The sequence below is a fragment of the Oreochromis niloticus genome, linkage group LG8 (assembly GCF_001858045.2).
Source record: "Oreochromis niloticus isolate F11D_XX linkage group LG8, O_niloticus_UMD_NMBU, whole genome shotgun sequence".
Lineage (NCBI taxonomy): Eukaryota > Metazoa > Chordata > Actinopteri > Cichliformes > Cichlidae > Oreochromis > Oreochromis niloticus.
This window is the reverse complement of record NC_031973.2, coordinates 9477098-9549186: the sequence shown is the minus strand read 5'-3', so window position 1 is coordinate 9549186 and position 72089 is coordinate 9477098. Positions and strand designations below refer to the sequence as shown.

The window sequence follows — 72089 nt, the reverse complement described above, 5'->3', positions numbered from 1 at the left end:
CATTAAAAATGCTTTGCCTTTCAAAGGTATGTTGGCATTAAATATACCTCATAGTTAAAGTTATAAATATGCACTTCTTTTCAGCACTTCTGCAGTCTCTTTGTTGACTTAAAAGTTGATTTTCACATGGTACAGTTCAGCGCATTCATCAGCATGACAAAAAAGTGTGTTTTCATTAAATTTTTTTTTTTCCTGTTCACCACATTTCTTGAAAGCTCTTGTGATCCACACCATTTTGCTTTCATTATTGAGGATGGCTTGGATATTTTTGTTAATATGTACAATCTGATTGTTAGATAAACTGATTGCATTCTATACAGCTACATTTAAATGACATGTTGTTGGTTTTTTGGGTTTTTTTTCTCTCTTACAGACAAAATGATACGCCAGTACACTTTCACTGCCCTGTCTGTAACATGTAGTGAAGGGATTTCCGGCTCTTTTTAGAGAACCGGCTCTTTCGGTTCAGCTCACTGAAAAGAGCCGGCTCTTTCGGCTCCGAACCGGCTCCTCAGGTTTTTTTGTTGCTTTAATTAACTCCAAAAAGGACGTACAAATTCCAAAACACATTTCTAGCATGAACTGAACTTCCAAAACAGAGCTACCTAGATCACTTAAATTACACAATTGAAAGCATATGTGTATTGTTTGTGTATTTATACACAAGCACTCATATATATTCAAATAATTAAAAAAAAAAAAAGTTAATTTACCTGTTATTACCACACACCAAATCCAGTCGTTGGTACTTGCTGGCTTGTGTAGCCACTAGGTATCAAAAGCTCAACACTGCGCCTAGCATTGTGAGCACTTCTGTTGTGTTTTGTACGTGTTTTGGAGTTTTTATGTGCTTCTGAGTTTTTACGTGCTATGGAGTTTTTACGTGCTTTGGAGTTTGTACGTGCTATGGAGTTTTTACGGGCTTTGGAGTTTGTACGTGCTATGGAGTTTTTACGTGCTTTGGAGTTTTTACGTGTTTTGGAGTTTATACGTGCTTCAGGGTTTGTACGTGCTTCAGAGTTCGTACGTGTTTTGAAGTTTGCACGTGCTTTGTCTGTAGGGGCCACCGTAAATATACTTTTATTTATTCACTCCACATAAAATGTAATAAATAAATCATATAATACAAAAACCAACTATTCACATTTCAACTTTTAACTACTTAAATTTTCAGCTTTTTCCTTTTACAAATTTAAAGTGAAACAACACAAAACACTGCAAACCACAACACAATTAAATATAAATTAAAATATGAAAACAAAAAGAACATGCATATTCTCTGTCATATGGATCTGCATGAATAAACTTTCTGAATCCTTTATCATCTGCAACTGAAAATAGTTGTGGATGATCACTATACCTCAGTGTTGCCAACTCCTGAGTAAGGAAAATCGCTATTGGTTGTCCTAAAAGTCGCTAGAAGTCGCTAAATGACGTCATCGCCTAATTTGCATAATTGGTCATTCTAATGTAATTACTTGTTGGAGAGAGAAATAACATTGTGGAAGAGACATAAAGTGAGTAAAACAACGTCCTAAATGCATTTAGAGTTTATTTAGAACTACAAATTAAATTTATTTGAGCAATTATTGTTTTTTAATGTCACAATTCCAATCCTGATCCTTTATCCAGGCTTCGACCGGCAAAAGTGACCCGAAATAGGCACTCTGGTGGAGTTACTTTCTGTGTGTGTGTTTATAAGTAGTTTTAAACCTTGTGATCCACAAAACAACATAACAGTAAAAGAATAACTGACTGCGTTACAGTCAGTGCAGGAGCAGCGGCTTCGCTCATGCGCGGTTCATTTGCAGTTTGGACGCATAGGTGTGAACATCTCCTGCCCTGATAGCAGGTGGGGAGGACTATCCTCCTCCCGCGAGCGCTTTGGAACGGGCGAGGTGCCCGCGGCAGCACCCGCTGCTTGTTGAGAGTAAAAGCGATACGGGCTTTCACGTCAAAAGTCGTCATAAATAAGTCTCCAATAACACCAGAAAAAGTCGCCAGATTTGTCGTTAGTCGCTTTTTAGGAAAAAAGTCGCTAAGGGGGTCTGAAAACTCGCTAAATATAGCGACAAAGTCGCTAAGTTGGCAACACTGCTATACCTTTCTAATGTGACGCTGTTGTCCCTGGCTCTTTCTCTGGCCGTTTATCAATGCCCAAGTACGCGAGTACGTACTCGCGATATGTACAATTGGAACACCTGCGTACGTGATGATGTCACAGGTCCGGAGTTTTTACTGCCGTCCCCTCCTAATTTAACTGAGTAACATGTTATGAAGCTTAACTGTAATCACAGCCAAACCGGTTTACTCAGGAACAAATAAAACACTGAAATAAACCAAACATTAACATTTAGAAGTGATCTAAGTGACTTATATATCATTTTTAACCTCAGTAGTGAAACCTCTATTAATAAAAATAGTGTACATGTACACACGTGTACATACCTTAATAAAAACAAGCAGGTGAGATGTTAGAACGCTTTTATTTCTATTCTAGTGGACACTCAATACTATAGACAGCTGCTGGAGTTTCTTTAACCTGAGTAGTGAGAAGCAGTGTTGCCAACTCCTCAGTAAGGAAAATCGCTATTGGCTGTCCTAAAAGTCGCTAGAAGTCGCTAGATGACGTCATCACCTAATTTGCATAATTGGTCACGCTAATATAATTGTAACCTATGTCGTTGGAGAGAGAAATAACATCGTGGAAGAGACATAAAGTGAGTACAAAACGTCCTAAATGCATTTAGAGTTTATTTAGAACTACAAATTTAATTTCTTTTAGCAATTATTGTTTTGTTTTTTTTTAATGTCCCAATTCCAACCCTGCTCCTTTACCCGGGCTTGGACCGGCAAAAGTGATCCGAAATAGGCACTCTGGTGGAGTTTGTTTGTGTGTGTTTATAAATAGTTTTAAACCTTGTGATCCACAAAACAGCATAAGAGTAAAAGAAGAACTGACTGCGTTACAGCACCCGCTGCTTGTTGAGAGTAAAAGCGATACGCGCTTTCACGTCTTTTTTTAGCGACTTTTTATAGAAAAAAAGTCGCTAGGGGGTCTGAAAACTCGCTAAATATAGCGACAAAGTCGCTAAGTTGGCAACACTGGTGAGAAGTCCGCGAGCGGGGGGGGGTTGAAAACGATGTGCCGGGAGTCCGCTGTTGAGTTTTGGACGAAATGCATTCTGGGATATATAGCTGTCCCAAGTCCACACCGATGCATGCTCGATAAAATGGGCGGATCGAGAACACATCCGGGACTTTTTCGCGTTCTCGGCTTGATGCGTACTTCGAATTGGAACAGTACTTGGTCTCCGACTGATGACGTATCACGAGTACACGAGAACGCAAGTACGCACAAGTACGCATATTGATAAACGCCCTCTGTCTCTCCCTACCGCTCTGTTCCTGTGCTACTGAGTGTAACTACCGCCCCTCCCCCCTCATCCCAGCGTAAAGCACAAGGCTTGCATGCCGAGTGAAGCGGAACAAAAGTGCGAAAGAGAGGGTGAGAGAAAGAAAAAAAAAACACGGCTCGCGTCGTTCACGTCAAAGATCCGGCTCTAAGAGCCATTTCGTTCGCGAACGACACATCACTAGTAACATGACAGTCATACAGCGTGGGGATATGGCAAGGCAATTATTTTCATGTCAGCATTCAGGACTGCTCCCCACTGAACTCTCCGAGGAGCCCCGCCTTTCTCCCGCTGAACTCTCCATGGAGCCCCATCTCGATGTCTTGTCTCCAGGATCTAAACCATTTTCTGAATCTTCAGTAGAACATTAATGTGCTCTACCCTCTGTGCTAAATGAAACTGCAGCTTGTGGAAAGTCCATGAAAATGAAATGCCCTCACTGTGGTCTTAGTCTTAAAAAAACTTAAAGGCTCACATGATGAGGAGGCATTCAAACAGATCAATAGATGTTTGCCTGGCCTGTCATGTGCTGTGTTTTTGCGTAGAGGGACTCCTTCCTCTTTTTTTTCAGTTTGCAGAGGACATGGAGCTCTTTTTAAAAGCATGTGCTGACGAGCAGGGACTATGGGTCAGTGTGATGTTTGACATTTAATGGACAGATGAAGGCCCTGGCTGTTTGTTTGTGTTTTTTATGTGTTGTTGTTTGTTTTTCAGTGTTCAGAATTCCAGTCAAACTTATAAAATGTTCACTTGTTTCCATGTCCATACTTACAGTAAAACATTTAAGTGTAAATGTAACAGCATTGTTTATACTTGTAACTTCACAGTAAAAAGCTTACTGTTGATATTAACATTAATGTATTACCCTGTAATCAATAATATTTTTATACATTTTACACATTAACCCTCTGGGCTCTATCCTGGCCATTTGTGGCCACTTCACTTCTTCTTTTTGACTACTACACTGCAGTCGACCAAAAGAATGACACAGGTTTGATATAATAGTTGTGTGTGTTGTGCATGACATTGCAGCACAAATATGTATTTGCAAGATAGACTGGAATAAATTATGATGCATCAAATATTACACAGGCTGCAGTGAATTTCTGTTGATACAGACTGTTGAGCTATGAGTTTTCCAGTCAAACTTAGCTTTGACACACTAAAAACACCTTTACTCTTGTACATTTCATAACAAGACACCATAGCCAAAATATTAACTCTAAAAAAAAAAATTCAAAGCTGCAGCACATACAGCAACAAACACTGCTAGTAAATGTGTCCTGGAGTTTATGCAGGTGCAGTGCTACTGCTGTAAGTAAGCCTAACAGCTTCCAGATCACTTATTTTTCTGGAAAGATGGTAAGAAGGGCATTACTGCTCATTTCTACAATCTCTCAGAAAACCTACAAAATGAAGAGTGATCCTGGAAGAAATGGGGCGCACACTAGTGACCTCAACAATTGCAAGACAGTCTTGTCTCCGATGCTTATATGAAGAAAATAGGAAGATTTATGAAACCATTAGGACTTTATCACCGTTTTATCTGAAAAGTTACTGGTAATATATAGCCTAACTGGCATTTGAAGTGTAAAAAAAAGAATGTAGATAAAATTTTGGTTTTGATGAAAAGGACTGGTGCTACTTTAAAGTGTCAAGTTGGTAAAAGTAGATAAATGTTTTAATAAATATACATTTTACAGCATTTTGTGAACATACACAAAAGTGGCCATTTTTGGCAACGAGCAAGCTGAGAGAGAGTTTTATATTTTTTGCTCTCCTTGAACAAAAATAATAGTGCATAATAATCAATGTTGATGTTAACCAATTAGATGTCCCAGACCCTACTATTAATAATACAGCAGTCCCTCGTTTATCGCAGGAGTTACGTTCTAAAAATAACCTGCGGTAGGTGAAATCTGCGAAGTAGCCAACTTTATTTTTTACAATTATTGTAGCTGTTTTAAGACTGTAAAACCCCTCACTACATGCTTTATACACTTCCTCAGACAGGCATGAAACCTTCGTAGAAACATAAGTCCATTATAAAATGAAACCTTGCAAAACGTTCTGTGGCATTGTTGTGTTTGTCGGGGAGAAAACTTACAAACATACAGTGCAGCACTTCAGAGTTACACTGCTAGCGATCGAAGAGTTATATAAATTCGACAAGCTAAACGCATTCTGTACTGTACAGCAGCGGTCTCCAACCTTTTTTGCACCACGGACCAGTTCAATGTCAGAAAATATTTTCACGGACCGGCCTTTAAGGTGTAGCGGATAAATACAACAAAATAAAATGATACAGACAAAGACAAAAACTGTGGTATTTTGTAAATATAATAATAAACGTGAATTCAATGTGTAATTGTGTAACTTTATTAGCAGCGTCCTCCTGAAATGCACCAACAACATTGAGAGTAACATCCTCCTCTCTGCTTCTTGACGCTCTCTAGTCGCTTTGGTAACGCGTAAATAATTCTTTCAAAATAAGACACACGATTACAACACGGGAAAAGGCCCAGGGAACCCGACTTAACGATCAAAAACCCTGAAAACCATACACTTCACACCCGAGCCTCAACCGGCCCGGTACCAAACAAGCCCTGGTGTTGGGGACCGCTGCTGTGCAGGAGACACGGCACTAGATTGATTGACAATGTCTACAGCAATCAGAACGCACAACACAATGTGCTGTAAAAAAAAAATCAGAGAAACAGTGAGTCCGCGAAAGGTGAACCGCGTTATAGCGAAGGGACCACTGTACAATAATTTCCAGTAGCACTGCTGATATATGAAATGGTGAGTTTTGAGGTTGTCTTCAAACAAGTGCATTGTACTAGAAAAGGGTGTTTGAAGGATTAAAAATGTAAAAAGTAATGACTATTTTATATTTGTGAAAAAACTTTATGCAGAAAAAGTAGCAAAGAAACAAAAACATAACACATGGACACTTTTGGCCACGAGCAAGCTGAAGGGATGGTGATTTAAAAAAAATAAAATAAACCCAGAGTATTAAAAAACACTTAGAATCAAATTTATTTATCAGCAGCATCAATAGTAACAAAAATACAATTTAGTTTTCACTGTCAAAGTCGATTTAACTGAAGTTACGTGTTTCCGGTTACTGTGGAGGTCACGTGTTTCCGGTTACTGTGGAGGTCGCAATATGGCGCTCCCCACTGGCTGCAGCCAGGTGCTCTTGGAAAACTACGCAAGCACTACAGACCTATGGTCAAGTCGTACAACGGAACCATATATGAGCTTCACAGTGCACTTCCTCACCGAAGACTTTGAACTGAAAACACGGTGTCTAGAGACTGTGTATTTTCCAGACTCTCACACTAGTGAAAATATAGCCCATGTATTACGTGAGGTTCTAGCCAGCTGGGATCTTAAAGAAGACGGACAAGTGTGCATCACCACGGACAACGGTGCCAATGTTGTGAAAGCCATGGAGCTAAACAACTGGGTCAGACTTCAGTGTTTTGGACACAGGCTGCACCTTGCAATCGGTAAGTTTTATTTCAGGACAAATCTTTTTAGCAATGAAATTGTGCTATTATCAAATTGTTTTTAATAGCTCCAACTTATGTAATGACAATATTGATAGGGATAATGTTACTTTTTTAGACAACTTTAGTTATAAATTTCTATTGGTTTTTTTAAAAAAAGGTTTTAAACATGACTGTTTTTTTTGTTTCCTCTTCTTTCTCCAGAATATTCTATCAAGGATGATGCCCGCATTGCCCGAGCCATTGGTCTTTGCAAAAAGTTAGTTGGACATTTTTGCCACAGCTGGAAAGCAAAGATGGCTCTGAAAAAAGCACAGCAGAAGCTCAACCTCCCAGAGCACACACTCATCACAGAATGCCCAACCAGGTGGGGTTCCAGGCAGAAGATGATCGAGAGAGTCCTGGAGCAGCAGTGGGCCATTTCTGATGTCATCTCAGCAGACAAGAAATCAAGACACCTGATTGCTACTTGGCAGGATCTTGAGGTACTGGAGTCTGTCAACCAGGCATTACACCCCCTGCAAGACTTTACAGATGCCCTGTCTGGTGAGAGTTACATTAGTGTTTCATATGTAAAACCAGTCCTTCATCTGATGAAGACGTCGGTGCTTGCAGAGAAGGAAGAAGACAGTGATTTGACAAAATCAATTAAGAAGAAAATCCTTGACTACCTGATTACTAAATATGAAAATCCAGCTACCCAGGAACTTCTGGACATGGCGTGCTTCATGGATCCCAGATTTAAAGTCAGCTACATCAGCACTGATCGAGTCTCAGACATCAAGACCAGAGTGATGTCAGAAACCTTTCAATTCATATTTAGTCCAAAATGTTTTCTTTTCCTATATTCTGCTCTCTGTTCCAGGAGAGAAGCTCCGCTGAACCACAGGCCCAGACAAATGATCCACCCAATCCTCCCCTGAAGATGGCAAAAAAGTCACTGGGCAGTTCAAGGCAGCTCCAATCCCTACCTCCTCTTTTATGCATCTCTCACAAGCTGTTGAAGCTGAGCTTAACAGCTACTTGCTATCCACGGCCATAGACAGTGAGGAAGACCCCTTGGCATGGTGGAAACTCACAAAATTGCATTCCCACAGCTAAGCAAGCTTGCAAGGAAGTATCTCTGCATACCTGCAAGTAGCTCACCTTCAGAGAGACTTTTTAGTACATCAGGAAACATAGTAACATGTCAGCGCACATGTTTAAAATCTTGGAAAGTAAATATGTTGGTTTTCCTTACCAAGAACTTGCCATAAAAAACATTCACTCAGGAAGGATGAATGCAAGATACAGAAACCATTTTGTTTTTCAAAAAAGTACAAACATACACTACCTACATTGTTCTTAATTGTTGATAATATTAGTCTTGGCCAGTACTACCACAAAGGTAGACAATTGTTCTTTGGTGTGTTTCCACAGCAAACAAGTTCTTACCTATAGTTTAATCTAGTAAAGTTTCCTCTCCAGTTTTGACTTACATCAAAACTACTTGGTGAGTGGTAAAATGATGAACAACTGCATTGAGATAATTTGCAGTATAATTAAAGTTATGTTTATTTAAAACTAATTATAGAGACCGGGAAGGATGTCTTTCAGAATTCAAGCCTCAGAAAATTTTTTATGGGGCAAGTGATCCCTCCCTGGGGCCAGCTGCCCCGCTGACCCCAGTAGGCACCCCCATACTATGCAACCCGCCAGGGAAAGGGGGCCCAGGCCCATCCGGACCGGGGCCTAGTGCAGCAGCGCCGCCTGGCCCCACAGGGCCCGGGACAGCCCACCCGACCCCACCACAGAGAAAACTGCACCCACCCAGTCATCCACTCATCTTCCAGACTACACAGGACAATAGACGCCCAGGCTGAGATTTTCCTCCACCTCTCCTATATCTCCCCCTCCTGCAGAGTGAGTTCCTGAAGAGAGGAGACCTCCTGCAAACAGCCTCCCCCACCAGTTGAAGAGCCCCCCAGGTGGCTCAATGAGCTGGCGGAACACTGCGCCAAGCCTGTCCCTACCCCCACACCAATCACAACAGCTAAAGGTGGGACTAAACTATGACCCCCCACCCCCACCAAATGATGGAGCTGATCAACGGAGCCCAGAGCAATTGATCTGATGTGGTGGCAGAGGCTGTATCAAGACTAATGTAATCTAATAGATAATTTCTATATTGGTTAGAATTAAGATTATTTTTATTTTTTCAGTTCATGAGGACTGTTTTCTTGGCTATGCATAGGGCAGTGAAAACCATATGGGCTATATTCTTTTCCGTAGTGACATTATCTAAGCTGCCCAACAAACACACTAAAGGGGAAGTTGGAATGTTACAATTCAGACACTTCGATAAGTCTTCACCAGAGGTGGGTCAAGTATCCAAAAATTGTACTCAAGTAAGAGTAGCATTACTTTCAAATATTATTACTCAAGTAAAAGTGAAAAGTAGTCGTCAAAAAAGTTTGCAAAGAAAAGCGTCTGGACTTCATTAGGTTGCTTGAAGACGTTTCACCTCTCATCCGAGAAGCTTCTTCAGTTCTAAGGTCAAATGGCCGAGAGTCCCAGATTTAAACCCAGTGGGAGTATCCCCCCAAGGAGGGACAAAGGACCCCCTGGTGATCCTCTAATCACATGCGCAAAGGTGTGGAAGTGGGTGTGGGACCTAATCAGCCAGGGTTTCGGGTGAGCTCATTGTGAAACCTGGCCCCACCTTGTCATGTGAATTCCTGAGGTCAGATGGCCCAGGATGTGAGTGGGCGTTAAGGCGTCTGGGGAGGGAACTCAAAACTGGATTATAGATGGCAGACAGTTGGTGTCGTAAACCACCGCCTCTGTTCAAAGATGGTCGCTCACAGTGGACATAGATGGCCTCTTTCACTCCTCTTCCAAACCATCTGTCCTCTCTGTCCAATATGTGAACATTGGCATCCTCGAAAGAGTGAAGAACTCAAGTAAGAGTAAAAGAGTACTTGGCGAAAAGACTACTCAAGTAGCGAGTAACTGTTTGAAATGTCCAATTTATTTTTTAAATAAATGCTATCAGACAAACAAAAATAAATAAATATACAAATTTTAGTATTTTCAAATAGAATATTTGTAAAAACATCAACAAAATAAGGCACAACAATTCTAATTTCCAGATTTCAGTTTTTCACAACATAAAGCTTTTTTCACCAATACCTACGGTAAATAATATAAATATATAAACAGTGCAAACAATTTCCAGTGACAAGATATGCTGTAAACTTTATATTCATTTTTGCTCCAAATGGCACAACAGCCTCAGAGAAAACATTAGAGTGAGGCATCTTCAACATATGTACATACAAGGCAGCTCACTTTACCATAAATTGTATGGGTGTGCATCTATTTCTGTATATTTAGCAAAAATGTGCCATTTCTTCACTCAGTGAAGTGATGGTTAAGCTTCAGTAGCAGTTTGCTCTCAAGGTTCTTGCTGTGAAGCTGTAACTGTTTAGCAGTGAACAGGAGTCCTGCATGACTAAGAAGTCCTTAACAGGCTTCAGATGCAGGAAGAGCTGTATTGATTTTGATCAACAGCTTCTTGATGTGAGGAACGCCATGAAATAGATCCACAACTCCAGTGAATGGACATGAAAGGTACCTCTCCAGCTCCCCTGCTTCTGGCTTTCCTGACCCCATGGATCCATCATCTTAGTCGAATAGGCCGCTGTTTGTGCTGGCCTCATCCAGCTCTGAGTCTAGGTGATGTCTGATGAAGTTGAGACCTGTGGAAAGATGTATGGGTTTTGAAAGAATTAGGTCTGGTCATTATAGTGTTGTATACACTGCCAAGCTGCGGATGTTTGGCAAGAAGATTAGATCGCACTGGAGATGTTTTTACTAACTCCTGTTGAAAAACAAAATCTTGTCATTCATATCCCACACAAACAGTTTGCAATGAATTCCAGATGAAGTTTAAAATAAGAACGCGTGCAAGGCTAAGCAGTGCTAGCCAATAGATCCTCTATGCACCGTTTGGCTGTTACTCTAGGGAAAGACGAGAAAGACAGTGATGAAAGTCGTGACTGGAGCTGCAATGTAGCCTCTAATTTCAGTTGTACGTTTGTGCAATATAATTATCACGTTCGTACAATATAATATTTATATTGTACGAACATGATAATTATGTATATTGCAATAACATGATATTATATATTTCAAAGGTGAGAGGTATATTGTACCCTACATGATAGTATATTGTACAAACATAAAAAGTATATTATTAGAACAATATACTTTTCACGTTATAACGTGATATAGCTCTATTTTTCTTTTGCCTGGGTGGCAGCTCTACGTTTCCGTACTACGCTTCCGTATCCAAGGCTTTTCAGTGTGGCCTCACAAAATTATTACGACTACAACAACCATGAAAAGAGTTGGATGGACATTGCTGTTCAATCACAGCTGCCTGGTCAATGTTTTTCATTAGTAATTTAGCAAAGTTGATGGTGGTGGTGTGTGTCTGTGTGAGTGAGTGAAAGACAGAGAGGGAGAGCAAGAGACAGATTTTGTATGATAAGTTCCATGTTATAAACGCACAGTTTGAGCACTCAGGTCGCATCAGAGCATCAGGCCTTATAGTGTGAGACCCTGTATCGTGACCTGAGCTTCTAACTCCTGAAATTCAATTGTACAGTTTGAGCAGGAGCTGAATAACGCAACTGAAAAAAATCGCAGTTTGCCCAGCTTAATGCAGACTGTTTAAACTAAACAAGCTGCTGTTTCACATAATAAACCCTCTCACCGCAGTATTGCCTTCTGTTTTAACAGTTAAAGCAGTAGAGACAAGCTGTTTGCATGTGCGTGGAACTCTAGCTTTTTAACCAGGCTAGCTGTTAGCTTATAGCTCACGCTAGCTAACCAGCGAGCAGTTAAAAGGACAGCCGAAGCTGTACAAAACACCCACAAACTTATCTCACTACAACGTAGCGCCGAAAATATGACTCGCAGCTTGAGCTCGACACAGCTACTGTAACATAAGACTGACATCCAGCTAACCACAGCTAAAAAGATATTTAGAGAAAACTTACCGTTTCCTCAGGTTACACGAGTTGAGTTTTTTCACGCTGAAAATTTGTTTTGTTTTGGCTCTCACTGAAGACACCGACACTGCAGACATAGCTGTTCTTTTGTACTGCTTTGAAACGAGACATTCTTTGTATGTGAGGCCAAGGGTGTTCATCCTCTTCAGCTGTAGCGTAGACAATTGGCTCTGCCATGTTTTCATGTGTTTCTTCTTTCCGTGTGTCTCTACCAGCTCCTGGGATTGTCCCATGGATAACAGCAGGGTCCTTATGTGGATCAAGGATTTGAAATGTTTGGGCTTGGGCCCGCTACACTGTAGTGGCCACAGTTTCAAACTGGTCATGTGATTGCATGGCCATATCTGATTGGTAAAAAAAAAAGTCACCGGAAACTCCACTGGCGGCATATTATCTAATGTGTTAAACTAATTATTTTTTTAAAAGTAACGAGTCTAATTTTGCAAATGTAGCGGAGTAAAAGTACGGTTTCTTCTTCACAAATATACTCAAGTAAAAGTAAAAAGTATGCCCCCGATGCCCTAAGCCTGTCCCTACCCCCACACCAATCTCAACAGTGAAGGTGGGACCAAACTAAGACCCCCACCCCCACTAGGTGATGGAGCTGATCAAAGGAGCCCAGAGCAATTGATCTGATGTGGTGGCAGAGGCTGTATCAAGACTAATGTGATCTAATAGATAATTTCTATATTGGTTAGAATTAAGATTATTTTCATTTTTCCAGTTCATGAGGACTGTTTTCTTGGCTATGCTTAGGGCAGTGAAAACCATATGGGCTATATTCTTTTCCGGAGTGACATTATCTAAGCTGCCCAACAAACATACTAAAGGGGAAGTTGGAATGTTACATTTCAGACACTTTGACAAGTCTTCACATATCTCGCGCCAAAACTTCTGAACTGGTGGACAGAACCAAAGAGCGTGGATATAATTGTCCGGTGAATTGGTTTGGCAGTGTGAGCAGTTGTTGGTAGACGTAAAGCCCATCTTGAACATGCGATGACCTGTATAGTGCACTCTATGTAGTATTTTGTATTGAATTAATTGAAGACTGGGATTTCTAATTAAATGAAAGGTTTTTAAGCATATCTGAGACCAGAAGTTTTGGTCTAAGTTAACTGATAAATCCGCTTCCCATTTTGCAATAGGAAGTGATATTGATTCATCTGTTTTAGAAAGCATTCTGTATATTTTGGCAAGTAATTTGGGGGATTTAAGAGTAAGAAATTGTACCACACTTGGTGGTGTTTGTAATTCAACTTGACCCGGTTTAAATCTCTTTTTTACTATGGATTTAATTTGTTGATATTTTAAAAATCTTTTCTTGTTGATCCCATATTGTGTAACTAGTCTGTCAAATGGAATACATTCTGTTCCTTCTAATATATGTTCTAAATATTTGATTCCTTTACCACTCCAATCTGGAAAGTTTATCATATTATTGTTTTGTAATATGTCAGGGTTGTTCCAGATAGGTGTACGTTTGCATGGGATTAATGAAGACTCCGTCAATTTTAGAAACTCCCACTATGCTGTCAGAGAAGAGCTGATGCTGATGCTTTTGAATCATTCATGTCGTTGGATATTTGAGCTGGTAAATGGTAGGTCTGAAATCTCTAGATTATTGCAAAGTGCTTGTTCTACATCTAGCCAAGGTTCGTCTAAGAGGGTATGTTTTAGCCATCCTGACTGAAGCCTGTTGGCTAAGAAGTAGTGCTGAAAGTTAGGTAGTTCTAATCCTCCTTTATCCTTGGTCTTTTGTAGAGTTTTTAAGCTTATACGTGGGGGTTTATCTTTCCAAAGGAATTTGGACATATATGAATCTAGAACCAATCTTGTGGCGGTTTAGTTGGGATCATTGAGAATAAATAATTTATTTTTGGTAAGACCATCAATTTTATAGTGGCAACCCTTCCCATGAGTGATATGGGTAGACATTTCCATCTAGCCAGATCGCCTTCTACCTTCTTTAAAAGTGGGATATGGTTTAATTTAGTTAGATCTGCAAGCTTGGGAGAAACATTAATACCTAAATATTTTATATTTCCTGATTGCAGTGGTGTAGAAGAAGAATTATAGAAGGAGCAATTAATCGGAAGGACTGTAGATTTTGACCAATTAATTGAGTAATCTGATATTCTTGCAAAAGAGGTTTATCAATTCAATCACCCTAGAGCAGGGGTGTCAAAGTCTATTGCACAGGGGGCCAAAAGTCAAGGCACACTTTAGGTCGCGGGCCAAACAAGATAAACATTTATTGAACACACTACAACAATGTTTTTTAAACATAAATATGAATTAAAACAGACAGGAATATTATTCCAGATTAAATAAACTTAAAAAAAACCTTTAACTTTAAATATTTTGCTCCTCATAAAAATATATCCTGTCAAAATTATGTAAGTTAGAAATATGAACATGCTGCCAAAAACCCCAGAAAAAATAAATGAAAGCATACACAAGGTTGGAGCCGCATGTAGACGGAGCTGGGGCACCCCCCTTTTCCCTGTTCATGCCCTATCGGCCCCCCTGACTACACTTTGCAAGATCCGCCCCTGCACAGTTACCAGCCGTCAGCTACGTAGAAAAGGATCCTGGTCTAGAAAGTAATATTAAATAAATTCTAACAACAGCTTATCAAGGTTAAACGTGCTGCTGTTGTTCAGCTGCTGGTTTCCTCTTTCTGGTGCAAAGTGGGCCAAAAACAAAGAAGAGAGAAGGACTCGCGACAGAAAAGCCGATCAGCTGATCATTAAGCAGTTTCATGACTAAAGTAGCAGCAGGAGACGGAGGGAGAGAGAAGAGGCAGTCGCTCCATACATCAGTTGTTAAGCTTAACGTGTGTATGCTTTACAAACATTCAGAGATGAACTTACACATTTGCCTTACTTCTCTCTGGGATAACTTCCTCGGAGATGAAATGCTGGTTTGCTAGCGAGGCTACAAATACACACAGCCGCTCTATCACGTGATGCGTACTGCTCCAACGTGCTATGGTTATGAGCCGAGTTACGCCGTGTCACAAGTTTTGTGAGGTGTTTTTTTTTTTATATTTAATGGATCAGATTACATTTTTTATTTCTCTCCGGTAATCTACGTCAGTATCGGACCGATACCGATACGTAATATCGGATCAGTCCATCTCTAATAGAAATCTCTGAAAATGTTGTTTATTTGTTTCGGGTCATATACTGTGTTCCCAGATGAATCTTGAACAGCACATATAGTTGTTTTTTATTTATTTATTTTTAGCTGGTTTGCTAGAAATTTACCAGATTTATTACCATGTTCATAATTTTGTAAGCGTAGTCTTTGTACTAAGAATTTTGTTTTTTTTATCAATTATCTCATTTAATTCTTTTTTTTTTTTTTGCGTATTTCGTTCAATGTTTCCTGATCTTGGTGGGACACGTAGGCTTCTTCTAGGGATTTCTAATTCCTGAATATTTTTGTTTTCTTCTTTCTTTTTATGTGATGAAAAAGAGATTATTTTACCTCTCATCACAGCTTTCCCTGCTTCCCATAGAACAGAAGCTAATGTTCCGGGAGTGTCATTATAGTCTAAATATGAAGTCCATTCTTTTTTAAAATATTTAATAAAGTCTTCATCTTTAAGCAGTAATGTATTAAATCTCCAGTTTTTACTTGCCATAGTATTATTCTTGTGCATTAGTGTTAAAGATACAGGAGCATGATCGCTGACAGCTATAGGGTGAAACTTAGCATCTGAAATGTCACTCAGCAGTGAGCTGCTGACCAAAAAATAATCCAGACGAGAGTAGGAGTGATGAACATGTGAGAAAAATGTGTATTCCTTACTGTTGGAGTGAAGGGAGCGCCATGCATCGCAAAGACCAAAGTCGCTCATATACTGTTTGATTATATTTGTGGACTGCCAATTACGCTGAGTTCCTGCTGTATTGAGCCTATCCATTTCTTCATTTAGTCCAAGGTTGAGGTCGCCTCCAAGAACAAGTGTGCCATCTAAGTGTTCAGAGAGTGCACTGAAAAAACTGTGAAAGAATGAGGGATCATCAACATTTGGACCATATACACTTACAATACATAGCTTTTTATCAAGTATAGATAGTTTAATGATTAAGAATCTGCCCTCTGGATCTATAACTGTATTGAGTACTGTGAAATTAATATTTTTATGGATTAAAATTGCTACTCCCCTTTGTCTAGAATTATAACAAGCTGAAAACACATTAGGAAACTCAGGTGTTTTAAGTTCATTCGAACCTCTAAGAGGTCTGTGGGTCTCTTGTAAAAGGACAACATCTGCTTGTAGTTTTTTGAGTTGGTTAAATATTTTTAACGTCTTTTCTCTGGAGCCAGCTCCATTTACATTCCATGTAACAAACCTTAGTGTGCCCATAGATGTCTGTGTATAACTAGGGGTGTACACTGTGTGTGTCGCTTAGACAGGTGGAGAGAATACATCACTTGTTCGTAAATAAAGAGAAGGAGAGAGAGAAAAAAATGTGTGGCGAGATGCTCCCTGAGTCTGACTATGTGTGTGCATATTTACTAATATGAGTACGCTTGGCTTAACCCTTTAAGACCTACCATAGAACCAAGTCCGCCAGAGCTTATATTATATTTTTACATGCTGTAGTGCCAATTTTGGGAGCATTTCAAGTTGCTATACATCAATACAACCATTATAGCCCACATTTTAATAATATGTATGCATTAAGTGCATAGTAATTACATAAATTGCAAAAAAGTTTTTTTGTTTTTTTAACATATATTTCTAGTTAGAGAAATTTAAGAGGCTTATCCCTCAAAACTGTAAATACAAAAAAGTTGCACAAAATAGTTTCCCACCACAGGAAATTTATTTTGAGTGTCTTCATAGTTTTATTTTTGAAATACACCAAGTTTTATATACTGCAGAAAAAACGAAAATAAATATTATAATGCAAATTTGCAAAGAAGCAGCATATGCATCAAAATAAACTATTTCCAGCAGTTCCAGAGTTCTAAGCATCCCAGAAACGACACAGAAAGTCATAAAGTCAAAGATAACTTTTAAAAACACCAGTACAGGCTCATGAGGCCATGATAGTAAAAAAAACTACATTTCCGCGAAAATGACGTCACTTCCGGTTTCTGGCAGGTAATGGCGGACATGCGAAAGTTCGCGCTGACATCTATTCCAATGTAGGAAGTGTTTTGCGAACAGCTGATTGGATCGGCAAAGCGTGTTTCTGGAATATTATGTTTTTGTTGCTGCAAGCGCTTTTTATGCAGTTTTTGCAAAGCTATATGTGGAAGGAAACCGTGACCTAGGACAAGCTGATGGCATAAGATGTAAGTACAACTCCTCCGGTTTCATATGCAAAAAAAATTATTTCTCTAGCTTACGTGGTTGCAGAGCTACCAGGATTTAAAAATAGTTACGCAAAACGGAGCGTGCCCGCTCTGACCGGTTTTAAAGGGTTTAGTGTGTATATCCTGTACGTCTGTGTGTGCTGTCTGACTGACGTAAATGTGCTGCCATTGAGCGCATGATTGTGTGTGATTGTGCTGTGTGTATAATCTCGAAATAAAGGATGTTTGTGAATGAGTGTCCAAACAGGTGATCGAAGCAGTGAAAGAAAATAAAAAAGAAAGAAACAGGACAAGGGTGAGCAGCATAAAAACAAGCGAGGGAAAAAGAGAGAAAAAAAAACGAGAAGGAAAAAAACCCCCGGAAACATTCCAATCAAACCATTGATGGAGAGTGACGGTGTTAATTCTGCTATGATATTACACTTAAGATGCGATTTGATATTGGTAAGTTAAACAGATGTTAATGCAAGTTAGTGTGAGTGGACATGAAAAGGGTGTAGCGGATTCTTATCTGGTGTGAAGTTAATACAGCCATGGAGTGATGTCGGGGGTCGCGGTAAAGCTGTCCATCCACGTACAGCCGGTCCACAGCGATGACAGCGCGAGAGCCCTTCTGGATGAAGCCGCGTCAGATTGGGAAGAGGACCCTGCGTCGTTCCCGGATCTCTTTTCGGAACTGGTCGTTCACGCTGAAGTCTGTTCCTTTTAATTCCCTGCCGCGGCTTTTCACCTGTTCCTTTTCTTTGAAGTGGCCGAATTTGGCCACAATAGGATGTGGTCTCCCGGTCGCAGCCCGCATAGGGCCGATGCGATGTACCCTATCAAAGGCGATGTTCTTCATCGTGTCCTCCGGCAGCTTCAGGTGGGTTTTGATGAAGCTTTTCTGTCTCTTTTATTTTTTTATTTTCTCTATTGAGCTGGGTAACATTTTCTGTGAGACATTTCACCGACTCCCTTACGGTGTGTTCACACCGAACGCGATAGGCGCGAGCGAAAACGCCCCAAACGCCCCTAATTTGACGCGTGCACATTCGCACCTCAACGCGTGTCCAAGAAAAATCCATCGCGCGTCAAAATTGCATATTTTGATGCGCGTGAACCGGAAATGTGGGAGGGATGTGGGAGGAAGTTGTGCCAGACGGTATCTTTGCTAGATGGCAGCTGTCGAGCTAGCGTTTGAAGAGAGAGTCTCCCTCCTCTATTTACTGTGGAGAGCAGAGCAGCGGCGTTAAGGACGTCCTCGCCGTACCTGGGTCCATCAGGTCCTCCAGAGGCGTGAGCAGTTTGGTGAGTTTCACCACTTGCTCGAGGAGCTGCGCCTGGATGACGGCCGATTTCAGCGATATCACCGTCTTTCACTCGCCCAGTTTGAGGACCTGCTGTCCCGCGTCGGTCCCAGAATCGCCCGCCTAGACACCAACTACAGGCGCTCAATCCCACCTGCAGAGCGCCTGTCCATCTGCCTGAGGTTAGTAAAAGTGTTTAATATGGTAGTCCTTTATTGATACCTGTGCTAATATATGCTAAACTATCGTTTATACACTGCTAACATGGCTGTGGTATGCTATCAGTGAATGCCGTCGGTGTTTACTGATAGCAAACTGTGGTATGGAGACGACTGTTTATAATATTTCTAGTGATACTCGACAGTTCTCATCAAGTCCCGATTTAATTAAATTTATGCTGTTATCAGTGTTAGCAACGATAGCATGGCTGTGGTGTCTATCAATGTATGCTCTCGGTGTTTGCTGATATCAAACTGTGGTATGAGGACCACTGTGGGTTAATCTTTGTAGTGATACTCACTCCTTTTTTCTTCTTTATTTAGACCTGGTTTAATTCTGGTATAGTTGAATATTTGTATATAATCCCCGCAGCTGTCAGACTCTATAACAGGGGTCAGCAGCCTTTCTGTAAACTGAGAGCTAGATAAAATTGTGAACAGTTTGGTTCATCTTTAGTTATATGGTTCTATCTAGCATATTCTATCTTGATAAGCTATGTCTTATCACAGGTTAATTTTTCAAAAATATTAACAGTGATTTAAGCAAGGAAAGGGCTACATGTCAACATACAACTCTTTATTTCTATTAATGTCTTACTTCATTCCTACCTGATTGACATGTCTAGGAATTATGAGTGATTGGCACACTGTAGTGGTAAAAGTTGCTACCAATCAAATTATGATATGGTAAAGTTAAAACAAAACACAACTGACTGTTTTATATTATATCTAATATATGTTATGTAATTATCCTTATAATTACAAAATGTTTTATGTAAGATTCATGTTTTGTCATTTAAATCTGACATCACAAAAGTATTTTGGAATTTGAATAATGTATTTTGTAACTGCAGTACACATAATACTAATTTTGAACAATTTTGTCCAGGTTCCTTGCCACCGGGGACTCCTTCAGGACCATCGCGTTCAGTTTCAGAGTCGGTGTGTCCACGGTGTGCCAGATCACCCCCCAGGTAGCGATGGCCATCTGGGACTGTCTAGTGGGTGACTTCATGGCTGTGCCTTCACCTGGAGACTGGCGGTCCATCACAGAGGGATTCCAGGAGGGCTGGAACTTCCCTCTCTGCTGTGGAGCTCTGGATGGGAAGCACGTCCAGACAAAGGCACCCCATATATCACATAGGAGACACACACATTGATATACACTAAATATTTATTCCATTTCTTTTTTTGTGGTGCCCAAATTTATGCACCTGCTTGATTTATCACATTTAACACAAATATCACTGTGTGTGTCTCCTGTATGATATATTTAACTGACATTTTTTATTGTAACAACCAACGATTTATACAGGAACATAATGGCTATTAACAAGGTTGCCCAAACTTTTGCATCCCACTGTATTAGTATATTCTGTCATTAGTATAATAGGAAATAAATTCTACATGTGTCAAGTCGTGTGCCAACATTTGCTGTGTAGTAGAACTGAGACATTAGTCATTATAAAAATTTATTTGAAATAATATTAAAATTCTCAAACAGAAAAACATTAAACATAAATATATAAAATATAAGTATTTACAGAGAGACAGGAATAAAAAGGACCCAGCTGCTCTCCAGAGCAGGAACAAGGCTGAGGAGGAAATGCGCCATTGGAGACTGGCGTGGCCTCTTCAGGGACACCAGGATGGCCAGCTCCACCACCGATGGACCGTCCTGGGACCAGTCCCTCATCTGCCTCGGAGCTGTCCTCCTCTCTGGGCCTGTAAAACAGCACAATACACAAAGAAATGAGAAGGCTGCTACTAGATTTTCATTTCAACATTGAAAAAACAAACAAACAAAAAAAACAGGATATAATCAGATTGGTTGTAGATATTTAGTAAAGGTGATCACAAGGGAATCCCACCGAGTAAAAAGCTATCAGTGCTTGCTGTACATCTGATGCTACAATTGCATACCTGTGGGTGCAGCAGCAGGAGCTCAGGGACTGGGGAGCAAGGAGAAGCAACAGGGGATGCTCTGCTGCAGAATCAGTTGGTTCTATCAAGACAATATTAAATGTTAACAGGTTGAATACAATAATCATAGAGAAAGTATATACAGTGGTCCCTCATTTATTGCAGCAGGGGTTGTCAGAATAACTAGCCCCTCGCCATGCACTTTATACACTTTTTCCCCCCCACACATGAACATTAGTCACAGTTCTCACAAGTTGTTTCTCAAAGTGCAAACCTTTATAGATTGCAAAACGTAAAAGTATTATGCCGTGTTTTGTCTTCATCTGCCTGCCACTTTCGTGCGCCTTTTTCCCTCGCGGTGCAGGTGTCTATTTCCGAATGAGGGTCATAGTTATGGGTGTTTTTGTGCTGTTTTATCTATTGGATGTGATGGTTATCAAAACAAAACATGATAAATTTGACAAGCGCAGGAGACACAGCACGGAGGAGATTTGTCAATCAGGCTGCAGAATGCAATGCTGTACTGTGCAAAAAAAAAAAAAAAAAGAAATCAGCGAAAAAGCGAGGCAGTGATGGATGAGCGGGACCACTGTGTGCTGTTTATTAATAAACAAAATATATTCCTATATGACAACATGCATAAAAGTAGAACGGTATTTGTACATCAGTGGGAAAATAGCGGTGGCTTGCTAGCTTTTGTGCGGCTTCCCCGGGTCAGTGAAAAATGTAAAAAGAGAAATTAATGAACTTACCAGGTTGCCCGATCTCTTCACATTTCTTCCTCCAAGCTCGGTCCTTTATATTCCTGTCTCGGTACACAAAGCAGCTGGTGTCGTACAGCTCCGGGTTGTTTGCTACGGCGTTGATTAGCCTTCCCCCCATTAAAGAATGAAGGGCTTTGGCTGGATCTGCCCCTTTGACCTAGGTCACAGCCACGTCATCAGGCTCCTGATTGGTTGTCGCGGCGCGATTTGACGCTGGAGTTCAGATTTTCCAACTCGAGCGGTAGAGGCGAAACACGCATATGCACAAAATGCAACACAAAAATTCACGCGCGTGGTTTTTTTCGCGAGTCAAACGCGCCCCACGCGCTACACTGACGCGCGTTTCAGGCGTTTTCGCGACGCAAATCTGCCTCCGAATTTTCGCTGGATGCGCAATCGCGTGTCATCGCGCTCTTTCCATTGACTTTACATGTAAACCTGACGCTCTGGCCGCCTCTATCGCGTTCGGTGTGAACACACCGTTAGCGTGGCATTTTTAGCAGCAAGCGTTTCCACCTGCTGCTGGCTGAACTCCAGGGATTCTCGCAAGGATTTAAATTCCCGGTGAAGAATCTCCACCAAGGACAGCCTTGCATCGAAACTGGACAATCACTTGTCGATTGACTCCAGTATGTCGGCAATATCTTTGCCGGCTGGCGATGTGCTGGGGGAATCTGCCGGGCGAAGTCTTTTCGACGAGGGCGTCTCAGATTTGGCCGGGGAAGCTGCACTCTGAGCCTTCTTCATCACGAGATCCTGGAAGCACTGATCGATATAATCTTGGAGAGCCTGTAAACTCTCCCCATTGTTCTCCAGGGTGTTGGAGATGATTTAGACAAATATTGTTAGTTATAAGACAATTGATAAGTGTATTTGGTAATACTGAAGCTTAAAGGAATTTGTTCAATTCTAAACTACCATTCGCTTTAATTTTCCGCCAAAATCTCCGGCGTCTGACGTCAGTTACAACATGAGTCGCTTACCTTGTCCGTCACTTCCGTCACGTCCTCACTTCCCGTCCTGTGTCCCTTCCCTCCCCATCTCTAGCTGCCTCCCTCTTCCCGCTCCACCACAATCACCCACACATGCAGGGCCTTGGGGTAAGGGTGTGTCACCAGGGTGCAGAGGAGGCATCCCCCCCTCTGTCCCCTTTTGGCTGCCTGTGCCTCAATTTTATCCCACAACTTAGACATTCACATTACTCACACTCTCATTACACATACATATAGGATCTTGGGGGTGGGCATGCTACACGGTTTCCAAAAGACCATCAGGGTCTACAACCTCCCCCCTGGCGTCGTTGCCCACCTCTCAATTTTAAATACATGTAGACATTGAGGGCTATCAGGAGGGGCTATGCGCTTACCTGCTGCTCTCTGGCAGGTAGCTCCATGCCCTCCTGGGTTTTCAATGCACCTTAGAACACACATACATCAACACTACATATGAGCGGGCGGAGGGAGGTTTGGAGTCTTCACACACCCCCGTTCTCTGCGGCCCGCTGGAGCAGGGGGGCTGGAAGGAGGAGTTGGCCGTTTGATTGGGGTCTGGAATGTGGGGCCTCCCTGCTGCTGCCGAGCCGGGGCAGTCTCCTTCTCTCCGCCCCAGGGAAAAGGGTAACACTACCTGGGTCTGGGTGCAGTCTCCCCCTCCGGGGGCAAGGGTACCTAGACCTGTGGCTTAGAGTACGCTTGAGGAGTGTGATTGTGTGTACAGTGTCTCTTTATGTCTGTTTCCACGTTGGGTGAGTGTTGAGTAATTGCACATGAGAGCATGAGGGTGGGAATGGATGTTTGTATCTGTGTGTGCCTGTATGTCTGTGTCTATATGTCAGGTCGGGTATCAGACGCCACCTCTCTAGGGACATCTCAGGCCCTCCAAGGTATGGAGGCCTATCTCCCCCCACCACTTCCCCTGCCAGTGGCAGACGCCCTCAGACATCGGTGCATTGGTGGTTCTTTGTGTCTGGGGATGGGCGTCCGGGTACCCACTGGCTCACTCCTTGGTGGCTGCTTGTCAGGGCCTGGAGCCTGGGGCTCGCTCGGGCCACTTCGGGGGTGGGGTGCCCTCGGCCTCGGTCACTCTGGAACAGCTGGCTGCCGGCGGAACTCACAGGCACGTCACTGCAACCCCCCCTGGTTTCTGCTCCGCGGCTACTGAGTGACCCCTCATCTGGGACTCTCCTCAGCTCTTTCTGGGATGGTGGCACGGCTGCCCCTCTGTTGGTCTTCCTTCGTCTCTTGTGTTCCGAGGGCCTCTGGATGTCTGGAGTCTTGATCTCCTCCATACCTGCTTCATGCCCTGGAGGACTGGGCTGTGGCCCCCCACACCCTCTAGCAGATCATCACATGAAGGAACCTTTTAAATACAAGCGCGCTCATGCTCACAGGTGTACACACGGGGACTCACACACACTAACTACACCCTTTTTGGCTCCTACCTCAAAGCACACTGTGCGCTGTCGATCTTACGTGCTGTCCAATAATGTTTAATATTTAGTTTTTACTGTTACATTCCCATAGATCATCGTGATGTTGTTTATTATGTTGCTCTTTTTTTTTCTGCTTGTTTTCTTTTTTCTTTCTCAACAGGTGATCCAGGTGATTGATATATGTATTTTTTGTCTGCTTATTTTGTTGTTTTTTGCCCTTTATTCCCATCCTTCTTCCCTGTTGTTTTTCTTTCCCTTTCTTTCTCCCCTTTCTTTTCCCCAGTCAAGTCTGTCCCGTATTTAACAAGTGAAAATAAAATAAACAATAAAAGGGGAATCAAATAGACCATTACGGCAAGGCTGGGATGGTCCATTTGGTAAAGTAAATCCGTTGGGCATCTTTCTTCGCCTTTAGACAATAATTCTGATGGCAAAAGAGCCAAACGGGACCGGCGCAAAAAAAAAAAAAAAATTATGGGGGCCATGTTTCAATATTCGTGTTTTTTTTTTGTTTTGCTATTTATTTTATCGCAAGTAATATTGTTATCGCAATATTGATGACAGTTATCGCACATCGCAGTTTTTCGTAATATCGTGCAGCCCTAATGTCTAACCTTTAAGGCAAAAGCTCCAACTCAGTAAGCATCAACTGCCTTAGCTTTACATACAGATCCACTGTATGAAACACATCATCTGAGAAGTCCAGGTTATGTTCTGACATGGGTTCTACACAGAGATGAAAGACATGCTCTTCACATGGAAAGTCTTTGAACATGTATTCTTCAAGGCAGGCTTCAACTTTGTCCATATCGACATGTTTGAGACAGTCCCTTGTACCATAAATGTCTGGGAGGATGGTTATAAAAGATGGTTGGCCATGAGGACTTTGGGAGTTGTGGACTGGGCGTATTCTGTGGTCATTCCAGGCCAAAGCAACTTCATTTAATTCTTCCTAGATGAAAAAAAAATGCACAAAAGAAACATTTTCAGGCATACAATATGGAAATGTTAATGTAGAAAAGCACAACTAACTTCTGCATTGATTTTCTTAGCTTACACGCCATTGATGTCATTAATGTAGCTTTGAGCTACATTAATGATATCTATAGACAGATAGATACTTATTTACTTAGTTTTGGCCCACCAAAAATGCTGAGTACAGACACAGGCCTAAGCACATATAAATCATCAATCTGTTATAATGTATAATTGAGTTCCTTGATATATATGTTGAAAAAAATTTTAACAAAAAAAGTTTAAAAAAAAACCCCTCTACTTTTCACGTGTACTTTAATATATCTGATGTTTCTATAATATGCAAAGGCCGTGTGTGTTGTTACAAATTAAACAGTCAGTTACAATACATGTCGTTTACACAATCACCTATGTAAACTCACCTGTATAATGTGAAGAAAACAGAACTGGACCAATGATTTGTCCAAGAAGGAGTCTGAGAAGTGGCCATCCTCTCTTAGTTTGATAAAATAGTTCAATCCAGTACTGGATACACTGGCTTCATAAGATTAGCCGCCATCTTTCAATGTGTTGATTTCCTGTACTTGCTCCAAATATGACGTACTCTCTTTCTGGCTCATTGTCTGTAAAGTGCAAATATCGTTGCATGTGTGCCACATGGACGTTTTCTGTTCCTAGATCTAACCTCACTCGATCAGGGCAACCACCATGTTGAATCATGGCATCCATGAAGTAGCCAGCAATACTCTGGGGTCATTATTTGTCTTATAAGCGTCTAGCCATATAACACAAAATTTCGAGTTGCTAAGTCAAAATTTCGAGTTACTAAGTCAAAATTTCGAGTTACTCAGTCGAAATTTCGAGAAAGATAACTTGAAATTTAGAGTTAAGGATCCTTTTTTTTTCTTCTTAGTGGCGGAGACTGGTTTCCATACAGAGTGATGGTGTCTGAAGTGGACCTATTGGGCCGGCAGTCATACTGCAGGGGATCCAGAGTGTCTCTGATGTTGCTCTGGATGTAGGCCAGCACCACTCTCTCAAAGCACTTTGCAATGATTGGAGTGAGTGCAACTGGTCTATAGTTGTTCAGGCAGGTGGCTGGGCTTTTCTTGGGGAGACTGATAGTTTACCCAGTTTGATCCTTTTTCAAGATTACAGACAATTAAAGTCTGTGGTGAAGTGTATCCTGCAATCATAAGAGCAGGGCATGCAGGAATTTTTTTTCACCCAGCAGTGCCAAAATAGTGTTTTTTTAAGTACATGTCATTCATTCATCAGCTATGAATGAATGAGGGAGTGCTGCATGAAAACAGATGAAAAACACACATTTGGTTAAGAATCTTTTTAGTTACAAAATGTTAAACTAAGGAGTGACAACATCCAGTTCTGAAAAAGTACAGATATTCTTTACTTGGGTTGAAATACAGATAGTAGTGTTAAAAGTTGTCAAAGTAAAACTTGAAATCTTGAATCAACCTTTTTACTCAATTAAAAGAGAAAAAGTAAAGGCTCTGAAATGTACTGAAAATAAAAAATAGCTCCTGAAGGTCAACGACTATCGACTTTTATGCAAAGGTAATGAAACCTTTTGCTAAAAATATAATAATATATAATATTAATTAATTATTAGCAGTACATGAGAATACAAATGTTATTCAAAACTAAATTCTAATTCTAATGAATGTGCTCAGCTTGAATCTGTTAAGTAGGCTCCATAAATAAAAAACAATATATAAAAGAAAGTAGTGCTGACAGCATTGATCTTATTAAAATGACGTCAACGCCATAAGCGCATTAACGTGGCAAATCTCCGTTAGTGAGTTAACGCGGATCAGCACTAAAGAAAAGCAATTTTCTCTTGCATCCACAAAGAGAAAAATGAGTACATTGAATTAGAATCAGAATACTTTATTAATCACTGAGGAAATTATGTAAGAAATGACCGAGTTCCCAGATTGGAACCAGGAATCTTTTGATCTGCAGTCAAATTGCTCTACAAGTGAGCTATATCCCAAGATGAAAGTCAGATGTGACATTTAACATGTGAGGAAACCCTAAGAACAGTTTTAGTAGCTCAGCCTGGGAGAAAGAGTTCCAACTTCCAACAGTTTCTATTGTGAGCTCTGGTAGATTTACAGGCTTTGTGTCCAGAGTTACGTCAGTAGCTGCTTTGTATTAAGAATTTTTATCTAAGGTTTTAAGTAAACAATGATCTGGGTTGAATGTCAGGCAATGTATTGTTGCATCTGTCTTTCCATAATGTGGATGTGTTTTTTCATTAAAGAGGCATATTTAATTAAAAATAAACACATTACACTGAGTTAGTAAAGCTAGAAACAATTGAACAATTTTGTTAGTCATTTAATTTTAAATGCATCTACTAGGTATTGTATTGAAGTCATTTATGTTCTTTATGGGGCTGCAGTTAATATTTCATGTCTTCTTAAACATGTTAAGAAGACATGACTCACAAACCTTGTAGGACTTCTTACTCCCAATACTGTAAAATCCCCTGTATACTTTATAATGACTCTAAATGGAGTAATTTTAGTTCTTTAAGCAGCTTTATATTTCTTCCAGCTAAAAGAAATCAGTTTGTCAAGGTGTGTGTGTGTCAGGCAGAGTAGGGCCCAAAAGCAGGTCTCAGAAAACAGGACTTAAAACTCAAAAACAGCTTTATTGTTGAAAACTCATAAAATAAGAAAATATGAGCCAAGTGCAAATTATCTAAGAAGTATCATACAGCAAACCCACAAGGTGAAACACCCAGGTTAAAGGTAAACACAACATAGAAGAAAGGACAAAGCATACAGACCAGGAAACTAGGGAGATCAGAAACACCAGGGAACACAGCTGAATAGAATTTGAATAACTAGACAAGAAGAAGCAAAACTGAACATAACACACTTCACTAGCTGGGCCCACGTCCTCATTTTAAGTTTGACAGCAAAGGTGAATGACTTGGACATGAATTGAGCTGTGGTTTGGGGAAAGCCTTGAACGGGACTGGAGGCAGCTCCTGGCCCTGCCAGATCCCCATGTACTAAAGAAGTTAAAGAATTGAAAGAGGGAGGGAGGGTGGAGCACATAAATGAGAATGAAGCTTGTAGAACTGGGGGAATCTACATAGATGAGAACTAGAAGGAGCTTGTAAAACTAGAGAATATCAAAACAAAACAGGAGGTGACTAAGACTGAGACCAGGACTAAAAAAGAGTAACTTGACAGAATTGGGACACAGACAAGACAATGAAAGACACGACAGATGTGGGGGAAAAAAATGAAGAGACAGAAAGGTTAAAAAAAACACAGAGACAAGACACACAAGTAAGCAGTCACAGGGCAAGAGGCGTAGCAGACCTTGGATAGCTCACCAGTTTATTGCAGAGAGAGACACGAAACCATTGACACTCACATTCACACCTATGGCCAATATACCATCACCAATTAACCTAACCCCACTAAGTGCATGTCTTAATGGACAATCAATGGAAGCTGAATTACCCGGAGAGAACCCACACAGACACAGAGAGAACAGGCAAACTCCACAAAGAAAGCCTCCAGTTATGTGGTGGATATGAACAAAGGACCTTCTTGCTGTGCTTGCTGACATGGCTCTTGAATATCATCAGTGGTGTAGGTTTTATCCTTACGGGTGGACTCAGTGTTACTTTGGCTTTTCAGTCCCTGATTCTGGCTCCATTCTTTGATACAGCTTTATTATTTTTCTGTTGTGAAGGTCTTTCCATGTATTCTTCTCCAACTTGTAGTCATGGTTGGCATAGAAAATTACTCTAGTTTTAATGTACTTCTGAACATAGTAGTTGGAGTATTTCATGTAGTCATCAGTCATGAATCCATATGCATCCACCTGAGGATACAGAAAGAGAGAAAGAAAAAAATCCTTACTTCCAAGATATAGTTTACAGAATACCTTAATACAGTTCCCATCAAGAAAAACAACAGCAACAATGACAATAATAATGTCATAATATTAATTATTAAAATAATAATTAATAAAAGTGCTTAACAGCACAATTCCAGAAGACCGATGGTTGCTTCTTACACATTATTTTTCATATTATAAACGCCTCATACCAACAAGCAGGACATCGGCTTGGAGCATTGATGACTTAAGCTTGATTTTTTTAGTCACAGTGCCTGGGCACAATCATTTAGTTGAGCACATAAAAAAAATGTTAAAAAAACCCCTCCTGCACCAGCATTCTCTGTGCAACAAATGTACAAGAGAATGGCTGAAAAATCAAGGTGTTGCAATGGCCCATCAGGGCTCTAGAGTGCGACCAATTTGGTCGCAAATGTGACCAAATTTTTCAGTGGTGCGACTAAAAAAAAAATATTTGGTTGCACCGGTGCGACCAAATATTTTCGGGTAACAAAAAAAAAAAAATCTCTGCAACTGTCTGTGTGGTCAACAACAGACACACATTATACCCCTACCGTGGACTAAACCAATCAGAGATAGTCAGGGGCGGGACCTCTCTGATTGGCCGTGGTCCAGCTGAAAGTGCAGGTGGAAGAGAGAGGTGAGTAGCTTGAATAAAGCGATATCAATTCATTAACGGATTCCACACAAAGACGTAAACACAGAGCGGACCCGACGCATCAGAATCAGCTTTGTCTTTCTCGGCTTTCTCACCCCACGGCCCGAACACGGACACGCTGTCGGAGCATAGCGATTCTGATGCGTCGGGTCCGCGCTGTGTTTCCGTCTTTTTTGCGCTGATTCTGAGCTGCAGGCTTTGTCTCTCCAACCAAAATTCGCCGAGCCAGCAGCAAAAGAAGCAGCAAACTACGCTTCACATTTGATCAATGTCGTCATGAATTCCCTCTTACTTTTGCTGTTTTGCTTCCACCACGATAAAAAAAAAAAAAAAAAAATCACACTTCATGCACAGCTCTCCCTCTCTCTCTCCCTCTGTACTTCAAGAACAGTTTCCCGTCTCAAATCTCTGTTTTCTGCATTATTTATTCGTTTATTACCCACCAGTCTACCGTTGTTTACAGCGCTGTCGGCCGCTGTCTTTTTCTTTTCTTTTTTTCACTTAAATGACCTCGGACAAGAAAGCCTAATTTCTGCTGTTCAATACTGAAGAAATTTAAACTTCTTAAAATTATGCAAAATTGCAGAATATTTTTAAGGTTATCTGCTATAAAACGCCAGACCAGGAAAATCTCCTTCATGTTTTTCTGTGTTTTATTCTCAGTTACTTTGACACAAAGGAATCTGCTGTGATGTTCACAATTCTGATGAAGTCTCATGTGTATCAGTACTGATAAATGATCAGAATTATAATATTTCTGACTGTCTGAGGATAAATTGAATCGAATCAGGACTTTGAGAACCGGAATCGAATGGATTATAGAAATCAGTGATGATACCCAACCCTAGTGAGCAGCCTAGGCCTGACAGAAGTGGATGTAGCTGTGGGTAATAAGAAAAGATGAAAAGAACTATTGATAACTTTTGTGTTAAGTTAAGGACTGATCCGTCTGAAATTCATAGCCAGCTCTGACACGGTGCCATCAATCTTTGAATGCTGAAAAAACAGCAAAGTATCCAGAAAACACATTATATGCTGCAATAAATGCGCTGCCCAAGTGTCCCCTCTCCCCACTGCCTTTCAGCAGCAGGCAGCAGCAAACAGGTCATCAGAGGAGCCAAGATGATGATTAAGTTTAACATTTTCTACAATATTGACAAAGCAATTTAAGCACAAGTTTGTTAGTTAATAATTTAGAAATGAATATTGTCTGTATGGACTTCCCCCCCCAAAGAAAGTGCACATGTAAAACTGCGGTGTTAAGCGATGCGGTTGAAAAATTTGAGTGCGCCTAACTTTTGTGCCAGTACCGGTGCGCCGATGTCAAAAAGTTAGTCTAGAGCCCTGCCCATTCAACATAAAGAAATGCTTGCAACATTGCAAAGATGAGTGGGACAAAATTCCTGAACAACAATGTGAGAAACTTTGGTTATTGCTGCTAAAGACGATTCTACAAGGTCCCGAATCATGTTGAATAAATGATTACTTGGTCTAATATGTCATGTGATGTTGTTGTTCATCTGGGTTTATATTTACGTAATTTCAAGATTGCTTTTTTTCCCCCAAGATTCACTTGTTTTGTGGTTTGACTCTGTGTTAAATAGCTTCTTTTCATGAAAGAGCTTTCATCAGGCTTTCAGTCTGTGTATTGTGTATATAGGTGTGGAAACCAATACCTCTCGCACTGAAATGTAAAGGTAATATTAACTCACTGTGTCACAAGTATGCAAAGCCAGGAAGAGAGCGAATGCTCCATTGGTTGGTCTGACTATTGCCCAGAATCTTTTATTCAGATTAGGTGACTTTAGGAACCTGTGGATGAAAAAACAAACAAACAAACAAAAAAAAAACGCTTCAATGGAACATTAAAAGAAAAACAAAACAAAAACAGATTAAAAGAATATATATAAAACCTGAACATTGACTATTTAGCTACAACAGCTTCATAAAAGGCTGTAAATTATCCAAATATCTAGGGAGCCACTAAAAATATTGGGGTTGCACCAAAAACAGAATTTCCAGTTTTAGTATGTGGCCGTTAAATGTAGGCAAAAATGAGAGCGATGTGTCACAGTCTGGGTTGGCAGACTGTGTGGATTTTGATTTGTGGGGACCCAAATGCAGACAAACGAGAAGCGAGACTGAACTTAACAGAAAGCGTGCCTCTATTGCGGCTCGTGACAAACCAATCAAATAAGGAAAGCAAGAAGACGAAAGCTAACATGAAACCTAAACTGGGCAGAACTGAATACATGAGACCTGGAAAAGTACTATAAAAATACTGGAAGGGTTAAGAGCCGATCTGAAAATGAAAGAAGGAAAACTTTCACAATAAATACACATGATGGTGACGAGGGAAGTGGAAACACACGGGGAACACAGTTGGGAGGAGTTAATCGAGACAGGAGGAAGCAAAACAGAACACACTAAACACAGGACGCAACACTGTCAAAGTAAAACACTAAGATGCAGACAAGAACACACGGCCTGAGGCCGGGAGGAAGGAACCCAAAGGGGAACAAGAAAGACTGGGGAGACAAACGGAGAAGACACAAAGAGGGAAATACAGAACAATTAAGAAAGACGAGACATGGAGGGGGAGAGAGAGAGAGAGACAAGATGGGCTGGGGAAAACGTATACGAAAGCACATGACAGAGAGAGAAGAGATGGAATAAAACACAAGGAGGGAAACGTAAACAGAGAAAGGAGACGAGGCACATCGACAAGAAAACATGGAAACAGAAATAAAACTAAACATGGAAGCAAAACCAGGACTAAACTCAATACTAAATAATAGAAACCTAAAACATTACAGCACAAAGAACAACCATAAACTCAAAATGCTGGGTCAAAAGACCCAGAACCATAAAAAAAACATAAAAAAAGAGTTATGCCTAGCTAATTTCCTGCTATTAAAGTTGATATCAGTGAAAATAGGTACATATGAAAACCAAACAAGATTTTAAAATCCATAATGTATTTCAATTGAATGACTGGAAGTCCCAACCATCACTTTAATGATTCTCAACAGAGCCGAGCAGAAGCTCAGAAGATTCACTCTCCCAGAATGGAGTTAATTTTAAGAGCAAACTTGTTCAGGAAAGACAAACAATTATTAGATGATGGAAGAGTGTGAACTGTTGCCTGTTTCTATGTTGGCCCTGGGATGCACCAGTAACCTGTCCAGGTATGGAACCAGCTTTTCTGCAACCTTATTACATTATTACCAACATAGGTACATTTTAAACCACAAATAGTCGGTATAGTATGCTCATAGGAGTCTGACCTGTTCCTCACGTATCGGAGGAAGTCCTGGTGGAGAACGTAGAATCGGCTCTCATTGTACTGCCCTGAATAGTAGGTCCCTGGCCTGGTGAGGTGAAAACAAAAGAGAGAGGAGGGATAATTGATATTATTAATTTTTGTTTTTTTTTAAATAAAAGGCAATACAATTGTCCATTAAAGCCTAGAAGAAAAAGTAGATAGCAACTCAAGTTGTTTTAGCTGTTCCCAGAGTGCATTTGTAGAGTACTAACAACGAGGCACCCGTGAACACCTCACTTGTGGGTGCACTCAGCAGTGACATGGAAGAGCCACGAGGAAGGCCCTGGATTTTTACCGGTTAGACAAAACACAGCTGGTAAATTGTCTCTAGTTCTCCACTCACACGTCTTAGCTGAGAAGGCTGCTCTTAAAAGATAGTTTATAGTGTCATAAGACAAATTATAAAAACTGAGATTTTTCAGAGCAGGAGAAAAAATAACTATTACATAATTACTTATTGATAATCACCATTTCTTGTGGTGTGGGCCACTAAAGCTCTCGTTTCCTTTGAAAAGACCCTCGAGCCATCGGAAATCTCTCATGCCCTCAGGAATCAGCACATATTTTATTCCCTGCCAAGAGAAAAATTATGGAGAGAAATAATCTTTAGTTTGTGGACAGCATAAAAAATATCACAGTGTTGTCTTCTAAGTTTTACTACCTCATCATGAGGTGCAGATTTGTATCCATACTTCCCAAAAATATAACGTGATGCGGTGATGGAGTGCTGTGTATGAACGTACACTGATGTTCTATTTCCTACATCTTCCTCATAACCTTTGGTAACGGCACCGTTCATCCTGCCAAACAGACAAAATACAGAAAGTTGATCTTTGCTTCAGTTTACATGGATTTAATTGTAATGTTCAAAATCAGTCTCTAGTTAAAGCAACAGCATTCAAATTGAAGGCAGTGTGATATACCTTTCATCTTATTATGCTTTTCCTTAGTGTCTGTCATATAGCAGCCTTTGTGCAAGGATTTCCTTTATTGTGCAATAAAAAAACCTACATTGCACCACTATTTTGCTGTTCTGACACACACAACTAAAATGACCTGATTTTAGTTCCTAACAATTCCAAGGAATTGGGCTACTGGAAACTGGTTCCCAACACAAACCAGTTCTTGATCCCCAACAGTAACTTTGAGTTTGTCAGCATTTCAAATTAGTAAATCTCAGACCAACACTAACATTAACACTAACCCCCAAATCTAACCTTAATTTTATGTTAGTAAATCATAATCTAAATTACCTACTTAACTGAAATCTTTAAGTTGGTAATATATTTGGCATAGATGGCACTTTTTTCCCTTTTCTCAGTGGCTAAAACAAACTTCCATCATTATTAAACTTTTGAGTTGTGGTTCTAAACTTGTACATATATATATATGTGTGTGTGTGTGTGTGTGTGTGTGTGTGTGTGTGTGTAATTGTTTGATTGAGTCATTACTGATTGCGCAGATTGGATATTGCAAAAGTTACTGCATAGGGGACATACAAGTGTTCATTTATTATTCCAACAGCCCTGGGGTATACATTGTTTTTCAGAGCGGAAAACTCAAACAGATTTATTTTTTGTTATATATTATATATTATCCACTTGGCCCTTACTCAGAGTTTCTGATTTTCTCAGACTTTTTATATGCTTTAGTGCTCAGCTCAGATAAAATATAAAAGACCCACCCACGACTTTAATCACACTCTAGATCGTGTTCTGACATGTGGCATAAAAACTGAGCATCCCTTATTGCTAGGTTTCAAAAATGGCGGTTTTAATTTTTATGAACGAGACCTTCTTATGACTCATCAAGGGATGCTACTGACCAGCCAATCAATGACATGCAGTCTGACGACATCATATTTTGGTACCTGCTTGGATCTCTTGGAACCCCAGGCGAGCAGGTACTAAAAAAGTACCTGGTACCAGGAACTATGCACTAATGGAAAACCTTGAAAACCGTGACGAATTGATTCGAGTAGGTACTAATGGAAAAGAGAGTAAAAATTCTTTTTTTTTTTTTCCCATTCCTACAAGTCTGCTCAAAGAAGCCCTACCATTAATAATGGTTCAATCTTAAATATGATCAACCTATATCTATTAATGGACTATGACTCATATGCCTTCAAGCTGGTGATAATTAATAATTAAACCACTACTTAAAAAGTCACTTCACCTAGCTGTCTTAGCTAATTATTGGCCAATCCCCAATATCCCTTTTATCTAAAACATTCTTGAAAGAGTTATTGTCAAACAGCTAAGAGATCATCTGCAGAGGAATGATTAATTTGAAGAGTTTCAGTCGGGTTTCAGAGCTCAGCACAGAAACAGCTTTAGTGAAGGTTACTAATGTTACCTTTATGGCTTCTGACGGTTTGCTTGTCCTGCTCGACCTCAGTGCAGCGTTCGACACTGTATTTTATTACGGAGATTAGAGCATGCTGTAGATATTAAAGGTACTGTGCTGCAGCAGTTTGAATCATATCTACATAATAGTTCCACAGCATTCTGTGCTATAACAAGGAGATTAGAATTGGTCTTACATTATACAGGGATATTATGAGAATACATAGTCTGTATTTTCACTGCTATGTAGATGATACCAAACTTTATCTATCCATGAAGCCAGATAACACACACCAATTAGTTAAACTGCAGGAATGTCTTAAACATATAAAGATCTGGATGACCTCTAATTTTCTGCTTCTAAATTCAGATCAAACTGAGGTTATTGTACTCGGCCATAAAAATCTTAGAAATATGGTATCTAACCAGATGCTTACTCTGGATGGGATTACCTTGGCTTCCAGTATAGGGGTGGGTTTTAATAATCGATTCATCGATTAAAATCGATTCTGGCTTGGATAACGTGAAATCGATTCATTAAAATCCTGAATCGATTTTTAATATAAATTTATTTTGCCCGAAACGCCAGAATCTCAGGTGAAACCTCACAAAATTTCAACAACCACCAAACAGCTAAGACAGTAAATGAGAGCAGGTACACGGACTCTGCACAAAGACGTAAACACACAGCGCGGACCCGCGGATCAGAATCACTGAGATGTTGCCTTTCTCACCTAGCTTTAAGCGGCTGCGCGCGCTCCCGCGGACGGCAATCACTTTCTGGCAGACAATCGCTTTTTGGCACAACAACTGCACGGACACGGCCAGGGCTGAAAGCCGACAGCTCGCTGATTCTGATGTGTCGGCGGGTCCGCGCTTTGTGTTCACGCCCCTTTTGCGCTGATTCTAAAGCTGTTAGTTTTATCTCTGTCCAAACAATATTGACCGAACCAGCAGCAAAAGAAGATCCAAACTACGCTTCACATAAACATTGTCATGAAATCACTCTGACTTTTACTGTTTTGCTTCCACCACGATAAAATCACACGTCATGCACAGCTCTCTCTCTCTCTCTCTGTACTTCAAGAACAGTTTCCAGTCTAAAAATCTGTTTTCTGCATTATTCGCTTGCTTGTTACGCACAAGTCTACCGTTGTTTACAGCGCTGTCGGCCGCTGTTTTTTTTTTTTCGAAAAGAAAACCTAATTTCTGCCGTTCAATACTGAACAAATTTAAACTTTTTAAAATTAAGCAAAATGCAAAATGCTTAGCCGTGTCTCTAATAAAACCGCTGTAACGTCAGAGGTAACGTTCATATGTTGATTAATGGTTTTCTTTCGTTTTTGATGTACTGCAGAATATTTTTATAAAATCCCAGGCCAGGAAAACCACCTTCATGTTTTTCTGTTTTATCTTCAGCTACTTTGACACAAATGCATCTGATGTGACGCTCACACCTTTGATAAAGTCTTGCGTGTATCAGCTTCCTTTTTATAGATACAAAAATATGTAAATGTACTGATCTGAATTATAATATTTCCGACTGTCAAAATTTCCCAGATTCAAATCGATTCGGGACCTTGTGAATTGGAAACTAATCGATTCAAGAAATCAGTGACGATACCCAGCCCTATTCCAGTAACACTGTGAGGAATTGAGGACTTGTTTTCACCAGAATATCTCCTTCATATTAAAAAAATATGTAGGACTGATTTCTTCCATTTGCACAGTATCTCTAAAATCAGTGACATCCTGTCTTAGAGTGATCCTGAAAAACTAGTACATGCATTTTTTATTTCTGGACTGGACTATTTTAATTCATTAATATCAAAATGGCATCCAGAAACTCTTAAAGGAGCATGACCAGCCAAAAGTTTGTTTCCTGAAACTCAAGCACTTGAGTTATGCAGCAAGTCCACCCATGAATAACTAAAAAAACAGGTTTGTTGAGTTGCCTAGACAGAATCTGGACTGCTTTGACATGACCTTAAACAACCTTTAAGGGTGAAGACTCTGCAGTGTGATTGAATTAAAACAATTCTGCAAAGGAGATTGGGGCAAAATTCCTGTTGCCACAAACATGCGATTGTAATTCTTGCTGTCAAGAGTTACTTGAGGGGGCAGTTACTTTTTCAGATCGAGTTTTAGATATTGTATATTTTTCCAGTGTGAATTTCCAATAAGAAATCCTAAAAGTGTTTCTCAGATCACTATAGATCTGTTAAAACTGGATGAGCTCAACCCTGCCACCAATTATTCCAGCATACACACGCCTTGACATCTCGATCTTGTGTTTTTAGGTTTAATTAGTTATAACCACACAGGAAACAAAGTCCCTGGAGAGTGTATGTTATGCTGATCCAAAGTAGAAAAACACACTCTGTGTGATACTTTCAACAACTTTATTTAACTTGATCCTAAAGGTATATAATATATTTATGTGGTATTTTTAAATGTTAGATATCCCTAGAGATTACATCAAACAAGTGATTGCTGTGCTCTGCATCAAACTACACTCAGATAGGAATATTTGATCATTAAAATACCCTTCAGCTCAGAGAACATTAATAACAGGTAAGTTTTGTAGCTCTTTCTTACCGAAAAACGTAATCATGAGCATCGATCTCTGCACCCACTTTTGAGCCATTCAGAATTCCTCCAGTACCCACCACAGCACAGTGAACACAGCCATCACCACCTGGTTTCGGGAGGAGCAGTGGCTCTTTTGGTTTTGGAATCAGCTTCACTGAAGCCATCACATCTGCGAATGAACAGAAACACATGAGTACATATACTTGAGCTGGTAAATCTGGATTTATTTACAGTTAGGAGTCTAACTGAGCTGATTAAACTGATAAATCCCGAACAACTGTTAGTTTGAGAAGGTAAATGGGACTGTCCATCATTTGGCAATGTTTTTCCAATCTTGTCTGGTTTTGTTGAGTCTGTGTGAATTATAGCCTCAGTTTCCCTTTCTTAGCAGACTGGAGCGGCACAGTATCCTCTTCTGGTGCTTCAAATTCAAGTTTCAAGTTTCTGCATACTTTGATTGTAACAAGGTATCCAGATTATTTGAGCTACTTTTCTCTCCTATCAGCTCAAAGCAGTCTGACCCTTTTCCTCTGACCTCTGACATCAACAAGGCATTTTCAGCCAGAGAACTGCCACTTCCTGGATATTTTGTCTTTTTGGACCATTCTTTTTAAGCTTGTTTCCACCACTTTATTTTTATTTTTATTTGTATTTTACTATTTATTTATTTTTCCATCTGTAACAAAGTATTGGGCAATTGTCTAAAAGTTTGATTTTGATGGATTGGTCTGAGACTTACTAAATCTCTCTCTCTCTCTCTCTCTCACACACACACACACACACACACACACACACACATGAAGTTATCCCATTTCAATTTTCACATAATAACATAATCTTTGACTTACTGATGACAAAACATATCTTTTCATTTAAGGAAAAACTTGATTATTTTCACCATGTGCATATGTCTAAATGCAATGAGTTGCTGCCTGTGATTGGATGACTACATATTCGCATTAAAGAGCAGTCTAAGAAGTGTCCCTAATGAAGTGACCAGTGTATCTTAATTTAGTGCAGTATGAATAATTTCATGTCTCTCAATACAAGTTCAGACTTCACTTTCTTTAACTCAGCGGTTCCCAAACCTTTTTTGCTAGGCACCCCTTTACAGGGGATAAGGAATACATGCCTTGGCACCGCCATTGTGCAGGTGAAGCCAAAGGCAAGTTATGCTTCATGATATTTTCTAGTCTTTGGCTTGGAAGGAAGTTGGTTCCTTCCAAGCCAAGCATATTTGGAAGCATATTTGTTATTGCTTCACCCTCTGCTTTGCGTTTGTTTGGAGCTCCGTCAAAAACCTGTCCATTATGCTAGCTGTGTCCAAGAATTCTTTTTTAAATTTTTTTATTCATACCACGCCCCCCTGCAATGGCTCTGCATTCCCCACTTTGGGAACCACTGCTTCGTTATTTAATTACTCCTTGGTGAGCATTGACCTTCTTCACCAGGACGTTTGTCTCTGTGATGTTTGAATTAGTGTATTTTATACTATGGAAAACTGTGTATGATGGAAAAAACACTGCTTAAAGGTGCCATCATATTTTTTTTTTACCACCAGGTCTTTCATTGTCTTTTTATCATGATACTGGGAGCCAGAAATTGGAAGGAAAAAAATGTATTTCTTCTTGCTGATCAGCCTCACACATATACTGATATTTAATCTTGCATCAGTTTCACAAACACTTACCATCATATTTGAACTGCATGAACCCAAAAGGATTGTTAAAATGTGAAAGGCGATTCCACTCGCTCATGTTAATGTTGTCCTTGTGCAGAAACAAACGTATGTTGGGAAGAAAAGCCTTCTTGAAGTTCTCATCCTGAGAGTTTCGCAGTGATTGGGCACATGTCTGATAATCACAGAAATATTAAATCATGAAATTGGTTAAAATTATTTTGTGAAAGCTTTAAACCCCAATGAAACAACAAACACAACAGTTACAGAAATTTGAGGAATGATTAAGAATAATATATTGTAATTAAAGGAATGAAACTGTTAAGAAAACCAGTTAAAGAGAAAATACAGGACAGTTACGCCAGAAGCAACACACTGATTGCTGAGCACACTTCAGTGTTACCAGCCCACAGCCATCAAGTTAATTACTACATTTATACTGTTTTTGTCATATTCTGTTTAGCATGCTTACTGTTGGTCTAGGTGGGGCATCCTGGTTATAGACATCATCAAAATCCCACTGAGGAAGCTTTGTGAAATTTCCTCTGTAGAGGAGAGGTATTGGAGTCTCAGCCACGGCTCCACGTGTAGAGTATTTTGGCTCTGTCACTGGGTTTGTTTGTGTTAAATCAAGTTTTGCCTGGCTGGCTGTGGTAGACACAGAAGGTGGCACAGCTGGTTTTTCTTTCTGTCCCCAGAGTTTAATATCAAATGAAAAGCTTTGCCATCCAAGTTTGTGTTTTCCTGAGAAAGTTGTCCAACTGAATCTGAAATTAGGCAGAAAAGCATAAACGGCAACAGGACAAAAGGGAGCAAAAAGAAAAGTTCAGAATTAGCAAATCAATACAGTGTCTGTTAATATCAATTAAAAAAAATACCTTTTTGGTAAATATTCCTGGGATAGAATCAAAATCACAAAACTAACTGTCATTACAAGGAGCAATAAAAATATCCTGAAGATTTGGGATGCCATTGCTGTCAAGTGAAGGCTTGCTGTTCAAATAAACACACATATATGTATGCACTTCCTTCTAAATCTGACACGTTTGACACGCTCTCACTGATGTGAATGGGCTGGGCTACACCACAGTTTCCAGACAGATAATCAGTTAAATGTATTCCAACACACAAAGCCACCCACACAGATATTAACAGCAATGTGGTTTATTACACACCCAACTTCAGAAACAAATGTAACTCAGGGTTTATATCACTTATATCTGCAATATATTTTAAAACTAAAATAAACAGCATTCCTTTATTTTCTGGATTAGTTCATATATTAACCTGCTCCAGTCTAGTTTGGTTTTCCCTTCATGTGGATGACAGGTGGTCAGAACAACAAAAACAAAGCAGTAAAACACAATAAATCAGAAAATTCGGAGAGCACTGTCCAGCCACATTGAATACTGCAAAAAAAAGTTCATTTGGTGTACTGGAGAAGTTTTTTAGTAGTACAGGGGTCAGGACAGGGGTCTCAGATGGAGTAGAGTTGGAGCTGCTCCTCCATGTCTCCCTCTGACACCTCCCCAAAAGTCTCCTTGTTTTCTTTCAGTAGCTGGAAGATTGGAGCCAGTTGCTCATGCTGCACCCTGGGAAGAAAAGGACAATGTACATTGTCTATTGATTTTATTGTTTATTTTAATATTTGTGTACAGCGCTTTGTGATTGTCTGTCTGTGAAAAGCGCTTAATAAATAAAGTTTACTTACTAGTTTACTTACTTACAAAAGAAATACTGAGAGGTGAAAGATACAAACAATCCAAAATGGCACAATCCACATTGGATTACTTTCAAAGACTTTATTTACACTATTTAGTTCAATAATATACTCAACACACAACACTCCAAACAGGAATGGTTTTACATGTGGAGGCCACTGACAATTGACTCTATGAGAGCTGGAAAGGGCCGTAGAAAGTTATTAACCCATCAGTAGGACCTGTATGTGCTCCGTTTCGTAAGCAGGAAACGTATAAGCACTCTCAGAGCCCTACAAAATGAATGCCAGCCCACTACCTGGCACTGTGGAGTCCAACTGGCATTTGCCATAGAATACCCGAATCCACCACTGCTGCCCTTTGCTTTTCACAAATGAAAGGAAGTTCCACCTTGTGACAGATATGATAGGATCTGGAGAAGCTCAAGAGAACAACATACTGCCTGTAACATCATTCACCATGAGTGGTTTGGGGATGGGTCAGTGATGGTCTTGGGAGGCATATCCATGGAGGGAGGCATGGACATTTGTAGCAACGGTACCCTGACTGCCATTAGGTATTGGGATGAACTCATTGGACATATTATCGGACCCTACACTGATGCAATGGGTCTGGGGTTCCTGCTGGTGCACCCCAATGCTAGGCCTCATGTGACAGTAGTATGCAGATAGTTCACAGAAATGAATTAGCCCCTTTTCCATTATTACCTACTCTGTTCGACTCGCCTAGGTTTTCAGGGTTTTTCATTACATTATAGCACCTGGTACCAGGTACTAAAATAGTACCTGCTCAGCCGGGGTTTCAAGCGATCTGAGCAAGTACTAAAATGTGAAGTCATTAGACTGCATGCCACTGACTGGCTAGTCTAATGTGGATGGTGGTCATCATCGATCACCGTGCGCATTGTGGATTGTAATGGAAAACCAATCGATTCGAGTTGTGGCAAGTTGTGGTGAGCTGTGCCGAGCTGATCTGAGTAGATACTAATGAAAAAAGGGGCTATAGATACCACTGACTGCCCCTCTGCTTTGCTGACCTAAATCCAATAGAACATCTCTTTATGTTTCTATCCATTCGACTCGCCAGGTTGTACCTCAGACAGTCCAGGAGCTTGGTGATGCCCAGATCTGGCAGGCGATATCCCAGGAAACCATCTGTTGTCTCATTACGAGCATAAAAACATATGGACTACTGAGTACCATTTTGAAACGGATTGAAATTTTGACATTGTCTAAAGCTTGTCTTAAAAAGTCAACTTTACTTAGACAATGGGGTAACTGCTCTCAGCCAAAAAATCCCTGTAAAACAACATGTTTTTATGCTCTATAAGATTGTTTTCCCTCTTCTTCCAGTGTGTGTCCCATTCTAATTTAGGCTTCATGGTTCATCATGAAAGGACAAATTTAAGAATGGTTTCGACCTTTTTATGCAGCACTGGATAAGTAAGCATATAAACATGTTTTTAAAATATATATATTTTTAAATGAAGCTGGAAAAGCTTCAGGCCTCAGTCATGATCCAGCACTTTTCCATCCTTATGTGTAATGACCCCTTAACACCCTCTGGTTAGAGAGGAAAATTGTGTGTGGTTGCTGGGACTCCCTAGGTGATTCGTCGCAAAGAGGGTGCCTTATGAAAAGCCTCCTTCTGATTTCGACTGATAGATTGCTGCAGTTGGCTGTAGTTCAGATGGAAGACGCCAACTTATCTACAAACACTCATTAATGACCTGAGCACTAGTGCGGAAATGGAGAATGTTCGACTTCAAAGTAAAAGTTACATCTACAATAAACATGTTTTAAAAAGTGCTTTTACTTTGTAGCCAAATGGTCTTCATTTCAGGTGTTGCATTATTTGATTGTGAGTAGTCGGCAAGTGTTTGCTGACAACTTGGCATCTTTCATGCAAACTAAGAGTGCCCAAAGCAATCTGCTTGCCGAACCATACACCTTTTCTATGACCAATTTCACAAACCAAGAGCAAGCAACCTCCAGTCACCACTTCCCAATCAGTCAGGGCACCGTTCAGCTCCAAACAATTTTCAGAGCAGTTTGTTTATGGTGAGAACATGATTCAACCTCAATCCAAGCTACCATATAATTTGCAAATCTGAGATATTTACCTTCCTCTAGTCATCCCATATGCTTTGCATTCTGGGATGCAGCAGTGGTACCATGTGCAGAATACACAAATAGTCAGTGCAGGCTAGCAATAGTTGTAAAATGAATGTAAATTCTTCCTTTTATCCACTAGCCCAGAACATGGCACCTTCTTCCTGTTTTCTTTTGTTGTTGCTCCCACCCTAGACATATGTAGGCAGAATGAACATCCTCACATGGTTTGCAGTCATGAATTTTGGTTCTGCAGAAATTTGCTTAGAGATAAAAGAAACCACAACAAAAACCTACAAGGCTACAAACTCATCAACTGATTTGGACCAGCATATGTGAGCTATAGGCATCAACATTTTTACTGCAAATGTTATACTGCTGCTACAACTAAGAGAAAGGAGGGAACAGCAGGAATAATTGTGAACTTCTAATAGGTAAAAGTTATAAAAACAAAGACATTGAATGTCATATCTTTTAGAAAATTGTTTCAATAAAAACTACATTACCAGCATCAATGTGACTTTGTATCAGTTCAGACTGTCTAATATTTAATGACTTATAATAGATTCCTGAATAATTTATGAGATGACTGGGGTTGCTTGTCTGCACAGGTCCTTGTGTTACATTACACTGACTCCACCATGTGGCAGAGTAGAGGAAATTCCTGAAAGGATCAAACACTGGAGATACAATCAACACCTGTTGTGACACCTGAGGATCACATGTCTAATGTGGAATACAGGGGTGGAAGGAGGAATGAGAGTGTGATCAGGTAAGCAACGCTCCACAGTTACATCAGTCGCTTAATGGCCACTGAAGCTTAAAGAGCCGATTAGTCAGAAAACACTGCTGAGGTCAAGACTGAGCAGCTAAACATGGAAGGCTCAGAGTGTCAGTCTAAAGACGCGCAACCACACGTGAGGTTGCGCGTAGTTACAAAAATATTAAAATAATAACCAAGATATTCTTTACTTGGGTAGAATTACAGAGAGTCGTGTTAAAACTTGTCAAAGTGAAACTTGAAATCTTGAATCAACCTTTTTACTCAATTAAGAGGGAAAAAGTAAAGGCTCTGAAATGTACAAAAAACAAAAAGTAGCTCCTGAAGGTCAACGACTATTGACTTTTATGCAAAGGTAATGAAACCTTTTGCTAAAAATGTAATAATATATTATTAGTAGTTCATGAGAATGCAAATTTTATTCAAAACTAATTTCTAGTTCCAATGAATGTGCTCAGCTTGAATCTGTTAAGTACGACACAAGGAAAAAAAAAAAAAAAAAAAAACATTTCATGTCTTCTTAAACATGTTAAAACATGACTCACAAATCTTGTAGGACTTCTGACTGACAAACTCAATACTGTATAATTCCCTGTATACAGTATAATTACTCCTAAATGGAGTAATTTTAGTTCTTTAAGCAGCTTTACATTTCCTCCAGCTAAAAGAAGTCAGTTTGTCAAGGGGTTGTTAAGGTTGGCTGTGTGGCAGGCAGGCAAGGAGGAGTGGTGGACCCAAAATGCAGGACTCAGACTCAAGGGATGAACTCAAAATACTCAGCTTTATTTGCTGGCACGGGAAAACGAGCATACAAAGCAAAGTAAACTAAACTAAACTAAACTAAACTAAACTGGGAAACAACAAACTCACGGGAAATACAGGGAGATCCACACAGCATGAGAGACGACGTGACACTGACTCAAAGAAACACAGGGTTTAAGTACACTGGGAAGTAATCAGGAAATGGGAGACAGGAGGGAAACACAGCTGGGGCAAATCAGGGCTAACGAGACAAGGGAAGCAAAGCCAGATACACTAACATGAAACACGGACTTTCAAAGTAAAACAGGAAACATAACACAGAGACGCAAACTTAACAAGGGGATACAGCCGGCAGGGGAGACAGAGCAACTATAGAACACAGAGACATAAACCATAAGACAGAACTCTAAGAAAGAAACCAAAGACTAGAAATGATAAATAATATAATAAACTCAAAAGCCCTGGGTCAACGACCCAGGCATCCTAACAGGGGTGCGTGAGTCAGGCAGAGCAAGGCCCAATAGCAGGACTCGGGAAACAGGACTTAAAACTCAAAAACAGCTTTTATTGTTGAAAACTCATTAAAAAAAAGGAAATGAGCCTAGTGCAAATTATCTAAATGAAAAGTACCATACAGCAAACCCACAAAGTGGAACACACAGCTTGAAGGTGAACACAACAAAGAAGAAAGGACAATGTATACAGACCAGGAAATTAGGGAGATCAGAAACACCAGGGAACACAGCTGAATAGAATTTGAATAACTAGACAAGAAGAAGCAAAACAGCACATAACACAAATAAAACTAGAGACTATCAAAACAAATCAGGAGGTGACTAACACTGAGACTAGCACTAAAATATATTTACTTGACAGAATTGGGACACAGACAAGACAATGAAAGACACGACAGATGTGGGGGCAAAAATGAGGACACAGAAAGGTTAAAAAAAAAAAAACCCCAAAGAGACAAGACACACAAGTAAGCAGTCACATGGCAAGAGGCGAGGCAGACCTTGCCAGTTTTTCTTATGGTAGTTGGAGTATTTCATGCAGTCATCAGTCATGAATCCATATGCATCCACCTGAGGATACAGAAAGAGAGAAAGAAAAAAATCCTTACTTCCAAGATATAGTTTACAGAATACCTTAATACAGTTCCCATCAAGAAAAACAACAGCAAAAACGACAATAATAATAGGTAATAATAATAAAAATATTAATTAATACAAATTCCTGACAGCACATTTCTAGAAGACTGATGGTTGCTTCTTCTCTATAAAAAGAACATAGCAACACAGTTTAATTTACAAATTGCTTGTGAATGACCCACAAGACTTCAGAAACACTGTCCTTTTGGGCAGACTAGACAGAGTGGAGATTTTTGTCCATAATGTACAATGGCACATTTAGAAAAAAAACCAGCACATTATTTTTCATATTATAAACGCCTCATATCAACAAGCAGGACATCGGCTTGGAGCATTGATGTGTTAAGCTTGATTTTTCAGCCACAGTGCCTGGGCACAATCATTTAGTTGAGCACAAAAAAAATGCTAAAAAAATTCCTGCACTTTTTTAGTTTATAACCGGTATTTTCTGTGCAACAAATGTACAAGAGAATGGCAGAAAAATCAAGGTGTTGCAATGGCCCAGTCAACATAAAGAAATGCCGCAAACTTTAATAAACTGAAGCAAAATTGCAAAGATGAGTGGGACAAAATTACTGAACAACAATGTGAGAAACTTTGGTTATTGCTGCTTAAGACGATTCTACAAGGTCCCGAATCATGTTGAATAAATGATTACTTGGTCTAATATGTCATGTGATGTTGTTGTTCATCTGGGTTTCTATTTACGTGATTTCAAGATTGCTTTTTTTTTTTTTTTTTTTTCAAGATTCACTTATTTTGTGGTTTGACTGTGTGTTAAATAGCTTCTTTTCATGAAAGAGCTTTCATGAGACTTTCAGTCTCTGCACTGTGTATATAGGTGTGGAAACCAATACCTCTCACACTGAAATGTAAAGGTAATATTAACTCACTGTGTCACAAGTATGCAAAGCCAGGAAGAGAGTGAATGCTCCATTGGTTGGTCTGACTATTGCCCAGAATCTTTCATTCAGATTAGGTGACTTTTGGAACCTGTGGATGAAAAAACAAACAAACAAACAAAAACAAAACAAAAAAAATGCTTCAATAGAACATTAAAAGAAAAACAAAACAGATTAAAAGAATATGTAAAACCACAACATTGACTATTTAGCTAGAACAGCTTCATAAAAGGCTATAAAGTATCCAAATATCTAGGGGGCCACTAAAAATATTGGGGTTGCACCAAAAACAGAATTTCCAGTTTTAGTATGTGGTTGTCAAATATAGGTTACTTAATAAACATGTCAAAAATGAGAGAGACATGTTACAGTCTGGGGTGGCAGACTATGTGGATCTTGATTTGCAGACTAATGCAGAAAGAAACGAGAAGCGAGACTGAACTTAACAAAAAGCGTGTCCTTATTGCGGCTTGTGACAAACAAATCAAACGAGGAAAGTAACAAGACAAAAGCTAACATGAAACCTAAACTGGGCAGAACTGAATACATGAGACCTAGAAAAGTAAGAAAATTACTGGAAGGGTTAAGAGACGATCTGACATTGAAAGAAGGAAAACATGCACAATAAACACATGATGGTGACGAGGGAAGTGGAAACACACGTGCATTTGTAGTTTACATCTGCTAATAATCAGGCACCTGCGTGTTCTTGTGGGTGTGCTCAGCATTGATATGTAGGAGGAGCCACGAGGAAGGCCATGAATTTTTACCTGTTAGACAAAACCACAGCTGGTAATTTTTCTCCAGTTCTTCTCCACTCTCACCTCTGAGCTGCGAAGGCTGCTCTTTAAAAGTTCTTAATGACACTACAAACTAATTACAAAAACTGAGATTTGCCAAAGCAGGAGAAAAAATAACTATAATTATGTTTAATTAATTATTACATAACTACTTATTTTAAAGCAGTTGATAATCACCATTTCTTGTGGTGTGGGCCACTAGAGCCCTCATGTCCTTTGAGAAGATCCTCGAGCCATCGGAAATCTCTCATTGCCTCGGGAATCAGCACATATTTTATTCCCTGTCAAGAGAAAAATTATGGAGAGAAATAATCTGGGGTTTGTGGACAGTATAAACAATATCACACTGTCTGTCTTCTAAGTTTTACTACCTCATCATGAGGTGCAGATTTGTATACATACTTCGGTAATGGAGTGCGCTGTGTGAACGTACACTTATGTTCTATTTCCTACATCTTCCTCATAACCTTTGGTAACGGCACCGTTCATCCTGCCAAACAGACAAAATACAGAAAGTTGATCTTTGCTTCAGTTTACGTTGATTTAATTGTAATGTTCAAAATCAGTCACTAGTTCAAGCAACAGCACTCAAATTGAAGACAGTGTGATATACCTTTCATCTTATTATGCTTTTCCTTAGTGTCTGTCATATAGCAGCCTTTGTGCAAGGATTTCCTAAATGCATTCCTATAAGGTCCAAGCGAAGTTTGGACCTTATGGGTCCAAATGGAACTTTATTTACATCACTCAAAAACATGTGAATTTAACAACTAAAAAACTAAATTTGTATAACTCAAAAGTATAAGTAACTATACGTCAAAAATATTGGTTGTTATCTCAAGATTTAAAGTTAATAGTGTTGCGAAATCAGTTTTGCCCCAGTTCTTTTATTTGTCGAGGGATCCAGAGATGGCACCGGAACTCAGTAGTCATTTTTACAAAATCTTTATTCATCTCTATTCATCTTCATTTAAGCATGCACTTCTAGAAGGGAAGACAATGCCGGTGTCCCTCTGTAAAGATCTTCACCCCTTTGTCTGTTACAGCCAGCTTTATAGAGGTGACCCCATCATAAATCCCCCATGGTGTGCTCCAAACTCTGTCTCTGTGTGTATGCACGAGCACATGAGTGCCTGTGTGTGCACGTACCTGTGTGTATGTGTGAGTGCACGTGAGTGAGTGTGCATGTGGATGTGTGAATGTAACAGTTTAAGCACTGTGTGTGTGTGTGTCTCTGTGTACGTGACTTCCTAGGGGTCATAAAAGCCCATCTCCCTTCCAGACCACAGTTATCAAGTTACAAATGTTGAGACCCCCACACAGGTATCCTCTGGGGAATTTCCACTCAGCATTAACTCCTCTTTGTCTTACTTTCACAGTTCAAACTGGGGAGGGGGTCTCCTAAGATCTACTCCTAAGTTCATGACACAGTCAGGCCTTTATTTATATCCAGGGCAGTGTCAGTGTCTCTACCATAATTCTACATTCTATCTTAACACATTTCTAAACTCTAAAACAAGCTAAACATTCCTACATGTCTAAACTCTAAAATAAGCTAAACATTTCTGCAATAGCTAGAAATTTCAACTTATGAGTAGGGATGCAAACTAATAAATATTTAGTGATTCAGATTTTGTAATTGATATCACTTATTGATTTTATTCCTTATCAATTTTTTTTATCGATTGTCATTGGGTTCTCATTGGCTCCTCTTTGACATCGGCTACCATTACTACGCATAAGAATATTGCTGTTGTTTGTGCATGTTGGAGGTATTTCCTGTTTTTTTGCATGTTTCTAGACTTGTTATTTGTTGCTTTGAAAGAAAAAGTAAACTTATGCTCTAGCTCCTGAATATGTTGCTTTCTAGTGCCCTGGAGTTTGTTATTTGTAGTCCTTGATTTTTTTTATGCTTGCTCCCCTTCGTGTCCAGTCTGTCTCTGTCTCATGGTTAGTCATTTTATCAAAGTCTTTCTTTATTACTGCTTTTGCCTTTGTTTTTCTCCACTGTTTTACAAGCATTAAAGAAGCTGTGTTTTTTTTTTTTGTGCCTGTCCCGCTTCATTCTTTAGCCATCAGAATTGTTTTCTGAATGCCAACAAAGATGCCCAACGGATTTACTTTACTTTAGTGGATCATCACGGCTTTGCCATATTGGTCCATGTGATTGACCTTTGTTGTTATTATTATTTATCTTATTTTATTTTTATTTTCAGTTGTTACAGACGGGACAGACATGGCTGGGGGATAGGAAAGGGAGAAAGAAAGATGAAGGAAAAGAAAAACAGAGGGGAAGAGGAACAATGAGAAAGGACACTTAAAAAGAAAAGAAAATCTCCCGGATCACCTGTTGAGAGAAAAAAAAAGAGAAAACAAGCAAAAAAAGAGAGCAGCATAATAAACACAACACCATCGCATTAATCTAGCTAAGTGTAAATAACACGAAATACTAAATATTGAATGTTCTTGTGCGGAACGCACAACTGACAGGGCACGATGTGCTTTGAGGTAGCAGCCAAGAAAGGTGTGGTTTGTGTCTATAAACAGTGAACACCCGTGTGCACACCTATGTGCACACCTGTGTGGATGAGTGCGCTTGTATTCAAAAGGTTTCTCCATGTAACAATCTGCTAGAGGGTGTAGGGAGCCGTGGCCCTGGATCTCCTCCATGCCAGGGCATGAAGCAGGACATCCAAGCCCCAGACATCCAGAGGCCCCAGAGTGCGAGAGCCCAAGGAGGACCACCGGAGGGGCAACCGTGCCACCCTCCTGGGAAGAGCTGAGGAGAGCCCCAGACGAAGCGTCACACAGCAGCCACGGAGCAGAAGCCAGAGGGGGCTGCAGTGGTGTGCCCGAGCCGCAGGCCCAGAGGTCTGAGGGCCCCCTATGCTGCGGAGGAGGCCCGACCGAGTCACGGGCGCCCGGCCCCGCCAAGCAGCCACCGGGAGTGAGCCGGTACATACCTGAGCGCCCAGCCCCGGACACCAAGAACCACCAACGCACCGATGCCTGAGGGCATCAGCCACCAGCAGGGAGTGTGGTGAGGGGAGATAGGCCTCCATACTTTGGAGGGCCTGAGATGTTCCCAGAGAGGTGGAGTCTAAGATCCGACCTGACATTTAGACACAGACTAACAAGCACAAACAGGCATAAATGTGCATTCCCACCCTCATGCACACATATACAAATACTCACCACTAACCCAACGTAAAGACAGACACAAATGGACACTGTACACACAATCATAGTCCCCAAACATACTCTATATCCCAGGTCCAGGTACCCTCGCCCCCAGAGGGGGAAAACGGACCTAGACCCAGGAGATGTTACCCTCCCCCGGGGTGGAGGCAAGCAGAACGCCCCCAGCTCCGCAGCAGCAGGAAGGCCCCGCATCCCAGACCCCAATCAGACGGCCAACACCTCCTCCCAGCGCCTCCGCTCCGATGGCTAACAGAGAACAGGGGTTTGTGAAGACCCCATACCTCCCTCCTCCCGCTCATGTGTAGTGTTGCTGCATGTTGTTCTAAAGTGCATTTAAAACACGGGAGAAGCTGTGGTTTTACGTTTACGTCTGCCTGTCAAGTCCTGCATTCTGAGTTCACTTGCTGTCTGCCACAGGCCCTGCTTTTGGTGACAGATGTTACTAGGAGCTCATATCTCCAGAGTGTAAAAACAAACGCTTTACCGAGCTGCTGTTCAAACATTTATTATAGCGACCAGAGAAAAAGTTACTTTAAAAGTACAGGCCTCAGAGTCATAGTAGGCTGTCCTATCATCTCCACCAGCTGTGGAGATGATAGGACAGGTGGAGGAAGATGAAATTAACATGGTAAGAAAATAGATGTGTAGCTTTTAATTATTGTCATATGCTTCACCACAACGAAGAAATATCAACAACTGTACCAATCTGATTAAAACCTGTTTCAATATCATAATCAAACAATATTAAATATATGCATAATGTGTATGCATGAGATATATAGCAAGATCACGCTTGGTTGCCTGGAGCAAAAATGCCAGGGGTGATTTTTTTTTACAGGTCTAACCCTTTTCCTTGGTCTTCATCAGGTTCCTATTTAAAGAGAGGAAACTTGTGACAGAGACACATTTTCTGATATGTGATTATAATATCATTAGCTAAAATCTCTTCTTCAGTGTGCTTGGTCATTTTAAAATCAGCTCAATATATAAAATGAATATTTAGGAAGAGACCTAAACATTAGCATGAATATAAGAGCAGAAGAACCATTCACAGAGAGTTGGGGAATAGCTGCAATCACAGCAGTGTAAGATGGTGAAACATGTACCCTTAGGCCACATACTCGATTCGCCATCTCCGCCTACGGGTACATCTTTCGCCATCTTACAATGCTGTGATTGCAGCCATTCCCCAACTCTCTGTGAATGGTACTCATAGCCATTGATCTTTTGTCTTTGATCAGTAGTTGTTGATCAATGGTCATGAGAATTTGCATAATCATGATGAAGGAACTGACCTCCCAACCCATTGTTTCTTCAGTGGGCTGGTTTCAGTCATTATGCAAATGTACTGTTTATAAGATTGTGGAAACCTGCAGTCAGCTGAGACTGAATAAGCCACTTGGATGAGTGACAAAACGTTTCTCCCATTGAAAACGCTACGTCCAGATGAACAGAATCAACTTTTGGAGATTTGCTTACCTGGGTGATTGAGAATGCATCAAGATGTATTGTATTGTATTGTATTTGTCAGTCAAGCATCCAGTGATTTGCATGATCTGCAAACTTAGCAGTGGCACTCATGTTACGGAAAAATTGACAATTGTGTGTACAGAGCATACAGAAGAGGGTGTTGACTCTACAATGGAGGATGTTTGCTTGCCCAGTCTGACAGCTTGAGGGGCAGTCAATGAGTAACGTATTTTACTCAGCGCATGAAGTTTGTCCACCAGTTTATTTGAAATGATGGCGTTACGTGGAGCTGAAGTTCACATAGAGCATCTGGACCTGTTGTGTTTGTCTAGGGGAGTAAGGGCTGTATCAAGAACCAAAAAGTTAATGTGTCTGCTATCAGAAATCAAATGTTTTTAACAAACAAAAGTATGATGTCCCATTCAGTGCAAAGAAAACAATGTAACTATTCATAAAAATGTAATATATATATACATATATATACATATACATATATATATATACATATATATACATATATATACACATATATACAGTGGTTGGCACTTTTGCCGCACAGCAAGAAGGTCCTGAGTTCAATTCCACCATCAGGCCGGGGTCTTTCTGTGTGGAGTTTGCATGTGTCCCCGTGTTTGCGTGGGTTCTCCCCAGGTACGCCAGCTTCCTCCCACCATCCAAAGACATGCAGTTTGGTTAAGGTTAGGTTAATTCAGAGGTTCCCAAAGTGTGGGGCCCGCCCCCTAGGGGGGACGCAGAGCCATTGCAGGGGGGGCACGGTATGAAAAGAAAAAAAAAAGAATGCTTGGACACTGCTAGCATAATGGACAGGTTTTTGACGGGGCTCCCACACAAACGCAAAGCAGGAGATGAAGCATCGCCAAATATGTTTCCAAACCAACTTCCTTCCAAGCCAAAGACTAGAAAATATGGTGACGCATATCTTCCCTTTGGCTTCACCTGCACAAGTGCCAAGGTAGGTCTCCCCTGCAAAATTAGTTTCCCTTCGTCGGGAGCACGCGCTGGGCTCTCCAAATCACGGACAAACAGTATCCCACATTCTTGATTTTTAGTTCACAAACACTTCTTGTAATGACTAACTACTCCCGACATTTTGGACATGTTTGCTCTTTATGCAGTAAAGTTACAGTGGGATACAAACAATATCAGGCTGATCCTGCCATAATTTGTTCCCCCAGGTTCAAATCACGGACAAACAGTATCCTACAGCTGTTTTTGTTTTTGAACCCATTTTGCAGAGAGAGGCATTTTTTGAAAAATGTATTGATAGCAATGTTGAAAATTATTACACAGGAAAAAAACAACTACACGTAAAATAATTACACCGTGACGCCTCTGCCTTTCTAAATGGAGGGACAGTAACTGTGTGTGTGTATATAAGCGTGTAAAACCTGCAGATAGTCAGATTAACAGTAACAGTATTTTGTCTCTATCTGCCATTCTGCAATTCATCTCATGTAAACAATAATGTGGCGCACAGCGTGACGTGAAAAGAGGCACATACCTTTGACGTTGCGTGACGAACTCTGTATTCCTTATCCACACATAAACGCAAAAAAGGATTTTTAAATAATCTCCGTTTTCGGTGAATTGCAACGCTGTTTACAAAGGCCGAAACGCATAAAAACAGCTGTAGGTGTGGACGTAGCGTAAAAGAGTTAGTAGTATATTTTATTACTACCTGTAATTTATTGCCGTTTACTTGTATTTGCTTAATTGTTTACTAAATGTTTGAAGTGTGAAATAAACCGCAATGGAGTTTGTAAACAAAATATGGGTGTGTGTGTTTGGAGGATGTGTTTGTGCGAGGGGGGGGGGCACGAACATTTTTCTTGTAAAACAAAGGGGGGCCTGGCAAAAAAAGTTTGGGAACCACTGGGTTAATTGATTAATCTAAATTGCCCATAGGTGTGAATGCGGGAGTGAATGTGAGTGCAAATGGTTGTCTGTCTCTGTGTGTTAGCCCTGGGACGGACTGGCGACCTGTCCAGGGTGTACCCCGCTTTTACAGAAGTTAGTGAAAAGTGTCCATTTATTATTGCAACAGCCCTGGGGTATTCATTGTTTTTCCAAAGTCGAAAATTAAAAAAAAAAACACAAAAAAAAACTGTTTTATAAAAACGGCTCAGGTGAAATATAAAAACCCCATCAACCACTTTAATCACACTCTAGATCGTGTTCTGACAAGTGGCATAAAAACTGAACATTTAATAGTATTCCCTAAACTGTCGAAAGAGAAAGGACTCAAATGCTGGGCGCAGAACAGCATGTAAGTAGTTTCAGTGACAACGTTTATTTTCTCAACAAGTCTTCACAATCAGAAAACTGGAATGCGAGTTTAACAAATGCTAGATGCCACAACTTAACCTAAGGGGTTTATGCAGCCTGAGCTAAGCAAGCACTCTGATCGTTCATCAGTGGAAACAGCTGTTCCGAGGATTGGGCTGGAGGGAGAGTTAAACTGGTTGGCTGGGTCCGGGGAAAGGGTCAGAGTCACTGAAAATAGAGTACAGACGTTCAGGTATGGTTCGGGAGGAATACGGGCAAGCTGTTTGTTCTGAATTTTCCTTAGTACTGCTTACTTGCCGCGGGTGGTCTGTAGTGACGTGGAGGGGTGAGTGGTCCGAAATTCCTGGCGTTGAGGCAGGGAGGCAGGCAGGCAGGTGAATGGGGTGAGCAACCCGTGAGACTGTCAGGAGGTCCAGCGTCCGGATGGGTAGTTTGCGAGGCGTGTACAAAACACACAGCGGTGGCCTGCGCTAACTAGGGTTAGCTGAGAATTTGGCAAAGAGAGGTTGAGTGCGCTGGCCTTTTGAGTCCCGGCTTAATTACCCACAGGTGCGAGCAATAAGCAGAACACAGAGGCCCCTCCCAGGGGTGGAGAGGCCGGCTCGGAGGGAGAAACACTAGCACACACCCGGACCATGACACTAAACACTCTCTTTTGTCTAATCATTTCCATTTAAATTTACAATAATGGATTACACAGCTGGGGCTAATGCATTTGTCATAGCAGATGTCTCTCTGAAAGTGCTGTAACTAAGTTTAAAGATATATTTCTTCCACTGTTATATTCCTCAATTTGTTGTGCCACCACAGAGCAGAGCAGCCAGCTGAACTCTACTCACACAGAAGTTGATTATCTTATTAATAGTATTACAATTAACCATCGATTGTATTAGTTCTGAGGATATTTTTATTTCGGACCATCATTGTATTATATTTAATTTGTCTTTTTATTTGCCTCCTCCTCCTGAGCGTCGTGCTCTTAGCTCGCGCGTCGTAGATTCTTCTACTGCTGCTAAATTTTCTGACGTTTTTAATTTGGTTCTGCCTGCTTCTAATGATGTTGATTTATTAACAAATCTTTTTAATAATTACTGTCTTTCTATTATCGATAATATTTGTCCTATTAAAACTAGACTAGCACCTGTTACAAAACCCCTCACCCTGGATAAACGACAGCATTAGCTGCTTAAAGCGTGTCCGTCGTAAAGCTGAGCATTTGTGGAGAAAGACTCGTTTACAGGTTCATCTCTTTCATTTAAAAGACATTTTAGTTTCTTTTAACGCTTCAATTCATGATGCAAGGGCTGCTTATTTTTCAAACCTAGTCTCTAGGAGCAGAGGTAACCCTAAGGTTCTATTTGACACAATTAGGGATATTGTTGCTCCGGCTTCTGCTGCTGTCCCTATTTCTTCGAATGAAGACTGTGAAAATTTTCTTTCCTTCTTTGTTGAAAGGGTTAGCAATGTAAGGAGCAACATCTCTCCCTCCATGTATGATTTGCCTGTTCCGATTTTACTTAAGCCTGTCATATTTGAAAGATTTTCACCAGTGTCTTTACCTGAGTTGTTGAAGCTGGTCACTTCAATGAGATCATCCTCTTGCCCCCTTGATATTTTATCTGGGTCTTTACTTAAAAATGTTTTTGAGTCTATTGGTCCTAGTGTTCTTAAAATTATTAATACATTTCTACTCTCTGGTCAGGTCCCTGTTTACTGTAAAAGTGCTGTCATTCACCCACTTTTAAAAAAACCTAAACTTGATCCTTCTTTGCTTTCCAGTTACAGACCCATCTCAAAATTTCCTTTTATTGCCAAGATTTTAGAAAAGGTTGTGGCAAAGCAACTCACGGATTTTCTAGATGAACACAACGTTCTTGATAAATTTCAATCTGGCTTTTGTAAGGCTCACTCTACCGAAACTGCACTTCTTAGAGTGTCTAATGATTTTTTGATGAATTATGATGCTGGAGAGTGCACTGTTTTGATGTTGCTGGATCTGACCTCAGCTTTTGACACCGTTGATCATCTATTTTGTTAGATAGATTAAACCACTGGGTGGGTGTATCGGGTACCGCATTGGAATGGTTTAAATCCTATTTATCAAATCGATTTTTCTCTGTGGCTACCTCTAAGTTCAGATCCTCCGTCAGTTCTTTTGCCTATGGGGTGCCTCAGGGCTCTGTCTTGGGACCATTATTGTTTTTGTTGTATTTACTCCCTCTTCTGCAACTTCTTAGCTCTTTCTCTGATATTTCATATCATTGTTATGCAGATGATATTCAGCTATATATCTCTTTTAGGCCACCTGATGTTTCTAAGCTCCAAATCTTGCAGTCCTGCTTAGATTCCGTTAGAGATTGGCTGGCTGGTAATTACCTTCAACTAAATGCTGATAAAACGGAAATCATTGTCTTTGCTCCTGAGAAATTTGTTCCCCTCGTGGTTAAAAATCTAGGCCCTCTTGCTTCTTATATTAAATCATCCATTAGGAACCTTGGTGTTACATTTGATCCAGGTCTGACGCTGGACACGCACGTTAAATCTTTGGTTCGCTCTTGTTTTTACCATTTAAGAAATATCGCTAAGCTGAGCCCCATTGTGTCACATTCCAAATTGGAAATGATTATTCATGCTTTTGTTTCATCCCGCTTAGACTATTGTAATTCCTTGTTTACTTGCTTAAGTAATGCCTCCCTGGAACGACTGCAGGGCGTTCAGAATGCTGCTGCTATGCTTCTGACAAAGCATCACAAACACTCCCATGCCACTCCCCTCCTGATTCAGCTGCATTGGCTCCCTGTCAAGTTCAAGGTCCAATTTAAGATCATAATCATGACTTATAGGGCCCTGCACAGTGTAGCTCCAACTTACTTAAGTGATCTTCTTCTTTCTGATCACCCCAGCAGGTCCCTGAGGTCTTGTGACCAGGGGTTGCTGGTTGTCCCGCATACAAGGTTAAAAACAAAAGGTGACAGAGCGTTTGTATCAGTGGCTCCCAGACTCTGGAACTCGCTCCCTTTGAGTTTGAGATCTGTGGACTCAGTCATGTCTTTTAAAAAGCAGTTAAAAACCTTTCTGTTTAAACTCGGTTTTGGTTAATTTTGTTTTGTTTTGGATTTTAATGTCTGTTTTCTGCCTCTGTAAAGCACTTTGTGATTTTTATCTTGAAAGGTGCTATATAAATAAAATTTTACTTTACTTTACATCTTTACTGGGCAGGACTCCTCTGAAAAAATCCTCAAATCAGGAGTACTCATAGGCTGGAGAGGAAATGGCATCTCATGAGAGTTTCACAGTGATGGGGCACATGTCTGAATAATCACAGAAATATTAAATCATGAAATTGGTTAAAATGATTTTGTGAAAGCTTCATACACCTGAGGAAACAGCAAACACAACCGTTTCAGAAATCTGAGGAATAATAAAGAAATATGTATTTTAATTAAGGAGTGAAACCATTAAGAAAGCCGGTCAAACAGAAAATACAGGACAGTTACAGCAGAGGCAACAGACTGACTGCATGGCTGAGCACACTTCAGTGTTACCAGCCCACACCCATCAGCTTAATTACTACATTTGTATTGTTTCTGTCATATTGTGTCTTAGCATGCTTACTGTTGGTCTAGGTGGGGCATCCTGGTTATAGACATCATCAAAATCCCACTGAGGAAGCTTTGTGAAATTTCCTCTGTAGAGGAGAGGCATTGGAGACTCAGCCACAGCAGTGGTAGACACAGAAGATGGCACAGCTGACAGGAAGCTGTTTCTTCCTGTCCCAAAAGTGTAATATCAAACATAAACTTTTCCCATCCGAGTTCATGTTTTCCAGAGAAAATTGTCCAACTGCAACAATGGCAATGGGACAAAAGGGAGCAAAAAGAAAAGTTCAGAATTAGCAAATCAATTCATAGTTCCTTTTTTAAATGTCTGTTGTTAACAATAAAAAAAATATTATTCTATTCTATTATATATTATTATAATATTATTATTAATAAAAATATTACCTTTTTGATAAAGATTCCTGGGATAGAATCAAAACCACAAAACTGTCATTACAACGAGCAATAAAAATATCCTGGAGATTTGGGATGCCATGGCTGTTGAGTGAAGGCTTGTTGTTCAATTTAACACACACATGTATGTATGCACTTCCCTCTAAATCTGACACGTTCTCACTGATGTGAATGGGCTGGGCTACACCACAGTTTGCAGATAGATAAGCAATCAAATGTATTCAGACACACAAAGTCACATAGATACTAGCAGCAATGTGTTTTATTACACAACCAACTTCAGAAACAAATGTAACTCAGGGTTTATATCACTTATAGCTGCAATAAAATTTTAAAAGTAAAATAAAAAGCATTCCTTTAATTTCTTTTGGGATTCATTCATATATTAACCTGCTCAGTGTGAGAATTGATCCAGTCTAGTTTGGTTTTCCCTTCATGTGAAGTTGGTCAGAACAACAAAAACAAAGCAGTAAAACACAATAAATCAGAAAATTGGGAGAGCACTGTCCAGCCACGTTGAATACTGCAAAAAAGTTCATTTGGTGTACTGGAGAAGTATTTTTAGTATTTTTTAAGAATAAACGGTCATAGTGAGCATCTATGACACAACAGGGGTCTCAGATGGAGTAGAGTTGGAGCTGCTCCTCTATGTCTCCCTCTGACACCTCCCCAAAAGTCTCCTTGTTTTCTTTCAGTACCTGGAAGATTGCAGCCAGTTGCTCATGCTGCACCCTGGGAAGAAAAGAACAAAAGAAATACAGAGAGGTGAAAAATGCAAACAATTGTGGACATGTTAGATTACTTTATTCACACTATTTAGTTTAATAATATACTCAAATAACTAAAACACACAACACTCAGAACAGGGATGGTTTTTCAGGTGGAGGCCACTGACGATTGACTCTATAAGAGCTGGACAGGGCCGTAGAAAGTTATTAACCCATCAGTAGGACCTGTATCTGCTCCATTGTGTAAGCAGGAACAGTATAAGTACTCTCAGAGTCCTACAAAATGCCAGCAAGTGTGAAATGTGAAAATGAAATTATCTGAAGTGCCTCAATGCTGTGCTTTATATTAATTAAAGTGTTATATAACTGTATAGTGCAGAACACTGTAGAAGACACGGCCCTGAACAATAAAGGCTCTTATAGCGTATCACTGTCTTAGAAGTAGGTTTGCTTGAGACTCTCACCCACGCTGACTGTGACCCTGCAGCTCCTCTGCTGGAAATCAGTGATGTGTTGCAGGCTCTGCCTCATGCATCTGGAATCTGAGTTGTTTTAGTATCCTTCCAGCTTCAGTCTGTACTGACTCTTGGTTGACTCTTCATTGGTTGCCAGTAAATTTTACGTTCATTTAAAAATTTTAGTTTGAACTTTAAGAGCTCTATATGGTGAAGCTCCCCAATAAATCTATGACCTGTTGATACCTCATGGTTCTTCTCGAGCACTTAGTCAGAAGTTACTGTTGGTCCCACGTACTAGGTTCAAAACACGTGGGGATTGGGCTTTCAGGCACTGGTACCAAGGATGTGGAATTCTCTTCCGTTGTCTTTATGCTGCAGACTCTACTGACTCTTTTACGGGCTCTTTTACTCTTTTACGGGCGATCGTGGCTCAAGAGTTGGGAGTTCGCCTTGTAATCGGAAGGTTACCGGTTCGAGCCCCGGCTCGGACAGTCTCGGTCGTTGTGTCCTTGGGCAAGACACTTCACCCGTTACCTACTGGTGGTGGTCAGAGGGCCCGGTGGCGCCAGTGTCCGGCAGCCTCACCTCTGTCAGTGCGCCCCAGGGTGGCTGTGGCTACAATGTAGCTTGCCATCACCAGTGTATGAATGTGTGTGTGAATGGGTGAATGACTGGATATGTAAAGCGCTATATAAATACAGGCCATTTACCATTTATTTACCATTTTAAAAAGCAACTGAAAACATTTCTCTACAAACCATCTTTTAATTAATTTTTTCCATTGTTTTATATTATTTTATTTATATTTCTGGTTTTATTGTGAAGCACTTTGTGATTTTTATTAATGAAAAATGCTATATAAATACATTTTACTTACTTATTTGTAAAACAGAATAACTCAGAACACTGTGTCACAGACCCAGCCTCTACAATGTATTCAGCAGACAGTTACTTTGATGACTTAATAAGTTTATATATGGCAGTGAAAATGTGTCACACAGCACTGGGTGTATATGCAGATGCCATGTGATATGTGAGAGCTGCTGTGTCCCCACTGAAACTCTCTCCATGTCAAAATGTCAGTCTAAATGCATTTGGGTGGGATTTTTCACATCAAAAACACATTTATGATAAAATGCCTTTTAATGTGAAAAATTTGGAGAAAGTGTTAAGCTTCACTGATGGTAATTTAATGCTTTTCGGTTTGTTATTCTTCCTGTATAGTTCTGTGTGTTTCACAACGGGTCTGATAGAATATGTCACTTGTTGTAGGTAACACATGCACACCTCTTTCCAGAGCAGATAAAGAACAAACAAACATAGCTTAACCTCAACCAGACTATATTATTGACTTACTTCACTCGAACATGATATGAAAAATTCTACCCTCTCTGCATATCATGTAGTTTCTACACTATATAGTTACACTTAACTTTAAAGCATGAGGCAATTGCGTTAAATACACACAAGATGCTTACATAAATCCAAGAGATGGGCAATCCCAATGTTTTACAACAACATCTGTTTGTTTTAAAGTGCCATCTAGTAAAAGCTAGCTTGACATGGCATTTTTGACACTGGTGATAAATTCTCTGGGCACTTGGAAAGTCTTAAAACTGTAAACCTGCTGTAGATATAAAATTAATACAAAATTTACTGTTTTTATTTGGAAATTGCTCTGTCAACAGTCAGTGCTGAAGGGGAACGTCTTTGGTACAGGACTAAAAGTCACCACTAGTAAAGTAATACCACTCTATGATGTGTAGTAACAGTGAAGTGAAGTGACTAAAAGCAGATGATAAGTTTGGTAGTGGTATTTGCATTCCTGCAATTTTTCTTAGTAAAGATAAAGCATGTAAGAATGCAGGGTTTATAGCCCCTTTAATGACAATGACAATTTAATTTACAAAGTACATTTCATTACATGGAAACACAATGTGCTTACCAATGGAAAGAACATAGGTTTACAATGGCAGGGAAAACAACAGAACAGAACAAAATAAAATAAAACAGAACAGCAAAACCTATTAACTGTAGACCTGTGTGAATGGAAAGATTTAGAATCTGGTGTTGAATGTACCGACAGTAATTGATCTCAGGTCAGGTACAGTGGCTTGCAAAAGTATTCGCCCCCCTTGAACTTTCCCACATTTTGTCACATTACAGCCACAAACATGAATCAATTTTATTGGAATTCCACGTGAAAGACCAACACAAAGTGGTGTACACGTGAGAAGTGGAACGAAAATCATACATGATTCCAAACATTTTTTACAAATAAATAACTGAAAACAAGACAAAAAAAACAATTCAGTTCCATGTTAGAGTAAATGTTTGTTCACTTATTCATGAAGATGGTTGGGTTTGCTGTCACAAGGTTAGTCTTTATGCCAACATCATTCTTAAATTCATCTTCCAGAGGAGGTAGGTTGCACCTGAAAAAACAACAAAATATTTCTTACAGAGAGATGAGTTGTCGTCATGATTTTAGTTCTATATACTTGACATATTTCTCACCTAAAAACAAAATCAGCTGAATCAATCATTTTTCCACAGCCACTGTTTGTCAGAATCCCACCGCTCCCAACAACTGAACAAGTGTCCCATCTCTTTTTTGAGAAAGGATTTTCCTGGAATTGACATCAACAGATTACACATTACAAAAAGAGCAACATCTATACTGTTTGTAATGTACTGTGTGTGAGAGACAAGTACTCATTGTATTTAAGGAATTATGTCAAATCTGTAGGATGAGAACAACAAAGACAAAGGTCCAAAGTAATGTGAAATTTAGAATAGCATTTATTACATGCCTATGTATTGTGTTAGGGTTGAAAATTTTTGATTTTTTGATTTAAATTGTTAGATAAAGCTGTTTTAATATTTTATTTATACACAATGCAAATATGCTCATAAACGAGTTGGCGCTCCACGTTTTGAGGGTCAAAAGCTTTGTCTGGCGCTATGACTGGGCTATAATATTGAAGAGTAGACGTAGCGTGCAGATGGTCCTTTTTGCTGCATGCTTACATAAACATGGTAATGGTAAGAATAGTCTCTGGCTCAGGAAATGCGAGTGAGACCCCTAAGGCTCTTGAACTGGGCCTTAGAATAATAAGCAGATAGCCAAGGCTGCGCAGGGGTTGTTTTTCTTCTCTCTGTGTCTCATTCGAGGAGGAGCAAATACGAGGTGAAGTCGGACTGAACGGGGAGGATTCGCAGCAGACTGCCACGTTCGTGTTGGGAGAAGGCAGCCATAATAATCTTTGTTAGTGTCACAGTATAAAACCTGTACAGCCCGATCCAGGGTCATCTTTTCTGTGAAACAGTTCGCTGGTTCACACAAAAGTCCAGCGCTGTAACGTGTAATTTCAACTGCTCAAACAAATTACATTTTTTAAACTACAAATATTTCTCCTGAATTCCTTCTGAAAAATCTGAACATAACAATTGTAAGTACAAACATTGGCAGTAAGAAACAGCTGGATAGAGCATAATTATCACTTTGACCCACCAACAAACATTAAAGAGCAGAGAAAGCTTTTAGGATTTTTAGGATATTACTGAAGCTATGTACAAGATTTTTCAAGACATGCAAAGTGCCTATATGATTTACTGTCAGTTGACCACACCCAAACACCAGTGCGGTCAGCCAAGGCGGGGCATGCTGCACCCACCCAAAAAATCATATGGAGTGACAGCCACCAAAAAGCACTAGACTATTTGGTGGATGTTTTGACTAATCCACCCGTGATTGCTTATCCTAAGTTTGAGGATCCCTTAATTCTGCACATCGATGCATCAGAAGAAGGCCTTGGTGCAGTTTTGTACCAAAGGCAGGACAGTAAATTAAGAGTAACTGGATATGGATCAAGAACATTAACACAGGCTGAGAAGAACTACAGGTGGCACTCAGGGAAACTTGAGTTTTTGGCACAAAAATGGGCGGTGACTGAGCGCTTTAGAGACTATTTGTTCTATGCTCCCTCAGTGACAGTATATAGTGACAACAACCCTTTAACCTATATTTTAGGTACAGCTAAGCTGAATGCGACAGGACACAGATGGGTTTCCGAGCTGGCTGATTTTAACATAACACTGAAATACCGACCCGGAAAAAGTAACGTTGATGCAGACTTTTTGTCCAGAACACCTTCTAGTATGGACTCATACATGTCAGAATGTACTGAGCTGTGTTCGCCTGAAGTGTTAAGCGCAGTACTGAATGCCATTGAAACACAGGAAGAAAAACAACTGGATTGGATATCAGCTATAACGTGCAATCCAGAAGTAAATAACATACTTACAGAAAGCCAGATGTGAGAATCACAACACAGGAGCTATTACAAGCTCAAAAGCAAGACTCTGCCATAGCTTATGTTCTCAACTTAAAGAGTACAGGTGCAAGCTTTGACAAAACATCAGCAGCCAAAAATCCTAAAGTAAAACAGCTACTACATGAGTGGAAAAAGCTGTTTATTTCAAATGATGGGTTGCTGATATGAAAGACTGTGACTTATACTCAAAATTTGATTCCAGAATCTTACAGAGAACTGGTGTACAAACACCTTCACTGCGAAATGAGTCACTTGGGGGTCGACCGTGTGATGAATTTGGCAAGGAGTAGGTTTTATTGGCCGAATATGTACAAAGATGTTAAGTTTTTCGTCACACAGGTGTGCAAATGTAATATTCAGAAAAAACCTACAGTTCAGCGTAGGGCCCCCATGTGTCATGTGCCGGCTACTGCACCCTTTGAAATGGTTTCAATGGACTATGTAACATCTTGAAAAAAGCAGGGGAGGGTATGAGTATATTTTAGTGTTACAGGACAACTTCACCAAGTTTGCTCAAGCCTACCCTACACGCAACAAATCTGGCAAAACAGCAGCAGATAAAATCTTTAATGACTTTTCCTTGAAATTTGGTTTTCCTGGTAAATTACATCATGATCAAGGCAGAGAATTTGAAAACCATTTATTCAAACAGCTGCAGAAGTACACAGGAATGGCCAATTCAAAGACTACACCCTACCATCCACAGGGGAACCCAGTGGAAAGGTTTAATCGCACCTTGCTGTCAATGCTGCGGACCCTGGATGAGGAAAAGAAAGAAAACTGGAGTGACTATGTAAACAAAGTTGTGCATGCCTATAATTGCACAACTAGTGACTCGACAGGATACTCGCCCTTTTATTTACTCTTTGGTAGACATCCACGTCTCCCTGTTGATGTAATTTTTGGACTGAGTGAGACAAACAAATGCAAATCACATGAGGATTATGCTCACAAATGGCAACAACAGATGAAAGAAGCATATGACATTGCATCCAGAAACATTAAAAAGACTCTGTCTCTTCTGGTCATAATGTGATTTTCCTCTCGCCAAAGTGCTGTACTCTCACCTGGGGACAGGGTACTTGTTAGGAACATGTCAGAGAGGGGAGGGCCGGGAAAGTTACGCTCCTATTGGGAGGATCAAATTCACATAGTGATCTCTCACAAGGGGGAAAATAGCCCTGTTTATGAGGTTAAGCCAGAGCGTGGTACTGGACGAAGCCGTATTCTCCACCGCAACATGTCAATGTCCTGTAATGCATTACCGCTTCCCAAAATAACAACAACTGAACGAGGCCGCACTACACAGACACAAAAACAAAGAGACCTACAGGATGCATTGAACCATGTAGAGAGTTCAGATGATGAGGAGCAGTATGGGTCTCAGAGAGTGAGGCACCACCACTGCCAGCCTCAAGGGGATTCGATGGTGTCTGCACCTGTTACTGAACTTGACCAGGACCTTCAGTGAAAAAGCACGGAGCTTAGAGTGGACGCTGAAGAGTTTCAAGCAGATACGGTGAATGGACAGGATAACACTGAACATGACATCTCAGCATCATCAGACACTGTTGCTTCGCCAGATCAGCCCAGTGAAATGAACCCAGAACTGTCAGAACCGCAGCCGAGAAGATCTCAAAGGGAGAGATGTCCCCGGAAAATATTGACTTATGACGCATTTGGCCAACCAGTTCAGAGAGTAATTGGTCACAGTGTTAACTCATTGTATGCCAGTGCAACAGCATCTCCATTCTATGAACAGTTTGGAGTACCTTGGGCAGCTCTACAAATGCCTTACTATCCAGCTGATGTACCAGTTAGTTATTATTGTGTGTGTGAAAGAGTTTTTCTGAATTTAAACGGTGTTATTTTTCAAAAATGTATGAGTACTTACAAGGTCTTACCAGTATGGTGACACAAGTATTTGATGCTTTTGGGGATGGTAGTGTAAGACATTGGATTGTGTTATGTTTGATGAGGCTAATTGTGATATAATGGTTACTATCTAAGTTGACAGGCTCCGGAGCACGTGATAAAGTGATAGTAATGTCTTAGAGGGTAATATTTCTATGTGGACTATTGGAAACAACTCAGCATTGTTATAAGCCTATGCTTATCTGGTAAGTGAGTAACATGTGATTCTGTCATCTGAGGTCCAATAGTTTATCGTGAAAGTGATCTTAAAACACTGCTAAACCCTATCCCAATGTATACCATCCTGACATTATCACAAAAAAAAAAGATGTACGTTTGTTTATTTTTGTTTCTTATTGTCATGCTTTGTCAATGTTGGGACAACATTTATTTAGCAGGGGAGGAATGTAGCACTTGGTAAGGTGTAAAGCTAAAATATGTCTAAAACATTGCATAAATCTGTTGGTATTTGGGCTATTCAGCTATATGTTTGTTTGTTTTTGGCTGCTACATGTTTCCGCCAGTAGAGGGCAGTCACGGCAAAAAGAAAAGAAAAATGTTCTGTAAAAAAAAAAAAAAAGAGCATGCTTGGGTTCTGTATGTAAAAGCCACGGTTCTGAGGTACCCAAATAAACTCGGTTTGCTGTTTACACCAAGTTGTCCTGGAGTGGTGTAACATATGCTAAAGAATTTCATTTGATTCAATCCGTTAAGGGTGCAGGTCCTTGTTTCACAAAGATTTAACACGTGACTAAACATGTGATATAAGAACTTAGTAATACTATGTTAGAACATTTGAAGAATAATGAGGACATGAAACATACAGCAGATGTTGTCTTAGTTCATTCTAGCGCATTCATAAAGAATACATTTCAAGGCCTGTTCCCGTCTTTAAGAAATACATACTTTGATAAAGGCCTTGAAAAGCTCTGGGGTCACAGGAATGACAGTCCTGTCCTTATCACAGACAATCATAGATCCCACTGGAGTGTTTTCCTGAGTGATAATGCCATTGTTGGATCCATTGCAGTTGATGTTCAGCTGTAATCTTGAAAAACAATAAATGAATAAATAAATAAATGTTTAAAGTTAGCTTTAGTGTTAAGGTGAAAGATTCGTGATTTACATTACAGTACACCTGTATTGTAATTGTCATTTCTGCTGCGTATGTATAAAAAAACAAACAAATCCCACATAAATTCAGTGTTTTATTTAAAACACTGATTTGATTTGATTTAAAACACTGAAAGCAATACTGTTTCATATTAATTTCCAATGATGAATTTCAGCTACAGCAAATCAGGCTTACCAGGGAGCGAAAACAATTAAAATAAATGTTTTAATTTATGTAGTATTTGAATAGGCTTCAGAAAACCATTTAACTTCAGGCAGCTACAGATACAGCACTCATGTAGGACAGACAACCTGTCATTTGTCTTTAGATTGTATTTCATATTAATTTGTCTATTGTTGTATATTGTATATTATATATATATTACAGTTAGTGTTTTTTATGTTTAGTTTTTTCTTTGGCAATATTTGGCTTAACCTTTCGGCAATTAAAGACATTTTCATACAAAGTTCCCTATTCTGAGTGGTTCAAATGTAATTTGACAGTTGACTGAAAACCAGTTTCATGTCTTGCTGAACCCCTTCTTAATTCATAAAAAATTAAGCAGATGTAATATCTGAAGTTAATTTAAAGTCTCGAATTTGTATTTCATAACTTTTTCTCTGATTTTAAACATAAGAAATGTCAATGCAAATGAAGGAAGCCATTATTAGGTTGGAAAAGAGAGAGCAAAAAATTAACAGACTGATTCTTTCTTTAAAAGAAAGACTGCAGTGAATCAGCTCAGCAGCAAAAAGACCTGAAAGACCACAGAAGTGCAGGATAACAGAATTATTTACATGGTCAATGAGAAGAACTTTACAGCATCTAACCAATTAAAGAACACTCTTGAGTGTACAGTCAATAAAGAGATGCTTTTATGAATGTAAATACTAGGGTTGGGAATTGATAAGAATGTAGCAATTCTGATTCCATTATCAATATCACTTATCAATTCGATTCCTTATTGATTTCCTTACTGATTCTCATTGGCTCCATTTTGAGAGTTACTGCCATCTCTAAGCAGCATATCAAAGACATGACATTCATGGAAATTAATTACATGCTGTGGGTCAAATGTTTGTGCATGTTGGAGGTATTTAAGCTCTTTGTTGCGATCGGTGTTTGAGTCATTACTCGAAAAAATAATGTATTACACAAAACACTTTTACTAAAACTAATTCAGTACTTTACTTAATTAATCCGAGGAGGAAGTATCCGTTAAACTATTCTTTACATTACAATTGCTTTTCTCTGTAAAATTACCTGTAATTCATTGTCTAATATCAGGATGTTAGAAGGCTTGAAGTGTATGATCTTACCTGAATCTGTGGTAATTCTCCTCCTGCTTTTTCCACGTTTGATTGTAGAGCTCTTTTACTTTATCGATGGCTTCCCTGTAATGGACACAGTTAGAAGCATCATGCCTGCAGGTCTGACATAACTCAATCTTGGCAAAAACACTGTAATTTATTAAGAAAAAAGTTATGACAGTGCTTGCTCTTACTTGCAGCCTTTACAAAGTTCAGAGGTCTTTGAGGCACTTCTTTGAGGAAGTGGTCGGTAAAATTCCAAACTGTGAGAAACAAATGAGACAGATTAGTATGTGAACATAAAAAAGTTACCTTTTCTTGTACCCATTTTTTTCCTCAGCTTCATTGCTGTTGTTCTTTTCTGTACATGTGTTGGAAGGTCATTTGTGATCTTAACTCATTGTGTCTGATCCCTGTTCTTATGCTACCTGCAAAAATTCCAAAAGTTACCTACATATTCAATATAATATTAGATCAGATATCGGCGTTATAAACAACATGTTACATGTTTTGTTTTGTTTTTTCATAGTGTTAAATGTCTTGGAAAACAAACTCATTCCACTTCACAGTTTGAAGTATCATCGCTGCAGTGCTGACATGGCCAACTGTGTAAACCAAACATACCAACTCTGTGTTATTCAAAGATTGCTAGGAAATACCGGTGGTTTTTGGCAGGTTAGATTGATTAGTCTAGTCAGTATTGCGATGAAGTTTAGAGTAGTGCCATTTATGTTGAACTGGTGCAGAGCAGCTTTACTGCTTCCTGTCATAATTCAGTCACATCAACCATACCAGAGATCACTTTGAATTTAGGTGGATGATGGTGTTTGGATTTACTCACTCACTAATGTATGCTTCAGTCTTGTTAAATTTAGTTGTGCAAATCAATAAAGAGCAGTGAATTCTATTCCCAACTACAACCAATCTTAGCTGGACCTTACATACTCTTTTTTTATTTTGTGTTTTGATTTTAAGGCAAAACCAATCAAAATCACTCTTATTTATTATTTCTTTTATTTTCCTCTTTTTTTAAATCAGCTTGCATTTATAAACAAGAAACACCCCTAGAGTGAAAACCTCTGCCAAGGAAGCTCACTCTCTGGGCAGTATTAAAGAAACAGTATTGTATTAGGATAGGCTCCAGCCCCCCTGCGGCCCTGATAAGGATAAGCGGAAGAGAATGGACGGATGGATGGATGGATGGAATAAACCAGTATAATTGTTTGTGTTACCAACACAAACAAAGACAGGAGAATTTTAAGTATAGTGTTCAAGATAAAAGATATTTTTGGTAAATTGACTTTATCTGATCTTGAAGAAGAGGTCAGAGGTCCAACGTAATGTGATATTTAGAATCCACATACATCTTTTCCTATGTGCCTATACGTAGGGAGATGCTCATTATTCTCTGTTGGGGAGGGGTTTTTTGCACCATATGTTTGCCGGGAAGCTGAAAAATTTTAATACCTACCATCCATTACCTACTCCTACATTTTTGTTTAGAGTAAAAATTTGTTACCTTGCAACTTGCTAACTTAATTTGAAAGGCACTTCAAATTTCTTACAGTGCCTTTCAAAATAACTATAAAAAATGAATACAGACAAAATACAAAAGCTATTCCTGTAAAAGTAAATAGTGAAGAGGGAGTGAGTTTCCTTGCTTGGGGTTTGTAGTGACGTGTGAGAGAATAATTGACATGTAGGCAAACACATAATAAAGTTTGCCTGGCAGAGAGCTGGTACAAATGTCCTCCAAAAAACTACTTTTTATTTTTAGAGCCTGCAATTCTTCACTTTTTTTTTAATTTGAGGAAAGAAGTTGAATTAGTACGTTTACTAGAGTATTTTTAAGACAAAAATGCGTAGTTCTACTTATGTGAAGCATGTGTGTATTTCTCTGGCTTGCATTTGCATTTTACACAGCTTCCCAAGTGTTTCAGAATTGGGCTTGTATAGTAAGAGTAAAACACTAACAGAGCTTGACTGTTTTTTTCTGTAAAAAAACCACATGATGTTACTTTTTTGTGGTTTCACAGAGACATAAGCTACATTTGATCAAAATATTTGTTTTACTGGCTTCTCCCATTTCATTTGTAAGTACAAAGGTAGTTACTCACCTGTCTTCAAATGTGTACCAGATAAAAGTGCTCAGCAGACTCCCCAAACAGAGGAGATTGGCGATCATCGAGAGCTGTTTCCTCATGTCTCTCCAGTGGTTCACATTTCACAACACTCAATTTCATTTCACCTCATATATTTGTTTTGGTACTTCCTGTCTGTCTGGTTTGGCATTTTATGGATGATGGAGAGCTGTCATGTGGGTTTGGTTTCCTCTGTTCTCACGTCTGTTTCTTTGGTTTTATCATCATTATTGTTATTGTTGGTGGTGCATCCCACCTGGTGGAGATATTTTATCTGAATTTCAGGAGCAGGGCCACACCTTATTCACGCCCCTTCCAGCCTTCAGTCTATATATGTGTCAATAGTTTATGGACATGCGTACCTTTGTTGCTGCTGTTCCTTGTTTCCATGTTTGTGTGTATGAATGGGTGTGTGTGTGTGTGGGGGTGGCAGAGCACTGGGTTTCAGGCATAATCAGGACTGGTGGGTGTGTCCCGCCTGGAGGCGGGCCACATCTGAAGAGGATGATCACACACACCTGCAGCTGATCAAACATGGCACAAAGAATCATCGGCTGCCCACTGCCCTCCTTCTCTGCCATCTATAAATCCTGTTGTCTCAGCATGGCCTGAGCTATTTAGCAGAGTGGCTGAGTTCCCACCGACATGGGATTGTTGCCTAAGAGTCCATGTCAGTGTCCGAGCTTAGTTTAAAGTCAGTTAGTGCATGCCAGTGAGAGCTTGTGTCTTACGGCTGCCTTTGGTATTTTTTCACCAGGAGGAGCGTGGAAATAGGAAGGCAGCGAGCACTGGGAGTGCGAAGACAAGGGAGTAGAGAGCACAAAGACACAGACTTTTTGGGGGAGACGCAACACGGGAGTCAAGGGACAGCACGGGGATTTATTGTCATTAATTGCACTGTAAATAAATGCACTGCTCACCGCACAACATTTGGGTCCTCCTTCCCCACTTCCCAACGGTCTGCCATACAGACCGTGACAATATGCCCCCTTTACTAATACCTGCTGGCAGACAAGGAGGGGAGGGGGTAGCTGCAGGGGCGGATCTAGAGAAATTTTCTTAGGGTGGCGTGAGGGTGGCAAAGAAATCAAATGGGGTGGCAAAATCAAAGCCTTTTATTTTCAAACACATATGCAGGTGGTTACATATGGTTAAAATAATTCAAATGCAGTAACTATACACGTTTTTCATATAAATATAGTCTATAACTTAATTATTGTCTGTAGCCCACATAATTACACAATTTAGTTACATAAAACATGTTTTGATCTTATGTACTGTATAGCCTGTATAATAAATAATATAATATATATAATATAAATGGTTATTATATAATATTATATAATATATATAATATATAATATAATAAATAAATATGTATCCCAAGTATAAAATCCAGAAAGCTACACAACATGGGGCGGTTCATTTACAAACACAAG

General features: G+C 39.9%; 2 protein-coding genes and 2 long non-coding RNA genes across 4 annotated transcripts; all 4 read right to left on the bottom strand.

Annotated features, from left to right (window-relative positions):
- Positions 1-10616: 10616 nt before the first annotated feature.
- LOC112847720 (uncharacterized) lies at positions 10617-12247 on the bottom strand. The gene is made up of 2 exons (XR_003221445.1): positions 11977-12247; positions 10617-10671 (listed from the first exon to the last, which is right to left on the bottom strand). It is a non-coding gene; the product is annotated as an uncharacterized LOC112847720 (long non-coding RNA).
- A 16029-nt stretch (positions 12248-28276) lies between these two features.
- Positions 28277-41703, bottom strand: LOC112847711 (alpha-N-acetylgalactosaminide alpha-2,6-sialyltransferase 1-like). The gene is made up of 9 exons (XM_025909955.1): positions 41692-41703; positions 39902-40117; positions 39442-39604; positions 37758-37920; positions 33476-33614; positions 33283-33386; positions 32777-32860; positions 31202-31301; positions 28277-28795 (listed from the first exon to the last, which is right to left on the bottom strand). Exons 1-9 carry the CDS (start codon positions 41701-41703, stop codon positions 28592-28594), a joined length of 1185 nt encoding a protein of 394 aa, XP_025765740.1. The 3' UTR covers positions 28277-28591.
- Positions 41704-54620: 12917 nt separating this feature from the next.
- Positions 54621-55240, bottom strand: LOC102082343 (uncharacterized). Its single transcript, XR_268240.4, has 2 exons — positions 54929-55240; positions 54621-54842 (listed from the first exon to the last, which is right to left on the bottom strand). It is a non-coding gene; the product is annotated as an uncharacterized LOC102082343 (long non-coding RNA).
- Positions 55241-62139: 6899 nt separating this feature from the next.
- On the bottom strand, positions 62140-70871 carry LOC102082245 (alpha-2,8-sialyltransferase 8F-like). Its single transcript, XM_019362428.2, has 6 exons — positions 70627-70871; positions 68704-68772; positions 68519-68593; positions 66992-67133; positions 62352-62464; positions 62140-62269 (listed from the first exon to the last, which is right to left on the bottom strand). Exons 1-6 carry the CDS (start codon positions 70710-70712, stop codon positions 62173-62175), a joined length of 582 nt encoding a protein of 193 aa, XP_019217973.1. The 5' UTR covers positions 70713-70871; the 3' UTR covers positions 62140-62172.
- Positions 70872-72089: the final 1218 nt, after the last annotated feature.

Excerpts from the sequence above, each read along its gene's own strand:
- LOC102082245 (XM_019362428.2), bottom strand. The coding sequence starts at position 70,712 with ATGAGGAAACAGCTCTCGATGATCGCCAATCTCCTCTGTTTGGGGAGT. Across the intron at positions 68,773-70,626 it reads TGGTACACATTTGAAGACAG|TTTGGAATTTTACCGACCAC; the intron begins GTGAGTAACTAC and ends TGTTTCTCACAG. Across the intron at positions 62,270-62,351 it reads TCAGCTGATTTTGTTTTTAG|GTGCAACCTACCTCCTCTGG; the intron begins GTGAGAAATATG and ends TTGTTTTTTCAG.
- LOC112847711 (XM_025909955.1), bottom strand. Across the intron at positions 37,921-39,441 it reads CATGCAGTTCAAATATGATG|ATGTGATGGCTTCAGTGAAG; the intron begins GTAAGTGTTTGT and ends GTTCATTCGCAG. Across the intron at positions 31,302-32,776 it reads CTCCGATACGTGAGGAACAG|GTTCCTAAAGTCACCTAATC; the intron begins GTCAGACTCCTA and ends TTTCATCCACAG.